Here is a 72,089-nt window from a genome sequence, read left to right as displayed (position 1 = left end):
TATCAAGTCTCCCTCCAGGATGAGAAATTCCCAGATGGTCCAACAGCGAGAAGAAGCAGAGGTAGGTACAGAAATTACATGTCACACACACGATTCCCTTTATGATAATTAAACACACAACCATTTATATTAGAGACAATCACACGGAATCTTTGATGTTATATAGTGTATACACCCAAACGTAAAAAGTGCCCCTAAATGAAGAACTCTATATAACATATTCAAATGTAACGAAAGCTCAATTTGGTACCCCTCAAGGATAACTTCGATGATAACCAGAATATATAACAGAGCTTTTACATCTGGCTGAGTTTATTTTACTTGTAAATATTAACTCTTTAATATTTATAATATATTTTAAGTTTACCATTTTGATTACCTTGGTAAACTTATTGTAATTTTTATTTTTATTATATATATGTGTGTGTGTGTGTGTGTGTGTGTGTGTGTGTGTGTGTGTGTGTGTGTGTGTGTGTGTGCGTGCGTGTGTGTGTGTTAACTTTTGAAAGCATTACTATATATTGGGTACAATATAATAAGCAATAGAATATTGGTTTATAATAATAAATACTAAATCTGCATAAATTAAAATATCGTATTTAAGCATATTTTACGGTCGGGCAAAGCCGGGCGACACTACTATATATTGAGTGCAATATCACAATTAATAGAGAATTAGCTTTATAATAACAAATGTAAATAAAAAAGAAATACTGCAAGATAAAAAAAAAAAACTAGCGAATAATAAGTGTTACATTGATATATTCCGATCCCAAAAAAGCGGAAATTATTTCTCCTTTGTCAGAAACATCGCTTATGGAATGTGAGGACTAAAGGACAAAATAAGAAAAGCGAGAATTACGAATTTGTCTTTCCACTCTCCTGTTTATATTCATTCGTAAATCTGTTTCTCTCTTTTGGCTTTTGCATAACTGAAGAAGTTTTCTAATATATTGAAACGTCATCAACATTAAATAAAGGCTTTTTATCTTTATTTTTTTTATTTATTTATTTTTTTATTTTTTTTTTTTTTTACATAAAAATATGTTCTCGTCATATTTTTCCGTCACACATATGGTGACATGTCAAGGGCAGCATAAATATATACAAGCAATCTTTTCTTGTTCTGGAATGAACGCCTCCACATCAGACGGTTGAGTCATAAGTTACGGTCGAAACACTGCAGATATTCTTGTAACGAGACACTGTACAGAAGTTAGACATTCACATATTCAGATCTGTCTCGGCGGATCTGTCTCTCACAAAACAAAAAGAACGAGTTTTTACGCTTCCTTTCGGTCCGTGCGCGCAAGTGCAATCAGGGGAAGGGGGTATATGACGTTTTATATATAGACAAACTTGTTGGTGTACGACTTATTTATTTATATATCCTTCTTTCTTTCTTTCTTTCTTTCTTTCTTTCTTTCGTTTCTTATTTCTATTTTCCCAATGTCTTTCTCGTTTCCTTTTGTTTTCCTTTTTTCTCGTTATTTTTTCTTTCGTTATCGCGTATCTTGTAATATTTTTCTTTACATTTTTTTTTCTGTTTTTCTTCCTCATCGTCGTTTTTTTTTTCTTTTTTGCCCCCTCTCTCTCTCTCTCTCTCTCTCTCTCTCTCTCCCTCTTTCTCTTTCTCTCTTTCTCCTTTGCCCTAACTTCTCTTCAGTGCTGGTGGTGTATTTGAGTAGTCCCAAATTTCCGACCTCGGAAAAAATTACTTAACGTGATACTTTTGTAGACGGTGTAATCTTAAAAAAACGTAACCTCGTTTGAAATTACCAGACACTATTTTTATTGATAGACTTTAAAAAGAATAGAAAACAAGGCAATTCGGAATCTTAACTCGTTGTTCTAAGGGATGTAAGTCTATTTTACTAAGAGTAGCAAAAAAAAATTATTTTTGGTGCGTGTTGAAATAGAGTCGACAATTACGAATTTATATAGTTCCAGGTAAGAATTGTCTGAAAATAGCGGTTTCAATCCTACCCAAAGCTGGCCAGAGGCTTACTTGGCCCAAAACATGGTGAGATAACAATAACTATGGATGGCAGTAATTGCTGAGAATGCAGCTAGGAGATTCAGAGTTCCTATCCCGTCGCGGTTACCACCTGACGAAGGCCAGAGGAATGGTTGGCCGAAACGTCGTGAAACAACAAATAAAGATGAGGATAATAGTCTGCAATAAATAAATTAAGTAATACTCATCTCAATAATGAATTTCAATTAAATATATATATATATATATATATATATATATATATACTTTAGTATAATATGTGATTAAATGATTTAGTTTGGAATAGGTGCACCAGTAATCGTATGAGCCAGTGCGTTGACCATTGAGAGGATCATATTTGGTCTTGGGGCAGCAGGAGAGAAAAAAAAAATAAATAAATAAAAATAAAATGAAATAAAATAAAGTAAAATAAAATAAATAAATTAATTAATAATAATAATAATAATAATAATAATAATAATAATAATAATAATAATGATGATGATGATAATAATAATAATAATAATAATAATAATAATAATAATAATAATAATGATGATGATGATGATGATGATGATGATGATGATGATGATGATGATGATGATGATGATGGTCACTGTTCTCTTTATATGGCTACGAGTTTGTCAAGTTTGTCATGTGATATGCAAATGAGAGTCTCTTGTAAGGAATAAAAAATGCTGAGTTTAATAGCAGGTGCACCAGCCCAGATGTGGCAACAATATTCCGCACATGGGCGAATGATGGCCTTGTAGATATGCAGGATACTCTCAGACGTGAGTAACTTTCTAGCAAGGTTGAGAGAGCCCACCTTCATTGCAGCAGCCTTGGTAATTCCCTCTATATATCTGTTCCAATTCATGTTCCCTGTGAACAATAAGCCAAAGAGTTTGAACAAAGAACTTTCAGCCATAGCTATCAGTGGTTGAGATTTCTTGTAATTAATAAAGGAAAGAAGCTTAGTCTTAGCAGCATTGAATGTTACCATCCATTTATTCCCTATTCTACTACAAATTGAAGGTCTTAAATAACGACAGTCATTGATACTCAAAAAATGATGAAGTGTGGTTTGGCTCACCTTCCCAGGCATTACCCCCTTACTCGTTGAGAGATGGTTGGTTTATTGTCGATCGCCTGAGGCATCTCTATCAACGAATGCCAACAGGCCTGTTCATGGTTATGTTTTATAAGCCAGACTACCTCTCCGGGATAATTGGTCCCCTTCTCTCTAACACGCATATGCACATGCATACACATTCCAGCCTTGTGTCACATCTTCTGTGATAGGAAGGAAATAAATAAACTGATTCCTCATCATAGTCCCCTTATGATGTAGCTTTTTGAATAGAAACAAAGTGTAGTATCTGTTCTGATACCACACTTCATCTTTCTTTTTTCAGTCACTTAGCGGAAAAATCCTTCTACACTGAGTCAATTTTTTTGTTCCAATTCAGAATCCCTCATTTTGTGGAGCTGGATTTTACCTACATTAAAAAAAAAAACGGCCTTGTGTCTATCTATTGCCTTTTTTGTGAAGCCAAGTAAATAAGAACACGTCCTTTTTAGTGTTTGATGCTATAACTTCTACTACCCATGTGACCATATAATGTTATGTTCAGGTTCAATATATCAGATAACTCTAGCTTCAGCACAAATAGACGGATATCCATCGAAATGATGCCATCTTTTAAACCTCTGTCCATCGCAAAACGTTCGAGTGGGCAAATTTAAAGTAACCTGATATATTAGATAAGTTGTTTCCCCGGCTTCTGATCTAAGGGAGACTACCACAGAAATATAAATAAGAGTTACTTGCCCTTGTTAACAGCTGATCATAATTTTGCCAACTTGTACAGTACCGGATTTTTATACAGTTCTTCTGCAAAAATTACGAAAAATGATTTGACAGAAAAATAATTGCAATTAAAAATGAAATTTAAAAATATCGAGTTTTATCATATATTTATTGTGCGACCAATTCCGTATCTCTTACTTCCCATGAAAATCCGCTATTTCAAAATAGAAAATGTTTAACCGCTAGTATGTTTTGTAAAAATTAGGTTCAGCACATCATTTACTGAATTAGTTTCCATAATTTTTGGAATTTATGCAAATTTCAACATGACATGTACACACCTAATAATTTTTCTTATTTATTTATTTTTTTTTATCTGAAATGAATTTGTTTAAAATCACACTATTCTGCAGATCACCCAAATAACTTAATAAAATAGTTTCATTATTTTAATTACCAAGCCACTAAAAATCTAATTACAAATTACTTGAAACTTCATGGCTGAGGGAACGATAACAAACTACCCATGCGTATTAAATACAAGATCCTGTCAGGAATTCTGTACAGATTCCCGAGTTCAACAGAATGATTCCCGAGTTTTACAAGATGCACCTGAAGAAGACCGGATGTTACATCGGTCAAAACGTTATGAGAATAACATCCAAGATATATAATCCAAATAATCCAAATTGTTATGAATCGTGTTGTCTTCGCAATATCGAATCAAAGAAAGATAGAGATATATACGGATAAATAAGAAAAGAAAGAAAGAAAAAAAATAGCAATAACAGCAAAGAAATACACAGAAAAAGAAAAAAAGAAAGAAAAAAGAAAAAGTAATAAAGACAAAGAAATACATAAAAGAAAGAAAGAAAGAAAGAAAGAAAGAAAGAAAGAAAGGAAGGGAGGAATTTTTGATCTTGGAAAATTTAGGTCACGTGATATTTTTGTAGACGATGTAATCTAAAAAAAAACATGACCTCGCCTGGAATATCAGGCACTATTTTATCGATAGATTTTTAAAAGAACGCAATCGTATAGAGAGCAACACGTTTGATAATACAGTAATACCTTGAGATACTAATGCACTAAGATACGATTTTTTTTAAATATGACGATACATTATATATATATATATATATATATATATATATATATATATATATATATATATATATATATATATATATATATATATATATGTATGTATATATATATATATATGCCCTAAGATACAATGATTTTTTTTTAGATACGATTTCAAAAATCGTGTAACGTCATCAGTAGGTGGCAGAATGTTCGATTCGAATACTCACTCAGCATCCGAAGTTACCCAAACTTCTTTCTCCCAGGGTGTTTATTGCCATCCTATAGAAAACGTTGTGTTGTGCGTTAACGATTCTCATGTGTTTTCCTTTATTTTATTAGCATTTATTATTTGAATCATGGGTCCTAAGTCTAAAGGTAAGGATGCAGCTGAGAAGGGAGGCGAGTCATCGCAAGTTTAAATGTTTAAAGCCAGCCTACAAGTACATCCTAGGGTGGAATACTGGTGTCACATCCAGAGCTTCCTATCCTGCCTTGACAGAGTTCAAAACCGGTTTCAAAACTTGGTGGGTGATGTCTTTTTTCTTCTCTTTCCTACAGAGACTTTGCTAGTCTGTCTGGGTTCTATCGTTAGTTTCATGGCAAGTGCTCATCTGAGCTCCAATCTATGGCACCCTCTGCCAAACTTTTACAAAATAATCTCATCTAGCTACAACCACTATCAACAATTTCCCCCCACTCTCTATCTGTGCCTAAATCTAAATGCAAATTCCATAAATAAAGCTTCTTTCCTAGAACTGCCAACCTGTGGAACTCTTTTCCGCTGGCCTGTTTCCAGCTAAGTACAATATGGTCAACTTCAAGTCCAATGTAAGCAAGTTCTTGCTGAGCTGTTCTCTTAATCAAATCATACCAAATTCCAACTACTAACGATTATTACACTGTTGTCTCACTGACTACTGTACACTCATTAACACTTTTCCTCGAATGGTTTTCGGTTCCGGCCTTGATAAGTGGTGACACCCTTTTTTTTCTTTTTTTTTTTACAAAGGAATCACCACTTATCAATGTCCTAAAGCCACTTGAGAATAAGGGTTAAAGAGCGTACAGTGGTTAAAAGGACAATATCATAGTAATCGTTAGAAGTGTAAATTTGGTAAATTGGATTACTTAAGAGGAACGGCTCATCAAGAACCTGTTTACATTGGACTTGAAGACGGCCATATTGTAGTCAGCTGAAAATTTTTTTTAAGTAGCCCTTTACATTCAGGTGTCACTGTGCCTTGATGGGAGTGAGAAAGCATTAAAAAGAAATGGTTGAAGCAGCAAAACATTTTGATTCAAGATTGTTGGTATCAGAGAGGATATTGACAAATATCTTATAAACTTACCTCCATGTCATCCCAGCTTCTACAAATAAGCACCCAACACTCTTCCTTTCACACAACTGCATTTTTAACCCAACATTTTTATTCGTTCTTCATTGTTCATCATGTTACCAGTTTTCTGTCGACCGGCGCACAAGTTGGATGGCATAATTTGGAACACACCAATGGCCATCTGCAATATCTTCCACATTAAAACATACGATAAATCTAGATAATTCAATAAATTATATTTTTAACTGTAATTATTTGTCTATCGAATCATTTTTCGTAATTTTTGCAAACATAAGCATTCCTCAAACATAAAAGATGTATTTTTTTTAAAAAATGAGTCCTGTACAAGTTGGTAAAATTATGAGCTGTAGTTAACAAGGGCGAGTAACTCGTATTTATATTTTCTGTGGTAGTCTCCCTTAGAAGCTGCAAACCAATTGTCTAAGATACCAGGTCGTTTTAAATTTCTTTACTCGAACGCCAAGGACAGGAATTATTTTTATTTTTATTTTATTTTTTTTTTTTTTTAAACTCATCGCTTCGATGGGTATCCCACTATCCCACTATTTGTGATAAAGCTGGAGTTATCTGATATTAAGCTGGATGACATCATTTGGGACACTACAATGGTCATTTGCAATATTGATTTTGACATCGTAAACAGGAAGCACATCTCTTTCAGTAGACGCAGATATGACACTCGATGCTTGATTGCCGACTTACACCTCCTCCTTCTTATTTCAGAAGCATTCTGGCTTCAGTGAAAAGCATTCAATTGCTCGAGAATAGGAATAAGGCAATCAAAAGCTACTATGACAGGATGGAGCTACAAAAAAATGAGCACACTATTTGTGAATGGAAAGAGGGAGACTGTACAATACAACACTACCTTATTTACCTTCTGCCCTCGAATCGATGCCTCTTGAAAGATCTTGCTTGAGTACAATAATCAATAATAATGCAACGGATTGCGTAAAAAAGTGGGGAACTGTCGTACGACCACATACTTTGTAGACACACAAAGAAAAGACATATATTTATGACATATATTTATGACATCCACAGACCAAAAATTACTCGAGGATAAGGGAATGGTTGTCAGCTGAACAATGAAACATATCATAAAAAGATTGAAAATGATGAATTGAATGAACCAAGTTTGATTACTTATATACTTACGTCCTAATTAAAAAGCACTCGGGCTCCAGTGGAAAGAGCTCAGTCGCACTTTAACAGGAATGGGACGATCAAAAGCTACTATGACAAGATGGGGCTACAAAACTTAGTCAACCATCTGTGAATGTGGAGAGGAAGACTGTACATTTTCTGCCATCTACTGCTCGACCAATGCAGCTTGAAAGATCTTGCATAATACAACAATAATGCAAAGGACTGTATAAAAAAGCGAGGAACTATTTTATCATAAGATGCTTCGAAGACACGCAAAGAAGAAGACGTATATTTATGACAGTTAATGGCAAGTATTTGTTGGTATTGGATTTGAAGACGGGCATGTTGTAATCTTCAAAAATAAAACAGTTGAGAACATTCCGCATGAAGCATCTAAATCTATTCTCAAACAACTGATCCGTGATTTGTCTCACAACTGGAGGAGAAGTGGGAGGGGATATTCATTATCACAAAGAAGAGGGGAGAGGATAGAAAAACCGGGACACAAAACCAAACTCAGATCTCTAAAATCATATTATTACCAACACCATCTGGCTTTTCTTCAAGTTGAAAATTCACCATATTCTTGTTATTCTTGACGTCATTAACTCTCAAGACTCTAATCATTGAAATTTGTAAAGTCACTCCAACTGATACAATGACTTTGCAAAAATGGCAACGCAAAAACAAACACTCCTCCATGTAGAAAAGTGTCCAGTTGAGGGTGAAGGAATTAATGTTTTTAGCCAATTTTTCACTATTTGTAACCCGAAGGGTCGATCTTCAAAATGATACCAGTCTCGTGAAAATCTGACGCCTCTGTCGAAAGTTTTAGGCATACATACATACATACATACATACATACATACATACATACATACATACATTTAAACAGACAGGTGAGATTTATATAATAAACTAGCAGAGCTACCCGGCGTTGCTCGGGACCGTATAAACAATGAAAAAACAAAAGCAGATATTGAATATATGTTTTATTCTTAGGGGAGAGGAATCTTTCATCTCTATGTATTATTTGTTTTATCTACCCTAGGACTGGTATTGTTCATGTTTTATCCCTAGCGTAGGTAATTTACAGCATGTATATGAAATTGTTTTTCCTTAGGGAGAAGAGAACAGGTAATATACAACATAATGTGTCTATATTACATCCCTGGCAACGCCTAGAAACCAGCTAGAACATGTATTTCAGTCAATCTTTATTACATCCTGGGCTATGCCGGGAAACCAGCTAATCTCTATTTAGTGACTTGACCACCAAAATACCTCCCTAAGTGTGTCCTTTCTTTTGAACTTATTAGATATAGGTATCTAGAAATTTGTGTGAAATTTTGTTGAATGCATTGTTCACTATGATTTTCTTATTGTTCTACACAATATCAACTGTAGCGAAATAACACAGTAAACTTAGTGTAGTGTTAGAATAAAGAGCAAAGGAAAAAATTAGAATCATATTCTGTAATTGCAAATCTAAATTTGCTAGCGTGTACCAGTATTTGCCAGGTTGTGGAAATTTGGAATTTATAACATATGTAGTGGCCTTTTCCTAGATACCTATTTTTATAATTGTTTCAGTACATTGCTACAAAATGTGACATTTGTTGGCGTTTGTAAAAAAAATCATGAATGTGCTTATATTCCAAAAAAGAAAATATCAGTGCACAGTATTGAAAGTGTTTGAGATTCAAAAGTCTGTAACATTTCTACTAACTTCATAAGATGTCATGTGAGAAACTTAATTGAATATCAAGAAATTATCTGAAGCGTTTTTATTTTGGTGTAACGTATGTGTTTACAGTGAACCTTAACTTTTAATAAACAGATTGGTATGCAATGACATAGGCTAGGAATCTTAGACAAAATATATATAAATTGGAAAAATGTGTGAACAAATGAAAAAAAAATGATCCGCTCTACTTGATGACATCAAGCACAGTAATATTTTAGTGAAGAAAATATGAAATTGATGTTCAGTGATTAGTTTGGATGAATGAGAAAATGTAATTGTTTGATGCATAAAAAATAACTCATTTGCTGTATTTGATATTAAGCAGCAAAAAAATAGTGATTTGAATATTTAGGAAAACATCAAATCAGATTATGTAAAAAAAAAAGATGAAATTAGAAAATATATATTTTCTGTTTATGAGTTTTGCCAATTAAAATTTTGTGGCAGAAATTGGGTGATTACCATGCAATTTTATTTTGGTAAAATTCTTAAATTATTTCAATGTTTATTATAATTTCTTATTAGTGACTTGTTATCATCAAAATCCGCCCCAAAGAGTGTCCTTTCTTTTATTAGGTATCAGAATAGGTATCCAGATTTCTACTTCTATACAAATGTGATATTTCGGATCTGTAGATAAACAATTTGTTGCATATATAAGCTGAGAATTGTTCTCTCTCATTCTCTCTCTCACACACCCACACATTCTCACTTTTATAGATATAATAGATAAATTATGCTAGATATATTTCCATATGTCTGAATAATCTATATACGAATTTTCAAATCTGTAGATAAAAAATTTGTTGAGTATATAGGTTGAGAATTGTTCTCTCTCTCTCTCTCTCCTCTCACACATGCTCACTTTTATAGATATAATAGATAGATTATGCTAGATATATTTCCATATGTCTGAATACACTATATAAAAATTTTCTAATCTGTAGATAAAAATTTGTTGAATATAAAGGGTGAGAATTGTTCTTACTCTCTCTCTCTCTCTCACACACAGACATATTCTCACTTTTATAGACATAATAGATAAATTATGCTAGATATATTTCCATATGTCTGAATAATCTATATACGAATTTTCAAATCTGTAGATAAAAAATTTGTTGAGTATATAGGTTGAGAATTGTTCTCTCTCTCTCTCTCTCCTCTCACACATGCTCACTTTTATAGATATAATAGATAGATTATGCTAGATATATTTCCATATGTCTGAATACACTATATAAAAATTTTCTAATCTGTAGATAAAAATTTGTTGAATATAAAGGGTGAGAATTGTTCTTACTCTCTCTCTCTCTCTCACACACAGACATATTCTCACTTTTATAGACATAATAGATAGATTATGCTAGATATATTTCCATATGTCTGAATACCTTATATACCAATTTTCAAATCTGTAGATAAAAAATTTGTTGAATATATAGGTTGAGAATTGTTCTCTCGCTCTGTCTCTCTCTCTCTTGCTACCTCACACACACACACACGCAAACATTCTCACTTTTATAGATATAATAGATAGATTATGCTAGATATATTTCCATATGTCTGAATACCCTATATACAAATTATCTAATCTGTAGATAAAAAATTTGTTGAGTATATAGGTTGAGAATTGCTCTCTCTCTCACAGACACACACATTTTCACTTTTGTAGATATAATAGATAGATTATGCTAGATATATTTACATATGTATGAATACCCTTTATAACAAATTTAAAATCTGTAGATAAAAAATTTGTTGAATATATAGGTTAAGAATTGTTCTCTCTCTCTCTCTCTCTACCTCACACACACCCACACACACAAACATTCTGACTTTTATAGATATAATAGATAGATTATGCTAGATATATTCCATATGTCTGGATACCCTATATACAAATTTTCTAATCTGTAGATAAAAAATTTGTTGAATATTTTCAACCCTTATCCTCGAGTGGCGTCTGGGCCTTGATAAGTAGTAATGCGTATTTAGCAAAATATAAATATATATATATATAACAAATTTACTGAATTTCCATTACTAACGATTACTGTATTGTCCAATTGACTACTGCGCTTTTCAACCCTTATCCTCGAGTGGCCTCTGGGCCTTGAGAAGTAGTAATTACTAACGATTACTATATTGACCAATTGACTACTGCACTTTTTAACCCTTATCCTCGGGTGGCCTCTGGGCCTTATTGTCCAATTGACTACTGTGGACTTTTTAACTCTTATGCTCGAGTGGCCTCTGGGCCTTGATAAGTGGAAATGACTAAGTAACAAAAAATAGGTATATAACAAATTTACTGAATTTCCATTACTAACGATTACTATATTGTCCAATTGACTACTGTGCACTTTTCAATCCTTATCCTCGAGTGGCCTCTGGGCCTTGATAAATGGTAATGCGTATGTAACAAAATATACATATATATAACAAATTTACTGAATTTCCATTACTAACGATTACTATATTGTCCAATTGACTACTGCACTTTTAAACGCTTATCCTCGAGTGGCCTCTGGGCCTTGATAAGTGGTAATACCATCGAGTGGCCTCTGGGCCTTAATAAGTGGTTGTGCCTAAGTAACAAAAAATAGGTATATTACAAATATCCCGCATTTCCATTACAACCGACTACTACGGTGCACTTTTCAATCCTTATCCTCGAGTGGCCTGTGGGCTTTGATAAGTGGTAATGCGTATTTAACAAAATATTAATATATATATAACAAATTTACTGAATTTCCATTACTAACAATTACTATATTTTGTCCAATTGACTACTGCACTTTTCAACACTTATCCTCTAGTGGCCTCTGGGCCTTGATAAGTGGTAATGCCTATATAAACAAAATATAAATATATATATAACAAATTTCCCGACTTTCCATTACTAAGTATTACTATGTTGTCCAATTAACTACTGCCATTTTCAACCCTTATCCTCGGGTGGCCTCTGGGCCTTATTGTCCAATTGACTACTGTGCACATTTAACTCTTATCCTCGAGATGTATCTGGGCCTTGATAAGTGGAAATGCCTAAGTAACAAAAAAATAGATATATAACAAATTTCCCGAATTTGACTACTGTGCACTTTTCAACTCTTATCCTCGAGTGGCCTCTGGGCCTTGATAAGTGGTCATATATATTTTTTACAAAATAACAAAATAGGTTGGAGTCGCTGAATAACTCATCCTCCCGTTAAAGCGGTTCCATCCTCTTTCCCCAATTTGACTACTGTGCACTTTTCAACTCTCGTCCTCGAGTGGACTATGGGCCTTGATAAGTGGTAATACATATTTTATGAAAAATATATCTATATATATATATATATATATATATATATATATATATATATATATATAACAAAATAGGTTGGAGTTGCTGAATAACTCATCCTCCTGTTAAAGCGGTTCCATCCTCTTTCCCAAATTTGACTACTGTGGACTTTTTAACTCTCATCCTCGAGTGGCCTATGGGCCTTGATAAGTGGTAATACATATTTTTTTATAAATATATATATATATATACCAAAACAGGTGTGAGTCGCTGAATAATTCATCCTCCTATTAAAGCGATTAAATCCTCTTTCCCAAATTTGACTACTGTGCACTTTTAAACTCTCATCCTCGTGTGGCCTCTGGGCCTTGATAAGTGGTAATATATAGTTTGTACAAAAAAAAATATATATATATATATATATATATATATATATAACAAAATAGGTTGGAGTGGCTGAATAACTCATCCTCCCGTTAAAGAGGTTCCATCCTCTTTCCCGAATTTGACTACTGTCCACTTTTCAACTCTCATCCTCGAGTAGCCTATGGGCCTTGATAAGTGGTAATATATATTTTTTAGTAAATATAGATATAAATATATATATAACAAAATAGGTTGGAGTCGCTGAATAACTCATCCTCCCGTTAAAACTGTTCCATCCTCTTTCCCGAATTTGATTACTGTGCACTTTTCAACTCTTATCCTCGAGTAGCCTATGGGCCTTGATAAGTGGTAATATATTTTTGTTATAAATATAGATATATATATATATATATAAAAAATAGGTTGGAGTCGCTGAATAACTCATCCTCCCGTTAAAGCGGTTCCATCCTCTTTCCCGAATTTTACTACTATGCACTTTTCAACTCTCATCCTCGAGTGGCCTATTGTCCTTGATAAGTTGTAATATATATTTTTTAATAAAAGTATATATATATATATATATAACAAAATAGGTTGGAGTCGCTGAATAACTCATCCTCTCGTTAAAGCGGTTCCATCCTCTTTACCGTATTTTTTATACAGTGCACTATTCAACTCTCATCCTCGAGTGGCCTATTGTCCTTGATAAGTGGTAATATATATTTTTTAATAAATATAGATATAAATATATATATAAAAAAATAGGTTGGAGTCGCTGAATAACTCATCCTCCCGTGAAAGCGGTTCCATCCTCTTTCCCGAATTTGACTACTGTGCACTTTTCAACTCTAATCCTCGAGTGTCCTATGGGCCTTGATAAGTAGTAATATATATTTTTTACAAAATATATACATACATATATATAACAAAATAGGTTGGAGTCACTGAATAATTCATCCTCATCTTAAAGCGGTTCCATCATCTTTGCCGAATTTGACTACTGTGCACTTTTAAACTCTCATCCTCGTGTGGCCTATGGGCCTTGATAAGTGGTAATATATATTTAAAAATAAATATAGATATAAATATATATATACCAAAATAGGTTGGAGTCGCTGAATATCTCATCCTCCCGTTAAAGCGGTTCCATCCTCTTTCCCAGATTTGACTACTGTGCACTTTTCAACTCTAATCCTCGAGTGTCCTATGGGCCTTGATAAGTAGTAATATATATTTTTTACAAAATATATACATACATATATGTAACAAAATAGGTTGGAGTCACTGAATAATTCATCCTCCTCTTAAAGCGGTTCCATCATCTTTCCCAGTTTGACTGCTGTGCACTTTTCAACTCTAATCCTCGAGTGTCCTATGGGCCTTGATAAGTAGTAATATATATTTTTTACAAAATATATACATACATATATGTAACAAAATAGGTTGGAGTCACTGAATAATTCATCCTCCTCTTAAAGCGGTTCCATCATCTTTGCCGAATTTGACTACTGTGCACTTTTAAACTCTCATCCTCGAGTGGCCTATAGGCCTTGATAAGTGGTAATATATAGTTTGTACAATATATATATATATATATATATATATATATATTACAAAATAGGTTGGTGTCGCTGAATAACTCATGCTCCCGTTAAAGTTGTTCCATCCTCTTTCCCAAATTTGACTACTGTGACCTTTTGAACTGTCATCCTCGAGTTGCCTATTGGCCTTGATAAGTGCTAATATAGAGAGAAGAGAAACGGGGTGAGAGAGAGAGAAGATAAAGAGGGCGAGAGAGAGACAGAAGAGAATGAGGGGAGAGAGAGAGAGAAGAGAAAGACGGTGTGAGAGAGAGAAGAGAAAGGGGGTGAGAGAGAGAGAAGAGAAAGAGGTAGACAGGGAGAGAGAAGAGGGTAAGAGTGAGTTGAGAATGAGGGTGAAAGAGAGAGAGAGAAGAGAAAGAGGGTGAGAGAGAGAGAAAAGAAAGACGGCGAGAGAGAGAGAAAAGAGAAGAGAAGAGAAAGAGGGTAAGAGAGAGAGAAGAGGGTGAGAGAGAGAAGAGAAAGAGGTAGAGAGAGAAGAGGGTGAGAGAGAGCAGAGAAGAGGGTGAGAGAGAGCAGAGAAAGAGGGTGAGAGAGAAAGAGGGTGAGAGAAGTGAAAGAGGTAGAGAGAGAAGAGGGTAAGAGAGAAAGAGGGTGAGAGAGAGAAGAGGGTGAGAGAGAGAGAGGTAGTGAGAGAGAGAGATAAGAGAAAGAGGTAGAGAGAGAGAGAAGAGGGTAAGACAGAGAGAGAGAGAAGGGTAGTGAGAGAGAGAGATAAGAGAAAGAGGTAGAGAGAGAGAGAGAAGAGGGTGAGGGAGAAAGAAGAGGGTGAGAGAGAGCAGAGGGAGAGAGAGAGAGAAGAGAAATAGGTAGAGAGAGAGAGATGAAGGTGAGAGAGAGCAGGGAAAGAGGATGATAGAGAAGAGAAAGAGGTAGAGAGAGAGAGAGAGAAGGGTGAGAGAGAGCAGAAAAAGAGGGTGAGAGAGAGAGAAAGAGGGTCAGAGAGAGAGAGAAGAGAAAAAGGTGTACACAGAGAGTGAGAGAGAGAAGAGGGTAAGAGAGAGAGAGAGAAGAGGTTGAGAGAGAGAGAGAGAGATAAGAGAAAGAGGTAGAGAGAGAGAAGCGGGTGAGAGAGAGAGAAGAGGGTGCGAGAGAGAAGAGAAAAAGGTAGAGAGAGAGAAGAGGGTGAGAGAGAGAGAAAGAGGATGAGAGAGAGAAGAGAAAGAGAGAGAGAGAAGAGGGTGATAGAGAAAGAGAGTGAGAGAGAGAAGAGAAAGAGAGAGAGAGAGAAAGAGGGTGAGAGAAGAGGGTAAATGTGCATCTTTTTTTATAGTAGGTAATGCTTGGGAGACTGTGCACATTGCCTCCTCCCCCCTCCCCCCTACAAAAGCGGTTCCATTCATAAGAAAACAAACTCGTATAAAAGTAATTTTCGTGTATTTAAGCGGCCTCATACTGATAGCCACCCCCCCTTCCAGAGAGAGAGAAATATGGTGATAGAGAGAGTTAGGAAAGGTGTAGAGATAGAAGAGAGTGAGAGAGAGAGAGAAAGACGGCGAGAGAGAGAGAGAAAGACGGCGAGAGAGAGAGAGAAAGACGGCGAGAGAGAGAGAGAGAGAGAGAGAGAGAGAGAAGGGAAAGAGGGTGAGAGAGAGAGTAGATAAAGAGGGTGAGAGAGAGAAAGAGAAGAGAAAAAGGTCTAGAGAGAGAGAGAGAAGAGAGTGAGAGAGAGAGAGAAATATGGTGAGTAGAGTTGATCCTCTCTCTCTCTCACTCTCTTCTCTCTCTCTCTCTCTCTCTAGACCTTTTTCTCTTCTCTTTCTCTCTCTCACCCTCTTTATCTACTCTCTCTCTCACCCTCTTTCCCTTCTCTCTCTCTCTCTCTCTCGCCGTCTTTAGAGAGAAGAGAAACAGGGCGAGAGAGAGAGAGAAGATAAGAGAAGGGAAAGAGGGTGAGAGAGAGAGTAGATAAAGAGGGTGAGAGTGAGAAAGAGAAGAGAAAGAGGTCTAGAGAGAAGAGAGTGAGAGAGAGAGAAATATGGTGATAGAGAGTTAGGAAAGGTGTAGAGATAGAAGAGAGTGAGAGAGAGAGAGAAAGACGGCGAGAGAGAGAGAGAAAGACGGCGAGAGAGAGAGAGAGAGAGAGAGAGAGAAAGACGGCGAAAGAGAGAGAGAGAGAGAGAAAGACGGCGAGAGAGAGAGAGAGAAAGTGGAAAATGTGCAAGCGACCTAATTTTCGTTTACATAAGCGGCCTGATACTGATACCCCCCCTCCCCCTTCAAGTTAACAGAGTTAGAATGTATAAACAAAATGGCTAATCTTTGTTTACATGTAAATTACAAAGAGAAAAGTCATCTTCGCCGGCAAAAAACTTCGAGCAAAAATAAAAACATTTTCCCTACGTCAATTTTCGTGTAATTTTGGTTTATTTTTTATTTTTGGAGTGCGATAATTACGTTGGTAATAACGGTTCGAGTCGAAAACTAATATTTAACTGTGTTATAGTATCAATTTCTCCTCCGAAGGCAGTTTTAACGTACCTCAGCTGCAGCCGACATTTTACTGAGCTGACGTCACGTCACGTGACACTTAATGAATAACGTTATAATGACAGGATTTTTGGGGCCCCCCCTGGGAGAAAAATGATAAGTTCACCCCCTTGTAATTGTCCGTTTGACGTGAAATTTTGATATTTGTCATGCGGGTGATCAAGGTGCAATATGATACATAATTTGTCAACTTTGGTTGTGTCTGTCAAAAGTTTGAGCTGACGTCACGTCATGTGACACGTATTGAATAACATTGGATCATTCAAGAATTACGTAATAAAAAGCATTGTAATGACAGTTTTTTTTGGGCCCCCCTTGGAGATAACTGATACGTTTACCCCTTTCTCCTCGTCCGTTTGACGTGAAATTTCGATATTTGTCATCCGGGATAGGGGGCTTCGATATGATACCAAATTTATCAAGTCTAGTTGTGTCTTTCAAAAGTTTTAGCGTTACAAACAAACATACAAACTCACAGACGTTTGCCTTTTATATATATAGAAGACTAGCAGGGCTACCCGGCGTTGCTCGGGACCGTATAAACAATGAAAAAACAAAAGCAGATATTGAACATATGTTTGATTCTTAGGGGAGAGGAATCTTTCATCTCTATGTATTATTTGTTTTATCTACCCTAGGACTGATATTGTTCATGTTTTATCCCTAGCATAGGTAATTTACAGCATGTATATGAAATTGTTTTACCTTAGGGAGAAGAGAACAGGTAATATACAACATAATGTGTCTATATTACATCCCTGGCAACGCCTAGAAACCAGCTAGAACATGTATTTCAGTCAATCTTTATTATATCCTGGGCTATGCCGGGAAACCAGCTAATCTCTTTTTAGTGACTTGACCACCAAAATACCTCCCTAAGTGTGTCCTTTCTTTTGAACTTATTAGATATAGGTATCTAGAAATGTGTGTGAAATTTTGTTGAATGCATTGTTCACTATGATTTTCTTATTGTTCTACACAATATCAACTGTAGCGAAATAACACAGTAAACTTAGTGTAGTGTTAGAATAAAGAGCAAAGGAAAAAATTAGAATCATATTTTGTAATTGCAAATCTAAATTTGCTAGCATGTACCAGTATTTGCCAGGTTGTGGAAATTTGGAACTTATAACATATGTAGTGGCCTTTTCCTAGATACCTATTGCTAAAAATTATACTTTCATTTTGTTAGAAAAATCTCTCTTCAGATGCCCTGCATCATTCAAAATAAAAACAAATATTTTTATAATTGTTTCAGTATATTGCTACACAATGTGAAAGTTTTTAACGTTTGTAAAAAAAATCATGAATGTGCTTATATTGCAAAAAAGAAAATATCAGTGCACAGTATTGAAAGTGTTTGAGATTCAAAAGTCTGTAACATTTCTACTAACTTCATAAGATGTCATGTGAGAAACTGAATTGAATATCAAGACATTATCTGAAGCGTTTTTATTTTGGTGTAACATATGTGTTTACAGTGAACCTTAACTTTTAATAAACAGATTGGTATGCAATGACATAGGCTAAGAATCTTTAAAATATATATAAATTGGAAAAATGTGTGAACAAATGAAAAAAAAATGATCCGCTCCACTTGAAGACATCAAGCACAGTAATATTTTAGTGAAGAAAATATGAAATTGATGTTCAGTGATTAGTTTGGATGAATGAGAAAATGTAATTGTTTGATGCATAAAAATAACTCAGTTGCTGTATTTGATATTAAGCAGCAAAATATAGTGATTTGAATATTTGGGAAAACATCAAACCAGATTATGTAAAAAGAAAAAAAAAAGATGAAATTAGAAAATATATATTTTATGTTTATGAGTTCTGCCAATCAAAATTTTGTGGCAGAAATTGGGTGATTACCATGCAATTTTATTTTGGTAAAATTCTTAAATTATTAGAATGTTTATTATAATTTCTAATTAGTGACTTGTTATAATCAAAATCCGCCCTAAAGAGTGTCCTTTCTTTTATTAGGTATCAGAGTAGGTATCAAGATTTCTACTTCTATACAAATGTGATATTTCAGATCTGTACATAAAAAATTTGTTGAATATATAGGTTGAGAATTGTTCTGTGTCGCTCTCTCTCACACACACACGCATTCTCACTTTTATAGATATAATAGATAGATTACTCTAGATATATTTCCATATGTCTGAATACCCTATATACAAATTTTCAAATCTGTAGATAAAAAAATTTGTTGAGTATATAGGTTGAAAATTGTTCTCTCTCTCTCTCTCACACACACATTCTCAATTTTAGAGATATAATAGATAGATTATGCTAGATATATTTCCATATGTCTGAATACCCTATATACAAATTTTCTAATCTGTAGATCCAATATTTGTTGAATATATAGGTTGAAAATTGTTCTTACTCTCTCTCTCTCTCTGGCTACCTCACACACACATTCTAACTTTTATAGATATAATAGATAGATTATGCTAGATATATTTCCATATGTGTGAATACCCTATATACAAATTTTCTAATTTGTAGATAAAAAATTTGTAGAGTGCATAGGTTGAGAATTGTTCTCTCTATCTCTCACACACACACATTCTAACTTTTAATGATATAATAGATTATGCTAGATATATTTCGATATTTCTGAATACCCTATATATAAAAATTTGTTGAATGTATAGGTTGAGAACTGTTCTCTCTCTCTCTCTCTCTCTCTCTCTCTCTCGCTCACACACACACACATTCTCACTTTTATAGATATAATAGAAAGATTATCCTAGATATATTTCTATTTGTATGAATACTCTATATACAAATTTTAAAATCTGTAGATAAAGAATTTGTTGAGTATATGGGTTGAGAATTGTTCTCTCTCTCTCTCTCTCTCTCTCACACACACACACACATTCTCACTTTTATAGATATAATAGATTATGCTAGATATATTTCCATATGTCTGAATACCCTATATACAAATTTTCAAATCTGTAGATAAAAAATTTGTTGAGTATATAGGTTGAGAATTGTTCTCTCTCTCTCTATCACACACATTCTCACTTTTATAGATATAATAGACAGATTATGCCAGATATATTGAAATATGTCTGAATGCCCAATATACAAATTTTGAAATCTGTAGATAAAAAATTTGTTGTATACATAGGTTGACAATTGTCCTCTCTCTCACACACACACACATTCTCACTTTTATACATATAATAGATAGATTATGCTAGATATATTTCTATATGTCTGAACACCCTATATACAAATGTTCAAATCTGTGGATAAAAAATTTGTTGAATGTATAGGTTGAGAATTTTTATCTCTCTCTTTTTCTCTCTCTCTCTCTCGCTATCTCACACACACGCATTCTCACTTTTATAGATAAAATAGATAGATTATGCTAGATATATTTCCATATGTCTGAATACCCTATATACAAAGTTTCAAATCTGTAGATAAAAAATTTGTTGAATATATAGGTTTAGAATTGTTCTCTCTCTCTCTCTCTCTCACACACACATTCTAACTTTTGTAGTTATAATAGATAGATTATGCTAGATATATTTCCATATGTCTGAATACCCTATATACAAATTTTCTAAACTGTAGGTAAAAAATTTGTTGAGTATGTAGGTTAAGAATTGTTCTCTCTCTCACACACACACACACACACACAAGTTCTCACTTTTATAGATATAATAGATTATGCTAGATATATTTCTATATGTCTGCCTACCCTATATACAAATTTCCAAATCTGTGCCCAAAAATGTGTGGAATATATAGGTTGAGAATTGTTCTCTCTCTCTCTCTCTCTCACACATATTCTCACTTTTATAGGTTATATAGGTTGAGAATTTTTTGCTCTTTCCATCACTCACATTCACACTTTTATAGATATAATACATAGATTATGCCAGATATATTTACATATGTCTGAATACCCAATATACACATTTTCAAATCTGTAGATAAAAAATTAGTTGAATATATAGGTTGAGAATTGTTCTCTCTCTCTCTCTTTCTCTCTCTCTCACACACACATTCTCACTTTTATAGATATAATAGATAGATTATGCTAGATATATTTCCATACGTCTGAATACCCTATATCCAAATTTTCTAATATGTAGATAAAAAATTTGTTGAATATATAGGGTGAGAATTTTCCTTCCTCTCTTTCTCTCTCTCTCTTTCTCACACACACACAAGCTGAAAATTGTTCTCTCTCTCTCTCTGACTCTCTCTCTCTCTCACACACACACACACATGGTCATTTTATAGATATAATAGATAGGTTATGCTAGATATATTTCTATATGTCTGAATACCCTATATACAAATTTTTAAATCTGTAGATAAAAAATTTGTTGAGTATATAGGTTGAGAATTGTTCTTTCTCTCTCTCTCACACACACATTCTCACTTTTATAGATATAATAGATTATGCTAGATATATTTCCAAATGTCTGAATACCCTATATACAAATTTTCAAATCTGTAAAGATAGAATTTGTTGAATATATAGGTTGAGAATTGTTCTCTCTCTCTCTCTTTCACACACATTCTCACTTTTATAGATATAATAGATAGATTATGCTAGATATATTTCCTTATGTCTGAATACCCTATATACAAATTATCAAATCTGTAGATACAAAATTTGTTGAGTATATAGGTTGAGAATTGTTCTCTCTCTCTCTCTCTCTCACTCACTCACTCACTCAAACACACACACACATTCTACCTTTTATAGATATAATAGATTATGCTAGATATATTTCCATATGTCTGAATACCCTGTATACAAATTTTCAGATCTGTACATAAAAATTAGTTGAATATATAGGTTGAGAATTGTTCTCTCTCTCTCTCTCTTCTCTCTCTCTCTTTCACACACATTCTCACTTTTCTAGATATAATAGATAGATTATGCTAGATATATTTCCATATGTCTGAATACCCTATATACAAATTTTATAATCGGTAGATAAAGAATTTGTTGAATATATAGGGTGAGAATTGTACTTACTCTCTCTCTCTCTCTCTCTCTCTCTCTCACGCACACATTCTCACTTTTATGGATATAATAGATAGATTATGCTGGATATATTTCCATATGTCTGAATACCCTATATACAAATGGTCAAATCTGTAGATAACAAATTTATTGAATAGATAGGTTGAGAATTGTTCTCTCTCTCTCTCTCGCAACCTTACACACACAACCACACGCAAACATTCTGACTTTTATAGATATAATAGATCGATTATGCTAGATATATTTCCATATGTCTGAATACCCAATATACAAATTTTCAAATCTGTAGGTAAAAAATTTGTTGAATATATAGGTTGAGAATTGTTCTCTCTCTCTCACACACTCACATTCTCACTTTTATAGATATAATGTATAGATTATGCTAGATATATTTCTATATGTCTGAATACCCTATATACAAAGTTTAAAATCCGTAGATAAAAATACGTTGAGTATATAGGTTGAGAATTGTTCTCTCTCTCTCTTACGCACACACACACACACACACACATTTTCACTTTTATAGATATAATAGATAGATTATGCTAGATTTATTTCCATATGTCTGAATACCCTATATACAAATTTTCAAATCTGTAGATAAAAAATGTATTGAATATATAGGTTGAGAATTGTTGTCTCTCTCTCTCTCTCTCTCTCTCTCTCTCTCTCTCTCTCTCTCTCTCTCTCTCTGGCTACCTCACACACACACACATTTTCACTTTTATAGATATAATAGATAGATTATGCTAGATATATTTCCATATGTCTGAATACCCTATATACAAACTTTCAAATCTGTAGATAAAAAATTTGTTGAGTATATAGGTTGAGAATTGTTCTCTCTCTCTCACACGAAACTGTGCGCTCGGCTTCTTCCCCCCCTTCCCACCCCAAATGCTTGGGAAACTGTGCACTGTTTTTGTTGGTTTTCAAGCTGCCTCTTCCCCCCCCCCACACACACACAGTTTAACAGTAGTAGGAGGTCAAGAGAAAGAGGGTGAGAGAGAGAGAAGAGTAAGTTGGTGAGAGAGAGAGAAAAGAGAAAGAGGGTGTTGGTTTTATATTTTTATTATCGTCTAATATTTTGAAAGCTGAATTTCTAATAAAATGTGCATCTATAGGAGATAATGCCTGGGAATGTGTTCCCCCCCCCCCACAGTTTAACAGTGGTGTGACGTCAAGAGAAAGAGGGTGAGAGAGAGGGAAGAGTAAGTGGGTGAGAGAGAGAAAGAGAGAGAAAAAAAAGAAAGACGGTGTTGGTTTTGTGAAAAAAGTTGTTATTTACAATTGTTCGCATTCTTGGCCTTTTGGTCAAGATCAAAGTGTAGTATCTGTTCTTCAGATGCTGCACTTCTATTTCTTGTTCTCTTTCGGTGGAGGAGAAATCCTCCACGACTGAGACAATTTTTATTTTTGTACCTTTTCTCCACGTTAAAAAACGACCCTGGTGTCTAACTCTGTCCCGTGGGGAGGCATAGTAAATAGGTACAATTGTTCGCCATTAGTGGATGTTGACGTCACGTCACGTGACATGACTAAGCGTTTTTTTTTTTTAGTATGAATAACATTTTTTGTTTTAATTATAAAGTCTACACTTAATTTTATAGAAAATGATGTATATATAATAGAAAAAAAAAAATACTGGTTTTGTTGGATTCAAGTGGATCCCCCCCCTCCAGTTTAAGAGATAGCAGGTCACGTGGTAATATACAAAATGGCTAGCGTAAATATAAAGATCGGTTTTTTTATCGACGAATATTTTGAAAGCTGAATTTTTTTTTATTCCTGTACATTTTTTCCTGATATTTTTCGTTAAAACTCTTGTATAAATACTATTTTTAACCAGTTAAATACGTTGGAGACATTGTCATGGAGTTTAATAATCTCTAGAACAAAGCAGAAGAGAAATTACAAAAGTATCGGTAAAACAAAGTGTTTGTTTACATTTGTTCGCCATTACTGGATGTTGACGTCACGTCACGTGACATGACTAAGCGTTTTTGGATTATGTAATATTAACATTAAAATGACAGGTTTTTTTGGGGGCCCCCCCTAGGAGAGAAATGATCAGTTCACCCCCTTTTAATGGTCCGTTTGGTGTGGAATTTCGATATTTGTCATGCGGGTGATCAAGGTTCAATATGATACATAATTTGTCAACTTTGGTTGTGTCTGTCAAAAGTTTGAGCTGACGTCACGTCACGTGACACGTATTGAATAACGTTAAAATGACAGGTTTTTTGGGGGACCCCCTAGGAGAAAAACGATCAGTTGACCCCTTTCTACTGGTCCGTTTGACGTGAAATTTCGATATTTGTCATCCGGGTGATCAAGGTGCAATATGATACCAAATTTGTCAACTCTGGTTCCGTCTTTCAAAAGTTTTAGCGTTACAAACAAACATACATACATACATACATACATACATACATACACACCGATTTTTGCCTTTTATATATATAGAAGACTAGCAGGGCTACCCGGCGTTGCTCGGGACCGTATAAACAATGAAAAAACAAAAGCAGATATTGAACATATGTTTGATTCTTAGGGGAGAGGAATCTTTCATCTCTATGTATTATTTGTTTTATCTACCCTAGGACTGATATTGTTCATGTTTTATCCCTAGCATAGGTAATTTACAGCATGTATATGAAATTGTTTTACCTTAGGGAGAAGAGAACAGGTAATATACAACATAATGTGTCTATATTACATCCCTGGCAACGCCTAGAAACCAGCTAGAACATGTATTTCAGTCAATCTTTATTATATCCTGGGCTATGCCGGGAAACCAGCTAATCTCTTTTTAGTGACTTGACCACCAAAATACCTCCCTAAGTGTGTCCTTTCTTTTGAACTTATTAGATATAGGTATCTAGAAATGTGTGTGAAATTTTGTTGAATGCATTGTTCACTATGATTTTCTTATTGTTCTACACAATATCAACTGTAGCGAAATAACACAGTAAACTTAGTGTAGTGTTAGAATAAAGAGCAAAGGAAAAAATTAGAATCATATTTTGTAATTGCAAATCTAAATTTGCTAGCATGTACCAGTATTTGCCAGGTTGTGGAAATTTGGAACTTATAACATATGTAGTGGCCTTTTCCTAGATACCTATTGCTAAAAATTATACTTTCATTTTGTTAGAAAAATCTCTCTTCAGATGCCCTGCATCATTCAAAATAAAAACAAATATTTTTATAATTGTTTCAGTATATTGCTACACAATGTGAAAGTTTTTAACGTTTGTAAAAAAAATCATGAATGTGCTTATATTGCAAAAAAGAAAATATCAGTGCACAGTATTGAAAGTGTTTGAGATTCAAAAGTCTGTAACATTTCTACTAACTTCATAAGATGTCATGTGAGAAACTGAATTGAATATCAAGACATTATCTGAAGCGTTTTTATTTTGGTGTAACATATGTGTTTACAGTGAACCTTAACTTTTAATAAACAGATTGGTATGCAATGACATAGGCTAAGAATCTTTAAAATATATATAAATTGGAAAAATGTGTGAACAAATGAAAAAAAAATGATCCGCTCCACTTGATGACATCAAGCACAGTAATATTTTAGTGAAGAAAATATGAAATTGATGTTCAGTGATTAGTTTGGATGAATGAGAAAATGTAATTGTTTGATGCATAAAAATAACTCAGTTGCTGTATTTGATATTAAGCAGCAAAATATAGTGATTTGAATATTTGGGAAAACATCAAACCAGATTATGTAAAAAGAAAAAAAAAAGATGAAATTAGAAAATATATATTTTATGTTTATGAGTTCTGCCAATCAAAATTTTGTGGCAGAAATTGGGTGATTACCATGCAATTTTATTTTGGTAAAATTCTTAAATTATTAGAATGTTTATTATAATTTCTAATTAGTGACTTGTTATAATCAAAATCCGCCCTAAAGAGTGTCCTTTCTTTTATTAGGTATCAGAGTAGGTATCAAGATTTCTACTTCTATACAAATGTGATATTTCAGATCTGTACATAAAAAATTTGTTGAATATATAGGTTGAGAATTGTTCTGTGTCGCTCTCTCTCACACACACACGCATTCTCACTTTTATAGATATAATAGATAGATTACTCTAGATATATTTCCATATGTCTGAATACCCTATATACAAATTTTCAAATCTGTAGATAAAAAAATTTGTTGAGTATATAGGTTGAAAATTGTTCTCTCTCTCTCACACACACATTCTCAATTTTAGAGATATAATAGATAGATTATGCTAGATATATTTCCATATGTCTGAATACCCTATATACAAATTTTCAAATCTGTAGATAAAAAATTTGTTGAGTATATAGGTTGAGAATTGTTCTCTCTCTCTCTATCACACACATTCTCACTTTTATAGATATAATAGACAGATTATGCCAGATATATTAAAATATGTCTGAATGCCCAATATACAAATTTTGAAATCTGTAGATAAAAAATTTGTTGTATACATAGGTTGACAATTGTCCTCTCTCTCACACACACACACATTCTCACTTTTATACATATAATAGATAGATTATGCTAGATATATTTCTATATGTCTGAACACCCTGTATACAAATGTTCAAATCTGTGGATAAAAAATTTGTTGAATGTATAGGTTGAGAATTTTTATCTCTCTCTTTTTCTCTCTCTCTCTCTCTCGCTATCTCACACACACGCATTCTCACTTTTATAGATAAAATAGATAGATTATGCTAGATATATTTCCATATGTCTGAATACCCTATATACAAAGTTTCAAATCTGTAGATAAAAAATTTGTTGAATATATAGGTTTAGAATTGTTCTCTCTCTCTCTCACACACACATTCTAACTTTTGTAGTTATAATAGATAGATTATGCTAGATATATTTCCATATGTCTGAATACCCTATATACAAAGTTTAAAATCCGTAGATAAAAATACGTTGAGTATATAGGTTGAGAATTGTTCTCTCTCTCTCACACACACACACACACACAAGTTCTCACTTTTATAGATATAATAGATAGATTATGCTAGATATATTTCTATATGTCTGCCTACCCTATATACAAATTTCCAAATCTGTGCCCAAAAATGTGTGGAATATATAGGTTGAGAATTGTTCTCTCTCTCTCTCTCTCACACATATTCTCACTTTTATAGGTTATATAGGTTGAGAATTTTTTGCTCTTTCCATCACTCACATTCACACTTTTATAGATATAATACATAGATTATGCCAGATATATTTACATATGTCTGAATACCCAATATACACATTTTCAAATCTGTAGATAAAAAATTAGTTGAATATATAGGTTGAGAATTGTTCTCTCTCTCTCTCTTTCTCTCTCTCTCACACACACATTCTCACTTTTATAGATATAATAGATAGATTATGCTAGATATATTTCCATACGTCTGAATAGCCTATATCCAAATTTTCTAATATGTAGATAAAAAATTTGTTGAATATATAGGGTGAGAATTTTCCTTCCTCTCTTTCTCTCTCTCTCTTTCTCACACACACACAAGCTGAAAATTGTTCTCTCTCTCTCTCTGACTCTCTCTCTCTCTCACACACACACACATGGTCATTTTATAGATATAATAGATAGGTTATGCTAGATATATTTCTATATGTCTGAATACCCTATATACAAATTTTTAAATCTGTAGATAAAAAATTTGTTGAGTATATAGGTTGAGAATTGTTCTTTCTCTCTCTCTCACACACACATTCTCACTTTTATAGATATAATAGATTATGCTAGATATATTTCCAAATGTCTGAATACCCTATATACAAATTTTCAAATCTGTAAAGATAGAATTTGTTGAATATATAGGTTGAGAATTGTTCTCTCTCTCTCTCTTTCACACACATTCTCACTTTTATAGATATAATAGATAGATTATGCTAGATATATTTCCTTATGTCTGAATACCCTATATACAAATTATCAAATCTGTAGATACAAAATTTGTTGAGTATATAGGTTGAGAATTGTTCTCTCTCTCTCTCTCACTCACTCACTCACTCACTCACTCACACACACACACACACATTCTACCTTTTATAGATATAATAGATTATGCTAGATATATTTCCATATGTCTGAATACCCTGTATACAAATTTTCAGATCTGTACATAAAAATTAGTTGAATATATAGGTTGAGAATTGTTCTCTCTCTCTCTCTTCTCTCTCTCTCTTTCACACACATTCTCACTTTTCTAGATATAATAGATAGATTATGCTAGATATATTTCCATATGTCTGAATACCCTATATACAAATTTTCTAATCGGTAGATAAAAAATTTGTTGAATATATAGGGTGGGAATTGTACTTACTCTCTCTCTCTCTCTCTCTCTCTCTCTCTCTCTCTCTCTCTCTCTCTCTCTCACGCACACATTCTCACTTTTATGGATATAATAGATAGATTATGCTGGATATATTTCCATATGTCTGAATACCCTATATACAAATGGTCAAATCTGTAGATAACAAATTTATTGAATAGATAGGTTGAGAATTGTTCTCTCTCTCTCTCTCGCAACCTTACACACACAACCACACGCAAACATTCTGACTTTTATAGATATAATAGATCGATTATGCTAGATATATTTCCATATGTCTGAATACCCAATATACAAATTTTCAAATCTGTAGGTAAAAAATTTGTTGAATATATAGGTTGAGAATTGTTCTCTCTCTCTCACACACTCACATTCTCACTTTTATAGATATAATGTATAGATTATGCTAGATATATTTCTATATGTCTGAATACCCTATATACAAAGTTTAAAATCCGTAGATAAAAATACGTTGAGTATATAGGTTGAGAATTGTTCTCTCTCTCTCTTACGCACACACACACACACACACACACACATTTTCACTTTTATAGATATAATAGATAGATTATGCTAGATATATTTCCATATGTCTGAATACCCTATATACAAACTTTCAAATCTGTAGATAAAAAATTTGTTGAGTATATAGGTTGAGAATTGTTCTCTCTCTCTCACACGAAACTGTGCGCTCGGCTTCTTCCCCCCCTTCCCACCCCAAATGCTTGGGAAACTGTGCACTGTTTTTGTTGGTTTTCAAGCTGCCTCTTCCCCCCCCACACACACACAGTTTAACAGTAGTAGGAGGTCAAGAGAAAGAGGGTGAGAGAGAGAGAAGAGTAAGTTGGTGAGAGAGAGAGAAAAGAGAAAGAGGGTGTTGGTTTTATATTTTTATTATAGTCTAATATTTTGAAAGCTGAATTTCTAATAAAATGTGCATCTATAGGAGATAATGCCTGGGAATGTGTTCCCCCCCCCCACAGTTTAACAGTGGTGTGACGTCAAGAGAAAGAGGGTGAGAGATAGGGAAGAGTAAGTGGGTGAGAGAGAGAAAGAGAGAGAAAAAAAAGAAAGACGGTGTTGGTTTTGTGAAAAAAGTTGTTATTTACAATTGTTCGCATTCTTGGCCTTTTGGTCAAGATCAAAGTGTAGTATCTGTTCTTCAGATGCTGCACTTCTATTTCTTGTTCTCTTTCGGTGGAGGAGAAATCCTCCACGACTGAGACAATTTTTATTTTTGTACCTTTTCTCCACGTTAAAAAACGACCCTGGTGTCTAACTCTGTCCCGTGGGGAGGCATAGTAAATAGGTACAATTGTTCGCCATTAGTGGATGTTGACGTCACGTCACGTGACATGACTAAGCGTTTTTTTTTTTAGTATGAATAACATTTTTTGTTTTAATTATAAAGTCTACACTTAATTTTATAGAAAATGATGTATATATAATAGAAAAAAAAAATTACTGGTTTTGTTGGATTCAAGTGGATCCCCCCCCCTCCAGTTTAAGAGATAGCAGGTCACGTGGTAATATACAAAATGGCTAGCGTAAATATAAAGATCGGTTTTTTTATCGACGAATATTTTGAAAGCTGAATTTTTTTTTATTCCTGTACATTTTTTCCTGATATTTTTCGTTAAAACTCTTGTATAAATACTATTTTTAACCAGTTAAATACGTTGGAGACATTGTCATGGAGTGTAATAATCTCTAGAACAAAGCAGAAGAGAAATTACAAAAGTATCGGTAAAACAAAGTGTTTGTTTACATTTGTTCGCCATTACTGGATGTTGACGTCACGTCACGTGACATGACTAAGCGTTTTTGGATTATGTAATATTAACATTAAAATGACAGGTTTTTTGGGGGGCCCCCCTAGGAGAGAAATGATCAGTTCACCCCCTTTTAATGGTCCGTTTGGTGTGGAATTTCGATATTTGTCATGCGGGTGATCAAGGTTCAATATGATACATAATTTGTCAACTTTGGTTGTGTCTGTCAAAAGTTTGAGCTGACGTCACGTCACGTGACACGTATTGAATAACGTTAAAATGACAGGTTTTTTGGGGGGCCCCCCTAGGAGAAAAACGATCAGTTGACCCCTTTCTACTGGTCCGTTTGACGTGAAATTTCGATATTTGTCATCCGGGTGATCAAGGTGCAATATGATACCAAATTTGTCAACTCTGGTTCCGTCTTTCAAAAGTTTTAGCGTTACAAACAAACATACATACATACATACATACATACATACATACATACACACCGATTTTTGCCTTTTATATATATAGATTATGCATATTTATATTTATATTTAGTATTTAAAGTACGTATAATTTATAAGTAGAGCTTGTTTTTATTTTTTGTTTTGTTTTTTTACTTGAGTGTCATCACTTATCAAGGCAAGGCAGCCACTCTAGGATAAGGGTTAATAAGTGTGAGACAACTCCGTGATGATAGTGGAACTTGGGTAGGGCTTAGTTATTTAAGAGGATGGATAAACAAAACTTATTTACATTGGACTTGAAAACAACAAAAAAAGAGCAATCAAAAATTAAGTTTAAAAATAAAAGAAGCGTTTTGGGGAATTAGAAAATAGGTACAATTTTTTTCCGATTCCGATACCTCAAAAAGTTCTGATTTTTCCAATTCCTGATTTTCATTACTTATTCTAACGCTAATATATAAATATATATAGCATAAATTAAAATAAAAATATAAAAAAAAGCAATCACACGAATTCCAATCTGAGTTTTGATTGACACCTGTCTGTCTGTTTGCCTGTCTGTCTCCGTCTCTGTCTGTCTGTCTGTCTGTCTGTCTGTCTCTCTCTCTCTCTCTCTCTCTCTCTCTCTCTCTCTCTCTCTCTCTGCGTGATAGAGTTTAAAACAAAAAGGCATGTGAAACAGCATATCGTAAAAAATGGTGAAATTGACACATACGAACGTAGTAAGATATGGATCAATTGGTGAGTTCATTATAAGTTACGGCTAATTAGAGGAATATTTTAACATGCATTTTGTATAATTAAAATATATTAGAAAAGTGGTGATCACTGTGTAAAAAAAAAAAAAGGCTTAGGGAAAGAAACGTAACTCAGGTTTAGTATATGCAATAATTATTTCATACAGAATTATCTCCCTTTGACCGATCATGGGCTTTTACTTAGCCTGTAATAAAAGCATGAAATCTCTATCATTTAGACATAACTGATCGAAAATACGAAAATAAGGCTACGTACATATAAAGCTAAGGAATCCGAAGAAGACAAAAGTTTGTACTTAAATAACTATTAAGAATAACGCACTGATTAAATGTATTTATTATAAAATATCTTGTTTGATTCTCTCCCACTGCAAGAACTGTAACACAAAGGTCGGAAAATGGAATCGAGAAGTAAGCGCCCCTAAGGAGGAGCACTCTGAACCATAAAAAGTGCCTGGGCAGCCCCGTCGGCTTTTTTTTTTTTTTTTTAATTACATTTTCACCCCAAACAAGGCACATTGCCACTTTGGTGTAGGGGGCTACTATCAGGGGCAGCAACTACTGGGGCACTATGTAGGGATTTGGGCAGCAAGATGTCGATTCACGTTGCACTTGAACTTCTGCATGTCAGTACAGTTAGGGAAGCAAGAACCTGGAATGGAATTCCAGAGTCTAGCGGTTCTGAGGAAGAAACTACTGGAGTAGAAAGATCTTTTACATCTAGGGATCTCTACTGTGTGGGGGTGGGATTTAGCTGCCTGTCGGGTTTGTCGAGGGTGTCTACGTCGTGGGGGCACAAGTGTCTGCAGTTCGTCAGAGCATTCACCATTAAAATACTTGTAGAACAGGCAGAGGGATGCAACGTTTCGTCGATGGCACAGGGGCTGAAGCTTAGATGCCAGTTCAGGGCCCATCAGATTGGCGACTCTCTTTTGAACCTTGTCTAGGAGCGAGAGACTAGTAGCAGATGCACCAGCCCAAATGTGACAACAATACTCCATACATGGGCGAATGGTGGCCTTATACAGGTACAGGATACTTTCAGGTGTCAGTAGTTTTCTAGCACGGTAGAGAGAGCCTACCTTTTTCGCAGCGGCCCTGGCAATGTTTTCAATATAATTGTTCCAGCTCATGTTTCCTGTGAACGTTAGGCCAAGCAGTTTGAAAGGTGTACTCTCAGACAGGGAGTCACTGGCCATTGCTATTGGTGGCAGAGAAGGTTTCTTGTAATTATTGAAGGAAACCAGTTTAGTCTTGGCAGCATTGAATGTGACCATCCCTTTATGTCCCCATTCCACTACAGATTGGAGGTCATCCTCTAGTGTTTTTGCCTAGTAAGGGCGCTTCAGGCAATTTGCAATGAACCAATCTCTTCTCAAAGAGAGAAGGCAAAGCCTGGAAGCGTGGACTTCGTAGAACATGCACAGAATTACCCCCCCCCCTCGTAAAATCAACAGGAAACAGGTTATTACAGGAATAGCCTAACTCTAATCTCTGTTGATTTTGGGGACCCAAGATAACTTAATTGCCATGTCACAATTAGTAACATATTACTATATTATTACAAAAAAACGGTAAATTTTTACGTCGTGCCCAAGCGTATTATAAACACCCCAACCTCCTCACGTTAAGAACGACTTTCGGAATAATAAAAAAAACCCAACCTCGAAAACCGTTCTTAACAGGAGGAGGTTGGGAATGTTTATTCCGAAAGCCGTTCTTAACATGGGATGGTTGGGGGGTGTTTATACTACGCTGGGACACGTCGTAAAAAATATCCCCAAAAAAAAAACAAGTACTTTCATGATTTCACGATCGATTGATCGCCATTATTTGGGGGAGGGGGCCATTGTATCAAGACAGACTTCAGTTACCTTCCCTGTTTTTTTTTTTGTTTTTTTTTTCAAATAAATATGTTTATTCAAATATTTTAAAAATATATATTAACGGACGGATTTGTATTACTATACACATAGATTTGAAAAAGTTGTCACAAAACAAATATATAACAAATGTTTTCAAAGGCAGGATAAGTTACTCTTCTACCTAACTGGATATTTTTTTAGTGTTTATATTCAATGTAACATGTTTATTCAGCTCGAAAAACATACAGTGTTTACCGATGTATTGGAAAATTTAAAATGGCAGCCGACTCTCTCTTTGAGGCGGTAAGTTTGGGAAAATGAGTTATAAATAAAAAAACAGACAAAATTCTGTTAGAAACTCGCTCAGTGACATAGGCTGACATATATTCGTCGGGTTTTTAACAGTATTTTGACCCTCCAATGCGACACCACCCGTTCCCCCTGTCCCTCCACCGCCCTACCCTCCAATGTAAATAGAATTTTTTGTGAAAAATTAAACAGTTCTTCTGCTCGGTGTATGCCGGCGCGTTACTTACTTCTAACAAAAAAATGCGGTTCATGATGTACATTAAATAACCCCCCCCCCTCAAAAATAAATAAAAAATAAAAACGCTTTTGTAAATCGCTCGTAAAAACTTAATTCTTTAGATCAATTAAAAAAGCATCAAAAACTACGCAACACAGAAAAATGAACCGCATTTTTTTTTTGTTTCTGAAAACTTGTTATTTCAAATGTCTGCTAAAAAATTCTTCCGCGATGTAACAAGTCACCTTAGTACGCGCGTCCATGCGCGAACGCATCATGTAAGAATTGCATAAACGATGGCGGTGAGTTGGCACAAAATAGTGCGAGGGTTCAGGGGTTAATACCATGCAAACGGTAAATTTGCGACGGTTTTGAATATCAGATTCGTTGTCAGCGACCCTGAAAACCTTTGAAAAACAAATTTTATTGGTTGGTGTTCTGTTGTAGTTAAAGTAAACATTTACCGAAACATGTTTTACAAAAACAAACCAGTTTACAAATATTTTTATTTATGTTTATTGTTTACAGTTAATACGGAAAACAAACAACTCAGAATTTTTTTCATTGGGGGTGCGATATTGGTTTGTCACCGTCTACTTCCGGTACATGGATGATTACAATGAGTAAATATACCGTATTGCCAAATATTACCAAGGCGTGAGATAGGGAAAAAAAGTTATTGGTTTTGATCTTTTTTTTTTTTTTTTTTTTTAGTTTATACGCATCGAAAAAACGCGAAAAAAAAAATCTATGTTGAAGCAGACGTGACTAATCGAGCTAACAACAACAACACACGCCGGTCACATTCGTCGAATGAATGGTGTCATTCATGAATGACAACATTTAAAATAAATAATTTAAAAAGTAATAATTTTTAAAAAAAAGGAGTAAAAGGTAAGAATTAAAATTTTGCTTTCGGAAAACTTTATATATATATATCAATTTGTTTCAATCGGATTTTTCACGGCGAGAATGTTACAATGTTTACAGTTTCTCTCATCATCCGTATTTTAAAAATACATTTATATCTTTTCAATTGGTTGTTATGATCGATATTTACTGTGATGATGAACAGAATGATCGCTGGTCGGAAAGTTTTGTACGCATCCTTATCACAGTACAGAAACAATGTTTCAACCGATGTAATCTCCGACCTTCTTCAGGTGCGTTAGGTCGAGCATAGGAATCTCTACGGGATTTCGAACTGAATTTTTATTTAATACACAGGAGAGTAATTCTTCTCGTTCCGTCAACCATAATCGGATAGAAGTTGTAGATGTTGAGGTTATGAGGAACGTTTTGAATTGTCGTTTTGGTGCAGCATTCAAATTGGCACTTATGGCGGCAATTAAAAGTAAAAAAAATACAGAAAAGGGCGCTATTTTAGGTGTATCAGAATTTTTGTAGGAATTTTTGACATCCCTAACACGAAACTGCAAATAAAATATTTAAAAAAAACTCGTAATTTCTCTTTTAAAGGTGGGTTGTTTATTTTCTTTATGGATTATACTTCCAAAATAAACTATTAAAGTTGTATAAAAAGTAATAGAAATATTTTTTTAAAAATAGTAATGAAATTAATTGAATGTTACGAGTTCAGTATTTTTCAATTTTTAAACTTTAAAAATCTATCAAAATTTTTCTATTGATTCTATTTTTCGATATTTCCAGGGTCAATGTGAAATTTTATGCTGTTTCCAATAAATCGAATATAATATTTTAGACAAACATTTTTTTTTTTAATTCACGCCCCCCCCCCCCCCCCCATTTTCAAATGTCTATTAAAAAGTAAATAATTAATTTATGTACCAAAGTTTTATATATCACAAATTGAAGATAAAAGATCAATAAATAATATATTCAAATTTAAAACAAAAAGGTGTTTTTTAGAAATTTACCTGTAAAGTCCGAAGTTTAAAACCTTTTTTTTAAACCACGTTGTTTGTTTGTTTTTGTTTTTTGTTTGTTTTTTTTTTAATGAAACCTTGGTCCTTGCTCCTTTAATTGAAAAAAAAATTAGGGCTTGAATTACATTTTTCGAGGAGTTATAAGCTTCGAAAGATAGCGGGTGGAATTATTCAATAGTTTTCACGAAATTTCTGACACTGCTAGCGTTGTTTTACAATTTGTCATTGTTCAGAGGGAGACAACTCCAGTTTACTAAGCGATTCGTTCATTTTTTTTTTTTTTTTTTTCATCTCAATTTAGGACGCTCGATGCATACATCTTTTTTTTTTAAATGTTTTCAATCTATTGAAAATATCGTTGGTTTTAGCGATGTAAATGATGAAACGATTCTCTTACTAGTCGCGTAAAGACTACATTTTGTATTATTAATGTTATCAACTTTGTTATATTTAAAAAAATTAATCGCAGCTTTTTTTATATTTGGATTTAATAAAAAAAAATAAATATCACTGAACCGAGCGTCCTAAATTATAAGATGAAAAAATAAATGAATCTCTTAGTAAACGAAAGTTATCTCCCTCTGCATAATGACAAATTGTAAAATAGCGCCCAGAAAAGTCTGTATGGCACACATACGCGCTACAGAAGGAAGATGTCATATTCTAAAAATTTTGTAAATCGATCAAGTTTTTTTTTGTTTTTGTTTTTTAACTAAGAAAATAAAAATTTACAATTTAAGCGATTTTACTAATACACTGTATTTATTTTTGACGTCGACGCTTTGATTGGAATTATCCTCCCCCTTATTTATTTCATTTGATTTCATAATGCCAAACGAAGATACATATCCAAAGAAATGGCGGAAACCCTAGAGGAAGACCTCCAATCAGTAGTGGAATTGGAGACAATAATGGATGGTGACATTCAATGCTGCTAAGCTTGTTTCCTTTAATAATTACAAGAAACCCTCTCAACCACCAATAGCTATAATTAATGATACATTACCCTGAAAGTACTTCCTTCAAACTCCTTGGCTTAATGTTCACAATGAACATAAATTGCGACAGATACATCTATAAACATACATGCTGACATATATGAAATTAATTATTCATGTATTCTAAGGTGTTTGTCTTTCTTGATCTTTTTTACAGACTCTAATGTTCAAGAATGACGATCGCAGAACTTGTAGCATCCTTAGGAAGCAATCCCTATTTTGGTGCAGGCTTTGGTCTTGTCGGGGTTGGTACAGGAATGGCAGCATTGCGAAAATTTGCCCAGGTTGGTGCCATTGTGCTGCGGCGTAATTACCTAATCAGCATGGAGGTGCCGAGTTCAGATAAAAGTTACCACTGGCTCCTCCATTGGATCTCCCACCGAGCAATGCGGTCACAGCACCTTAGTGTCCGCACAATGTTTGAGCAGTCGGATGCTGGCCGTATCAGCACCAAGTTTGATTTCATGCCAAGTCCGGGCAACCATTTTTTCAAGCATCGAAACACATGGATCAAAGTAGAAAGAAACCGCGAAAAAACAATGGGTGATTTCACAACAGGAACACCGTTCGAGACAGTGTCACTCACAGCTATCGGACAGAATCGAAGTTTATTTTTTGATATTCTTGAGGAAGCTCGGACAATCGCTTTGCAAGAACAAGTTGGAAAAACTGTCATGTACACACCTATGGGTTCAGAATGGCGGCAATTCGGATACCCAAAGAAAAAACGGCCACTGAGTTCTGTGGTTTTAGATTCTGGTATTTCTGATCGAGTGATGGGAGATGTTAAAGAATTTATTAGTAACGCTAAATGGTACACAGATCGGGGAATTCCTTACCGCAGAGGCTATTTGCTCCATGGGCCACCTGGTTGTGGCAAGAGTAGTTATATTGTTGCACTTGCAGGTACGTACGTCTTTTTTATTCGTTGATTAGAAACTGTCAGCCATACCTGGCTCAACTATTGATGCAATATCAACTTATGCTCGATTAATTGTATACAATGATCCATTTAGAAATGTTTTATGTTTTGGCATTAAAATTCAAGCTCGTGTTGGGACAATTAGAAAAATCAAAACATTTTATGGCATCTGAAAAATGTGCACCTATTTTCTGATGCCAAAAACGATTCTTTTATTTTTTTGGTGCCAGTGCACTTACTGATCCGTGCTATTTTTTAAATCCTATTTCCAAGTTTAATTAAAGTTTTATGATGATATGTTTTTTTTATTCAATTGTAAGGTTAAAGTACAGAATAGGTACAAAACACCCTCCCTTCCCCATGTTAAGAATGGCTTTTTAAATAATAACGTTATTATTTCAGCACAGATCAATAAGTGCACTAGTTTCATTTTTTTTAAAACTTAATTTTAATTTTCTGGTACTAATGATAAATATTCATTGATTTTAAATTACCAACAAAACTAAAATGTTTAGATCACTCACGCAGAAGTATCTTTTTACATTTGCGAAAATATATGCATGTAGTACATGAGCTTTTCCGATAATCCAAAATTTAAAAATCAAAAGCAATTTTAATTTCAATTTTAATTTTTATAGTTAAATATTTCGAGATTAAAAAAAAATGGAATTGGGAACTAAAAACATAATCGGTAATTGTATCTGAATCAGGAAAAATTTTGGAATTGTTCGATCACTGATTTCAGCTATCTACTTTTGGAACAAATTACAAAAACGTCCCACGAAGCAGCAACTTTATAGCAACCTACCTGCCATATCTACTACGATGAGGGAGCGACATCTACAATTTGCTGGTCACTGCGAGAGGAGGAAGCAAGAGCTGGTGAGAAATGTATTGCTGTGGACTCCACCGCACAAGCATAGGACGACCTAGATCCACGTACATTCAGCAAATTGTACATGACGCCAACTGTGATCCTGAAGATTTGAGGCAGCTGATCAAAGACAGGAATTCTGGAGAGAAAGAGAGTCACATGGATCCGGACGAAGAGCTCGCCCAGATAAGACAAAAATAGTAAAGAAAATGTTAACTTGTGACTTAGACTATTTCAAAAATATTGATAAAAGAATAAATGTACAAACACATTGTTGGGTTCTTTCTAATGAAATATTTAAGAGTATTTGGCTCATATTGGCATATTATACAGGGTGGTCGCTAGAAAAACAGAAGATTTAATGACGTAAATTTTATTGCACCTGGCTTAATCCCTTCTTCGATTTCGATATTCACACTATGGACGGAGGCAGCAGAAAAACAACTTTTAAATTGTCAAAGATTATTCATTTTAAGAGTGAAAATTCGATTTGGAAACTAACAAAATGTCTAGCTGTGTTATCAATATTTTTTCAATGATTACAAAGCATCAGTTTGATAATGTTGTTGAAAATGTCCTGAAACAGCTGCTTCTTACCAACAAGACTTTATAAAAGTTATTCATTGTAAAAATAAACTACCGTTTGACAAACTTCCCACTTTTTTAGTGACCACCCTGTATATTTTATATTATTGTAATTGTATATGTATACACACACACATATATATATATATATAACTACTTCATTTACTCACACAAATTTAATATACGAAAGTATAGATTTATGCGTAAACTTAAAGTATTTACTTCAAAAGTGCTCAATACGTAGAGCTAGTTAGTAATTTATAAAATATATATGGCGATTAAGCTACACTGAATATTCTGCGTTTCATCCACTGTAGGATTTGTCAGGCTTATATTATACAAACATTATTGGTTACATATGTGCATACATGTTTTAGTGGAATCCTAATTCAACTCCTTGATATAGGATTCCACCGAAACATGTATGCACATATGTAACCAATAATGTTTGTATAATAAACAGACTATATACTAGCTCTGTCTTCCATTGAGCACTCTTTAATAATCACACGGGTTCCATTGGATTTACTTCTCGGAAACCAATCTATACAACCATTATTTATATATATGTAGCATATACTAGCGTTTTAACGTGATTATATATATATATATATATATATATATATGTTTTAACGTGATTATATATATATATATATATATATATATATATATATATAATCACGTTAAAACACTAGTTCTCATCAGATCACCAAAGTTAAGCAACGTTAATCCTCGCTAGTACCGGATTGGTGACCATTTGGGAATTTTAGGCTCTGTATGTGCTCTCCGCTTATCTCTGCATTGTTTCCAGTCGTCCTGAACCTCCACTTGCCATTGGTAATCAACTATGTTGACTCAGGAAAGGTCTTGTTGGAGATTGCGCAACTCTTGCCACAAAAATTCCACGTGCAGGTATCCTTACAATGGGTATCCATAGTCTGTCAAGACTGAAGGAAGCTATTATATATATATATATGTGTATATATGTATATATATATACGAGGGGTGTGCAATAAGTAATGCCCCTGACCCACTTCCAGTTGTCTGATCTAGCTGAAATTTTGCATGTGCAATGATTTATATCTCTACGGGTTATGTGGCAAATTACAGCTCTGAACTAATTGTGGTTTCTGTTTTACAGGTGTTTGAACTGAGTCAGGTGTGAAATGGAGCCTGTTGAATGTCGAGCAGTGATCCGGTTTTTGCATTTGAAAGGACGCACACCACAGAAGACTTTTGATGAAATGAAAGAAACTTATGGTGATAATGCCCCATCATATGACCTTGTAAAACGCTGACATCATGAATTCAAACATGGCCGGAAGTCTGTAGAAACAGCTCCCAGACCTGGTCGCCCCCCCTTCTACCATTGATGAGGCATCTATCCGTCAAGTTGAGGCTGCCATTTTGGAAGGTCGGCGCATTACTATTCGCCAAATAGCCCAAGATGTCAAGATTAGTACAGGGTCTGTGGAAGCTATCATTCATGACCATTTGCATATGCATAAGGTGTCTGCCAGATGGATTCCCAGGTTGCTCACACTATTCCAGAAGCAAGAACGCATCGAGTGCTCGAGGATGAATTTGGAGATGTGCCAAGAAGATGAGTCAAAGTTTTTCAAAAGACTAATTACACAGGATGAAACCTGGGTCCATCACTATGATCCAGAGACCAAAGCCCAGTCAATGCAGTGGAAGCACTTGGACTCACCACCTCTAAAGAAGGCAAGGGTGCAGCCCACCGCTGGCAAGGTCATGCTCACAATCTTCTGGGACCAGGATGGAGTAGTGATGACAGATTTCCTGGCAAAGGGTACCATGATTACAGGAGTCTATTATGCTTCACTTTTGAGGAAATTAAGAGAAGCTATCAAAATCAAGAGACAGGGCAAGATCAACAAAGGTACCCTCCTCCTGCAGTACAACACTCTCGTCCATAACTCGCACGGGTGTGTGGTTATGAAATCGTTCCCCATCCTCCCTACTCTCCTGACCTTGCACCCTCTGACTTTCACCTCTTTGCAGCCATGAAGTTGTTTTTGAAAGGAAAGCATTTCCCAGATGATGCAGCCTTGATTTCTGAAGTCACGTTGTGGTTGGAGGACCAACCTGGGGTGTTCTACAAAAACGGTCTCCAGAGCTGCATCAAACAATGGGAGAAATGCATAACTCTGGGTGTTTCTATGTAGAGAAAGACTAATAACTGTGCCAAGTTTCATTGCTCTACTACTATGGGAAGTAGGTCAGGAGCATTACTTATTGCACACTCCTCGTATGTATATATTAGTGACAAGACGACTCCAATATTTTTCTCGATTCCAATACTATTACTAATTCTGATTCTTTTAAAATCTCTAAGTATTCAGCTATGTTGTGTTTGTATTATTTGGGTTAATCGGACAATGGGTTTCATCTATCTGTACAACAATTGTCCGATGAGAACAATTGTCCGATTAATCCAAATAATACAAACATTCATACCTCATCAAAAAAATTCAGAATTTTATGAGTTATCTCTGTTTTAAATCTTCAGACTATCATGAAAAATCTCATGTAATATGTGCATATATTTTCGCAAACATAAAAATACACTTGTGTGTGTGGGTGAGGGATGGCGTATACGTTTTAGTTTTACTGGTTGTTTAAAAATAATAAATATTTAAAGTAGCTGAGCAGCGGCTTGGTTCCCACCAGTTCTGGCAAATAACAAATAGGATCCTGAACAGAAGCATGCGTTCTATCCCAACTATCATCAATGGACCTGAGGTCATCTCGTCAGCATCAGACAAGGCCAGACTATTTGCCAAGAACTTTGCAGCTAACTCTACTCTATGCGACAAAGGCCATCAACTCCCCGTATTTCCTCCTATAACAAACAACACGCTATGCAACATACAAATATCTGTGCATGAGATTGCCAAGCTAATCAAGAACCTTGATTCCAGTAAAGCAACTGGCCCTGACAGCATTCCAATTATAGTGCTGAAAAAGCTCCAACCAGAACTTGCCCCCATACTCACAAAACTGTTTAAGCATTGCCTTAAGGAGAAGTGCTTTCCAACACCCTGGAAAACCTCATCAGTATGCCCTGTATTTAAGAATTCAGTACAGACCAATAAGTTTCCTGTGTGTCATGAGTAAGTTGTTGGAATCCATATTAAATAAAGAAGTAGCCAACCACCTCAACAGAAACAACCTTCTTAGTGACATGCAATATGGTTTCCGCTCTGCAAGATCTACAGCAGATGTGCTAAAGGTTATATCTCATAGGATTAGTGAATCTCTTGACAAAGGCTTCCTTTCCAGGACAATTGCTCTTGACATAGCGAAGGCCTTTGATAAGGTATGGCATAAGGACCTACTTCACAAGATTTCCAGCTACAGTATTACTGGAAATGTTTTCTCAATCATTAAATCATTTCTCTCCGATCGGTTCATAAGAGTAGTGGTTGATGGGCAGAAATCAGAGGCCCACAGTATTAATGCTGGAGTCCCTCAGGGGTCCATCCTGGGCCCAACTCTCTTCCTGATCTACATCAATGATCTCCCAAAACACATACTTAAATCATTTGTTGACATCTATGTTGATGACACGACCATCTATGGCAACACATCAAAGGCCGTAAATGACAAAATTCTCTCTGATTCTCTCTCCTCTGATCTTGAGACCGTGGTACAGTGGGGGAAGAGGTGGCTGGTCACTTTTAATGCATCCAAAACCAAGCTTCTATCTTTATATCATCAACGCTCTGATCCCCATCTGGCATCAATTGAAATGGATTGCTCTCATCTTGGGGAGGCTCCATGGTTTGATCTTTACTTCTGATCTAAAATGGAACAAGTACATCAGGTCTGTTGCCAAGGACGCTGGGAAAATGGTGGGATCCTTCTACCGCTCCAGAAGATATCTCACTACTGATGCAATTCTCTATCTGTATAAAAGCCAAGTACGTCCAAGGATGAAGTACTGCTGCCACATCTGGGCAGGAGCTGCTAAAAACAGCCTATCCTGCCTTGACAGAGTACAAAATAGACTTTGTGGTTTAGTGGGGAATGCCCTTTTCTCTTCCCTGCAGCCTCTCTCCCACAGAAGAGACGTTGCGAGCCTGTCTTTGTTTTATCATTATTTCCATGGCAAGTGCTTGTCTGAGCTCCAATCTCTTGTCCCCCTTCGCCAATCTTTCACGAGAAACACCCGTCTGGCTGAAACTACTGTCAATAATTTTCCCCACTCTTTATCTGTGCCTAAATCCAAATATAGATTCCATGAGCAGAGCTTCTTTCTCAGAAGTGCACGACTGTGGAACTCTCTTCCGTTTGCCTGTTTCCCACCTGACTACAACTTGGATGTCTTCAAGTCCAACATAAACAAATTCCTGACAAACCACCCCTTAAGTAAGACACTCTATCAAATCTCCAATACTAATGATTACTACAATACTATCTCATTGATTACTGTACATGCAATAACTCTTATCCCTGAGTGGCCTCCGGGCCTTGATAAGTGGTGACCCCCATGTAAAAAAAAAAAAAAAAAAAAAAAAAGATCATTAATGGAAAATTAAGTTTACAAAACAAAAATTAAATTAAAAGAATCATTTTTGGGATTAGAAAATACGTACAATTTTTTTTCCAATCCCGTTACCTCAAAAGGTTCTGATTTTTCCGATTCCTGATTTCGATTAATTATTCTAACATTAATATATTCATATATAGTATAAATTTAAAAAAAAAAAATCAACCAAATTTGATCCAAGCTTTGGTTGACAGCAGGCCACAAGACATGCACCCAGTGTGTATTGTGCTGAGATTACTGAAATTTTTTCGAATTGTTCCTTTCTTTCCTTTAATTAAATGTTCGAATGTTCTTTTTCAAAAAGCTCTCATTCATTATCAACATTGTTTTATAGATCTTGCCTAAATTGCATGACATCATTTTTCAGTTAACAGGCCTTCTCTTTTGGTAGTCTTGATTGTGCTATCCTGAGACACCTTGCTTAGAATTTGTTGTTTTATTTTCTCTTCCAGGTGAACTGGACTATCATATTTGTGTGATGAATCTCAGTGAACGTAGCTTGACTGATGATCGTCTCAACCATCTTTTAACTGTCGCTCCTGAGCAGAGCATTATCCTATTGGAGGATGTTGATGCTGCCTTTGTGAGTCGAGATTTGGCTGTGGAAAGTAAGTTGCGATTTTAGCCTCTCTATGTAAGTGTGTCATCAAAACTGATTTTGGATTGATGAGGTGCTTTCTTTTTATTGGTTGATAAGGTGCTTTCTTTTTATTGGTTGATAAGGTGCTTTCTTTTCATTGGTTGATAAGGTGCTTTCTTTTCATTGGTTGATAAGGTGCTTTCTTTTCATTGGTTGATTGTGACCACATGGGAAAAGAGTTTGTATCGTCATATGTGAATGTATTTTAATTAAAAACTTATTTCTTGTCCAGAATTCCCCCCATATTAAAAACAAAAATAAAGAAAAACTTGTATGAGGTATGTACCAGTGATAAAACGAAAATATCATATTCCAAAAATTATGTAAATTGATCAGGTAGTTTTATTTTTATAAAGAAAATCATTGTTAAGCAATTAATGGGTTTAAGGTGCTTGAGCAGTTTATAAACCATACTCTTTTTTAGATAGTATTTTCAAGTTAAATTAAGTTTTTACGGTGTCTTTTGTTTATTAAATTGTATGGTACAAAATATTTTAAAAGCTCCCTCCCCATGTTAAGAATGGCAGTACTCATGCATCTTTGACCCAGATTTCCACAACATTGGTGCAAGCTTCACTGACAACTGACAAGAACCACCAGAAAAAGCCAAGTGCTGATCTGTAGCTTGACCTGCAGCTGACGAGAACCACCAGCAGAAAAAAAAGAAAAAAAAACTAGTTGATTTATTTTGTTTAATTATAAACTTTTTTTTTAAGTATTTAAATAATTTTGAAGATTGATGAAGGGCGAAAAGGTATTTTTACTTTTTTATTTTTCAAATCATTTGGCTGAGCATTTGATCCATTTTGAAATGGAAGCAGATAGCTTTCTAAATAAATTGGAGAAATTGATCCAGACACCTGAAGAAACATTGTTATTGGGCACTTCTGCACTATCAGAACGAAATATTATAGTCAATAAATGGAGTTTTCAGATAAAAAACAATGGTTTCTACTGATTTTTTTTTGTCAACTCTAATAAATTACAATGTTAGATTCCAAATTATACAGTCGAAATTACCTGAATAATACTGAATTATTAAAAAAAAAAAAAACTTTAATCATGTTAACAGGTGAAAAATTGCAGCCATCTCATTTAAATCAAAATGGAAAATTACCTCCTTTTTGAACTCTCCTGTGTCTTACATAAGCAAATATGTATGGTTTTTTTTAAATTCTATTTTCTATTTTCTTTAATAAATAATTTTCTACCCTATTGATTTTCATAATTTTTGGATATAATCATCTTAAAAATACGAAGAATACATAGATACCATTGTTTTCATGTGGAATTCAGTTTTACGATTTCCGTGATTTCGTTCTGATAATATAGAAACCCAGTTATTGCTAAGAAAGGAATCTAATAGTAATATCCTGTTCTCTAATAAGTTCCCTCTTCCTAAAGAAAAGATAAAAAATGTAAATATATTTCTTACCTTGGGTAAAAGAAAATCTGTCAAATATATTTAGAAAACAAAACATTTTTAATATTTGCATATTTTTGCCAGCACTTCTTCAAAGTTAAAAAAATAAATTAATAAAATTATTTATTGAAATTAAGGTAAGATTTTTGTTAATTTTTGTTTTTTCTTTTAATAAATCTCGTTAATTATGTTTCCCAGTGTTTTTTATTTCGCTTGGCTTTTTCCAGTGGTGCTCATCAGCTGTCGGTAGAGCCCATGCCAACGTCACAGAAATCCATGTCAAAAAATGCATGAGAACCAGAATGGCTTTTTGAATAGTAAACCTTATGGTCTTGTCCAGAATTCCCTCTATATCAAAAAACAAAAAGGGTTTGTATTACTGTACACATAGATTCGAAAAAGTTGTCAAAAAACAAATATATAACAAATAAATGTTATCAAAGGCAAGATAAGTTACTTTTGTACCGAACTGGATATAATTTTCGTGTTTTTATCCAATGTAACATGTTTATTCAGCTCGAAAAGCAGACAGTGTTTACCGATCAATTGGAAAATTCAAAATGGCGCCCAACTCTCTGTTTAACACGGTAAGTTTGGGAAAAGGTGTTATAAATAATAAACTAAACAAAATACTGTTAGAAATTTGCTCAATATATGTCACCCTGACATAGGTTGACATATATTCGGTGTTTTTTTAATAGTATTTTGTCTAGTTTATTATTTATAATACCTTTTCCCAAACTTCCCGTGTTAAAGAGAGAGTCGGGCGCCATTTTGAATTGTCCAATACATCGGTAAAGACTGCGTGTTTTTCGAGCTGAATAAACATGTTACATTGGATAAAAACACGAAAATTATATCCAGTTTGGTAGAAAAGTAACTTATCTTGCCTTTGATAATATTTATTTGTTATATATTTGTTTTTTTGACAACTTTTTCGAATCTATGTGTATAGTAATACAAACCCAACAAAAATAAAGAAAATTCTGTATGATGTATGTAGCTGTGACAAAACAAAAATATCATATTCCAAAAATCATGTAAATTTATCAAGTAGTTTTATCTTTAAATAAGAAAATCAAATTTTATGAATATCTGAAGAGCAGTCATCTTGTCCGTCATTTTAAAAACGATCTAAAAAAACAAGGGCAGATAACTCAACAGTAATTCCAATTTGCAAGATTTATGTTGTAATGCCTATGAATTCTCAACTCCTTGTAAGGCAATCTACCACACCAACTCCTCATAAAACAATTCACCACATGTGCTATGAGCAATCGATGATGCCACTGCTGAATGATTTTTTAACTTTCTGTTACGAGAGATAAGCTATTAACCCCACCCCCTTCATGGATGCTATGCATAATCCCTTATGTTGTCAAGATAGTTGTTCACTACAGCCTTCAAAATCTGTTTCTCTGTGACATGACATAGTTATATCCCTTGGCTATAATTTACACCTGAGCAAGTGCATTCTTGTACTCCAAGGGATATCCAGTAAAGCATGTTCGCCCCATTCTTGGGTGTTTCTGCACATGCTCGTCACAGAGAATTACATGCTTTGCTACCTTCTCTGTGAAAGTACATATTTGTGAGAAGCATTTTATTCAGAATAAATGTAATAATTAGCAAACAGGGGTGAAATATATGCATAGTTTTGTAAAACACACTTTAGGAAATTTTTTAAGTGCTGAGGAAGTGTTTGAAACTGTACATGTATGGCAAAAATCGACTTTATTTTATTATATATATATATATATATATATATATATATATATATATATATATAGTATATAAATAAATATAAATCCATTTCTTCATGCAAAAGTTAGCAAGTAAAAAAATGTGTCTTTTTGAAACAACTGAATGTAAACATTTTATGAGTGGTAAGGCATAGCAAGCAAGCATACCTGTTCAATCTCCATCTCTCTGTGGCGGAGTGAGACTAAGAATAAAGTTGCTACTGAAACAGTAGCAGAAAATCTCCATGAAGCAAACGAACAACAGAGGATATTGTGTTTTGAAAGAAACAGCTTACCTTGTAGGCTTGTATATAATCATATTTTTTAGCTGTTTTCAATCGTGAAGTATTCCATTTCGGCTTCCAGGAGAGAATATGGGCCATTTCAGGGTCTTCCTCTTCTTAGTTAATTCACTTGTAGATTTGTATATAATCATATTTGTCCGGGGGGGGGGGGTTCACTTGTGGGGTATTTTCTTTCATCCGCCAGATAATGTCTGGTTATCAGGAGAGAATATGTACTGTTTCAGGGCCTCATTCAACTCTCATGAAATGGACAATTGTGATCATCTTGTGGCAGAAAAAGAAACTGAATGACAGATTTTATTGGATCTTTTATACAAGGTTTGCAATATTAAGATACTCTCTTCCTTGCTGCATCTGACTTGATGTTTATCAAATGGGGTTTGAAATACCAGCATCCTTAGAGGAAGAGCACTTTGGCCTGCAAAAAGTGCCTTCCCTGCTAGAGGCGTCTCTTAGGTAGTTAGTAAAAAACTAATCCCTTCTCAGAGGGTGAGAAGGGAAAACCTAGAAGGATAAACCTCCTAGAACTACACAGAATCATACACCTTAGACAACAGAGAACAAGCTGTCTTAAGAATTTGGGGGATCTTCAAAGTTTTCAAACGGAGGGGGAGGGAGGGCATATTGTTGACTTTTTAAAGCTACATGGGCCAAAATAAAACAAAATTGACCTGGACGTGTTTTCTATACCTAATTTTTTTTTTAATCATTTTTTTTGAACGAAAATAAAAATGCCACATTATTTTCACACATTTTAATTTTTTACATTTTTTCTGAATATTTTTATGTTTTATATAAGAGCTTTGTGGGCCGAATTAAAAACTTTGGTGCGACGGATTTGGCCCATGGACTGTAATTTAAAGACCCCTGACCTAGACTCTGGTGGCTTTGGGGACGAAGTACCTCCCCCCGGCTCTGCTGACAAAACAATAGTAGAATTGATGAATCGTATGATTGATTAACCATTCAGCACGGCCCATTCATTATATTTGTTGACTAATTTTTTTGTTTTTTTTAACTTCCTGTTACGAGAGATAAGCTATTAACCCCACCCGTTCATGGATGTCATGCATAATCCCTTATGTTGTCGAGATAGTTGTTCACCACAGCCTTCAAAATCTGTTTCTCTGCGACATGACATAGTTATGTCCTTTGGCTATAATTTTGATTACTTTTACGTGAGTATTTTAATAATCGGGGTCTTGGCAAAGCCATTAAATCACGGTGTGAGTTTATTGCAAGAAAAAAAATTCTGTGTAGACATTGAAAATATTTTTTTTTTTTTAAATATAATTTATGAAGAATTTTTTCAAGTTAAAATCTATTGAGAATATGTAAAGATTAGGTAAAGAATAACAAGTTATCTGAAGTGATCGTCCATTCGGACCACATTGGATAACTTTACCTAATGTTTGCATATTTAAAATGTGTATTTCTCAATACAAAATCTGTATTTCTCAATAGATTTTAACTCTAAAAGATTCTTGATATAATAATGTTTAATATAAAAAAAAATTTTCATGCCTATACAAATTTTCTTTTTCACAATAAACTCACACTACAATATAGTGACTTTGCCAATGTCTCTTCAATTAAATTTCTTGCAATTTTACGAAGACAAAAATAATTGTTTTTTTTTGTGCTCAAACTACTTTGTTCAAGTTGCATCTACAAAAGAGTTGATGAATTATATATCAGTTTAATTACAGGCGATAAAGCATAGCTTATACTAATTACTGTCAGTAATGTGTAGACATAGCGGCTTAGAAAAAAAATGGCTGCTGAGTTCAAGTTTTGTGTAAAAACTTAAAGAAATCTTTATTTCACATATAAATTATAAAAATAATTGTTTGTAAGGAATTTTTTTTTTTTTTGTTAAAAAAATGAGTTTTTTTTTTATCTTGAATGATGAAATTCATCTTTTGAACATTTTCGTCTCCAACCATCAATTGATTGCGAATAATGGTTTTGAACATTTCTATTTCCAATCATTAATTGATTGCAAACATGTCAGTGGGAAGCTGAAGACTTGGGTGATAAAAATTAAGAATAGCCTGGTGGTACTATTGGACCTACAAGTAGTTGGTAACTGGCGATGGAATCGTGAATGGTTATCCATACCTTGCGACCTGGCTCAAGATTGACAAAACTGAAATGTGATGGTTCGAGAAGCAGTTTGTGCTCAAGAAGAAGCCAGCTCAATTGTTTCTTGAAATCCAAAATAAAATAAGGGCATTCTTTTCTTTTTTTAAAATCCCATTTAAAAAGAAATGATAGACCTGACTTATATTTTGAATTATTTTTTTTTGAGCGATCCATCTGGCAATATGTTTCCACCCTGGCAACACTGGATAAGTAGAGCTAGTTTTTAACGAACATGTTTTTCTTATTTGCACAGACCCTGCAGCCTATCAAGGATTTGGTCGACTGACTTTTAGTGGATTGCTTAATGCCCTTGATGGTGTTGCATCTGCCGAGGGAAGAATTGTGTTCATGACCACAAATTATTTAGAAAGGTAAGACACAAAATTAATTTATATTTTTTCTTGATTTAAAATTTTATCATCCTGTTGTAGGAGTTATTAACCGATCATTATGGAGTTTGAAACACAGCTGATAGGTATAAGAGTAGATAATGTGGGTTATATTTAGTTTAATTTTGTTTTGGGCAAACGATTTTAATGAATTTTGACTATAAGTATTTAACATCAATTAAAACTTATTCCTCAAATTTCAGTTTCTTTGAAGCATTTTTAAGTGTTGTTAGGAGAATAATTTCCCATTTGAAAATTCAAATATTTCAGATTTGCATTAAATTTGATCCATATTTATCAGACAAGCAAAACTTCCTTAATTTCAATTTCTTCTTAAGACCTCTTAAGGTTAAGTTGCAAATTGTAGGCATTTTGCTAGAAACAAAAACTTGTAATAGATTTTGATCCAAATTAGAATAAGGATTTTAAACATAAGGTTTAGAATGAGCATCATATCAAAACTAATGTCTCCTATTGATTGATACTTTGTATTATCGCAAATTTTTTTTTTTTTTTGTACTATTGTTCTCATCTTGAATGTTATTTTCACAACATTTCTGCCGACATAACCTTTGACGTTCTTCAGGTGTATCTTGTTAAACTCGGGAATATTTTATCAAACTTGGGAATTTGCACAGAATTTTAATCCACAGGAGTAGAATGTTCTTGTTCTGTCAGCCATGACCGAGTAGAAGTCGTATGTAGTTCACAGTTGTATTCTTCATATCATTTGCACTGAGGATTGAAACTTCAACCTCCAGAAGAGTGTCACTTACAACTGAATTTACCAAGTACTACCCATTACACCACGGTCCTGAAGTACTTCAAATAATCCAAATAATATGAAGAGGTTAGTTTATTGCTAATCGCCTGAGACCCCTACCAGGGAATGTTCGTGAGATTACTTAGGCATTTTTTGTAGGCCAGAGTGCATTTATCCTAGTGTACTGACTTCTCAAAATCACCTGACCTTGTGTCCAAGCCGACTAGAAGGTAAATAATCTGAATGTTTATGTTTATAATACAAGGGAAGTAACTCTTATGATTCAAAAAGTTGCTTTTAATTTTTAATCTTTGTCTATATAAAATAACAGTGATAATATATTTAACTTTTGTTTGTCTATATAAAATGTAGCAGAAGCAGCAATAACTAAAATGAGGGAAAAAAGAGCTTACCTCGGGTATGTCTGTTGTGTCACCAGTTGGGGGGAAAAAGAGAATTCCAAGATGGCGTCCGGGGGTTTTTATTAGCATTTACCCCATGCAACTCTCGGAAAATCACGTTTCTGTCTCATGTGATTATGCAAATGGATAATTCCCGGCCACTATAAAAGCAGGAGGCTAGAGACGAGTCGGCAGTGTCCTGCAAACTGTGTGGGTGGGTGTTTCGGGCGATTGGAGTGTGTCTTCTTTTACCACGGTTATCACGGACAGGAATTCCCTCTCTTCTGGAGGTGGGCGATATTGACTATTTTGAAGTTGTACTGTTGCTGACAGAACATTTATTTATTTATTTTTTTTTGCCTACTACATTTTTGTTTCAAGCTATTTCGGCCCGAATATGGCGAAGGTGCGGATAAGCAGTGATATTATCAAGCCGTTCTCTGGCGAGGGAGACGTTGTAGCGTGGCTGAAAAAAGTGAGACTTGTCGCACAACTTCAGCAGGTGGATGACGTAGCGAGTCTGCTACCTTTATACCTGGAAGGCGATGCACTGGCCCTCTACATGGAAATGGAGGAGGACGATCAAAAGAAAATAGACCAGATTGAGGCTCGATTAAAGGAGGCATTTACTGATGACGCGTTTGCAGCATATAGAAAAATAACTATGGTTAGATGGGCTGGTGAACGTGTGGATGTGTACGCCAACAAAATCAGGCAGTTGGTTGGATTGGCCGGATTCACAGGAGAAAGCTCAGAGAGACTCACAAAATTAATTTTTGTCACTGGATTCCCTGACACCATCTCAATTGCTCTTCAACAGGTGCCGAACATCAAAGCCCTGACCATGGGGGAGCTAATGTCGAGAGCGAGAATTTTGACGACGACTGGCGAACAAAATCAGGATGTGGTTGCGGCCACACGCTCACCCAAGAACAGGGCCCAGAATAATCCTGTTAATTTGACCTGTTTCAAATGCAATGTTAAAGGCCACCTTGCAAGGGACTGTCGAAAACGTGGAACACGGTGTTACCGTTGCGGTGAGAGTGGACACTGGGCTCGGAACTGCTCGGGAAACGAGCAAGGGGAGGACGCATAAGCGCCAGTCTCCTTCCCAACCAAGATGTGAACACGACGCTCCCGGTGATAAGCATCCATGTTGACGGGACGCGATGTTTGGCGCTTATTGATACAGGATGCTCCAGGACAATTTTACATGCAGACCGGTGCCGGTCTTGGAGAAAAACAAACGTAAATGTCAACACAATTGGTGGAATGTCCCATGCGTGCTGCGGTGTTGGAACGGTCTCTGTATCCACTGATGAAGGTGTGTCTGCCAGAGTCGATGTGTTGGTGGTGCATGGCAAGCCACTGGGATTTGACTTGCTTCTAGGGATCGACGCCATAAAAGCTCTAGGAGGTGTCGTTGTCAAGCCTACAGGATCAGTGCGGCTGGGCGCCAGGAAAAGTATTAAATGCGCAGCCATTTCTATCGATGAACCAGATTTCACTGCTACCTTTGACCATCAAAACCGAACGTGGACCGCATCGTGGAAATGGTCTGTGGACCACCCCCCTGAAAGGCTGCATAATCGAGTGTCAGAGTACCCAGTGCCAGCAGAAATTCGTGAAAAATACACGCAGGAGCTCCACACCTGGATAGATAATGGTTGGCTCGTGCCATACCCAGAGGATAAATTGGGACCCCCCAAAGGTCTAATTCCCCTGATGGCTGTGATACAGCAGAACAAAGCCAAAGTGCGCCCGGTAATGGACTACCGGGAGCTAAATCATTACGTAGACGCATTTACGGCCAACGCAGATGTTTGTGCGGCTAAGCTGCGTGAGTGGAGACAAAAAGGTGCTAACGTGTCTCTACTGGACCTCAGAAGAGCATACCTACAAGTCCGGGTCCATGAGACACTGTGGCCATACCAGACTGTGGAAATCGATGGGAAAAAATACTGTCTGACCCGTCTGGGGTTTGGTTTGAATGTGGCTCCCTTGATAATGAGAGCAATTGTCAGCGAAGTACTATCTCAGGAAGAAGTTATAAGCCGCGCAGCATCTGCTTACATTGATGACATTTTTGTCAATGAAGACGTGGTGCCCGCGACCCGTGTGAGAGAACACCTCGCGCAGTTCGGGTTGGAGTGCAAGAACCCGGAGCAGTTGAAGGACGGTGCACGGGTGCTGGGATTGGCAGTCAGGATGGAACGCAATGAACTGCGGTAGAAGTGAGGAAATGCAATTCCGGAGGCTCCCAGTATTGTTACGCGACGAACAATCTTTTCCCTGTGTGGTCGACTTGTCGGGCACTTTCCGGTGTGCGGTTAGCTTCGTGTGGCTTGCGGAATACTCAGAAGGAGAGTAAGTTCGGTAACGAAGGGCTGGGATGATGAAGCAAGGGACGCCGTACTACATCGTATGATGTTCGAAACCTTAAAATCTGCACAGCAGAACGATCCGGCACAGGGAAATTGGTGTGTGGACGGCAAAGAGCTGAATGTATGGGTCGATGCTAGCTCCCTAGCAATTGGGGCAGCCTTGGAGATGTGTGAAACTGTGCTGGAAGATGCATGTTGGCTGCGACCTGAAGATGACTCTCAACATATCAACTTGGCTGAACTGGATGCCGTATTGAAAGGCATCAATTTGGCTCTCCAGTGGCAGAGCAAGGTGCTACACATAAAGACAGATTCTGTTTGCGTATACCATTGGGTCTCAGACACGCTAACTGGAAAGGCGCGAGTACGCACCAAAGCAGCAAGCGAGATGCTTATTAGGAGGCGATTAAGCACTCTTAAGGAGCTCGTGAAAGAGTACGGGCTGACAGTGGATGTGACGCTGGTTCCATCAGCACGAAACATTGCTGACCGACTGACACGAGTGCCACAGCGGTGGTTTGAGGCAATGAAAAAGAAAAACGGTCTTAACCCAGTGATAGGCGCGGTCCACACAGACGAGCTGGATGAGAGTCAAATCATGGCTATTCACAAAGATAGTGGACATCCGGGGGTGCGACGCACTACCTACTTTGTCAGGAGAAGATGTCCAACCACGACAAAAGCAACTGTCAGAACGGTCATACAGAAATGGGAGGTTTGTCAGTCCATTGACCCAGCGCCAGTCAGGTGGGAAAAGGGAAAGCTGGAAGTTAACGAGAATTGGCAGAGAATTGGAATGGATATCACGCATTATGGCACCTTCCATTTTTTAACTTTAACAGACTGTGATCCATCGCGTTTCTCCATTTGGAGGAAATTGGCAAGGCAGGACTCGGCAAGCGTGATTCATCAGTTGGAGGCAGTGTTCCTCGAGCGTGGCGCGCCGCATGAACTCCTTTTAGACAATGACACAGCTTTCTGCAGCAATATGTTCCAAGCATTTGCATGTAAATGGGGAGTTCACTTGCGATTCCGCTGTGCATACGCTCCAGCCGGGAATGGCATAGCGGAGCGATGTCATCGTACAGTGAAACGAATAGCGGCTAGAATGTGTTGTCCCATACAGGAGGCTGTCTACTGGTATAACATCACACCAAGAGACGACACATCTCCCTCCACTGCGCCTGCCAATAGGATTTATCAATATGAAGTTCGAGTAAAGGAGACCAATCTCGCAACTGCGTCCCCAGGTCCCAAGAACAGCTTTTACCAGGTTGGAGATCGCGTATGGGTCAGAAGACCGCAAAATCGATGTACCACGAGGTTCGGCAAGGGTGAGGTGACCAAGGTGATCAGCCCTCAGTCAATTTTGGTGGACGGTGTGCCTCGTCACGTGAAGGATTTGCGCCCTCGCCATTATGTTGTTACATCGGAGGAAGAGGGAGACTCAGACACTATGATGTCTTCTGAAAAGACAGAGAGTATGATGCAGGACGACGAAGAGGATTTTGAGCCATATAATGTACATACTGAAGAAGCGGAGGAAGGACCACCCGTCTTGCCTCTACGAAGGAGTACCCGACAGAAACGAATACTGCCCCCCTGCCCTGATTGTGAAACACCGCCTATGGAGCAGACTGGTGGCAATAATGGCGATGAGGAGGATGGCAGGGAGGAAGTGCTGCCTCCGGTTCTTCGGAGAAGTACCAGACAGAGACGACTTCCCCCCTGCCCCATTTGTGATCATGAGATCAGGGGGGAGTGTAGCAGAAGCAGCAATAACTAAAATGAGGGAAAAAAGAGCTTACCTCGGGTATGTCTGTTGTGTCACCAGTTGGGGGGGAAAAGAGAATTCCAAGATGGCGTCCGGGGGTTTTTATTAGCATTTACCCCATGCAACTCTCGGAAAATCACGTTTCTGTCTCATGTGATTATGCAAATGGATAATTCCCGGCCACTATAAAAGCAGGAGGCTAGAGACGAGTCGGCAGAGTCCTGCAAACTGTGTGTGTGGGTATTTCTGGCGATTGGAGTGTGTCTTCTTTTACCACGGTTATCACGGACAGGAATTCCCTCTCTTCTGGAGGTGGGCGATATTGACTATTTTGAAGTTGTACTGTTGCTGACAGAACATTTATTTATTTTTTTTTTTTTGCCTACTACATTTTTGTTTCATAAAATAACAGTGATAATATATTTAACTTTTCTTTGTCTATATAAAATAACAGTGATAATATATTTAACTTTTATTTGTCTATATAAAATAACAATGATAATATATTTAACTTTTCTTTGTCTATATAAAATAACTGATAATATATTTAACTTTTCTTTGTCTATATAAAATAACAGTGATAATATATTTAACTTTTCTTTGTCTATATAAAATAACAGTGATAATATATTTAACTTTTCTTTGTCTATATCAGTGGTTCTCAACCTTTTTCACTCCATTCCCCCCTTCATGAATTCTCAACATTCGTGTGGCTCCCCTTCATTTTTCTCCCAAATCCCACCCTGCCAAAAAAGGCGCAGAAAAAAAAGAATAAATAAAATGTTGATGAAGAGAACACCCTTGCTTTATTACAAAGTTTACAGTCATAATTATCTTATATTGATAGATTTCTGTGATATGCTTAACTTACATCACTAGACTACAAAAGACTAGCAGACAATAGCAAATTTGATTTGGATGGGAGAAAGTTCAATTAACCTCTGCATACTTTATCACACATCAGTGGGAAGGCTGATATTGTTTCTTTTCAGTCAGTTGACGAATCCGAGGTTGTGTCACTGACAATGCACATCTCATGTCGGGGTCCACATCCAATCGGTTGCGGCTCTTATTCTTGATTTGTAGAAGGGTGGAGAAACCAGACTCACATAAATAGGTAGTTGAAAAAGGCAAGAGTAGTCGAAGTGCAATCTCACTGACTTTTGGATATGACTGATGCATCGAACACCAGAATACATTCAGAGATTTTTCTTCATAGAGATCTTTGGCAGCAGAATCATGTTTGAGATCAAGGAACTCGTCCTGAACATCACTGGGAATGGTAGTAATATCAAGAGTGCCAGAGAATGGATTCCTTACCAACTTCCCTTCTTCCTCCTCGAATTCTGGGAAGTACATATTAAGTTCACTTTCCAAGGATCTCAGATGCTGGGTGATTTCAGTTTTAAGTAATGGGTCAAGCAGACTATCTTCTTCATTCTCGTCAAGGACAGCTGAAAGGTTTTCAAACATGGCAACATTCCCGGCACCGACTTTCCTTTGCCAATTCTGGAGCTTGGCAAGAAATCCACGAAGACAGTCCATCAGGTGAAACACATTTCTTTCCTTGCCCTGTAGTTTCAGATTCAACCTATTTAGCTGCTCAAATATATCTGCTAAATATGCAAGACGTGGCTCCCACAAAACCTCATTGAAGTGACTCAACAGATCATCTTTCCCTTGCATTTCCAGGAACAATTTTAGCTCCCCCCGAAGTTCAAACACTCGATTCACAACATTGCCCTTGGAAAGCCAGCGCACTTTGGAGTAAAAGAGGAGAGCTTCATGCTCCGAATCCATGTCTCTACAGAGGTTCTGGAAAAGGCGAGAGTTCAGAGCTCCAGCTTTTACAAAGTTGACGCATTTGACCACTGCCTCCAGGATCTTGCAAAGTTCATCAGGGAGGGTTTTCGACGCCAGTGCAAAACGATGGATCATACAATGAACCCCCTTGGCATTCGGAGCTACTTCCTTGACACGCTTCTGGAACCCTGATTTTGATCCCAGCATCGCTGGAGCCCCGTCTGTACAGACTCCACAACAATTTTCCCATGGGATCCTGTTAGCTTTGAAGAAAGAAGATAGCTTTTCCATCACATCTTCAGCTGTTGTGGTGGTCTCAAGCTGTGTACATAACAGATATTCTTCCTTGATATCACACAAGAAAATATACCTAACAAACACGAGTAGCTGTGCACACGAACTCACATCCGTTGACTCATTCAGTTGTATTGCAAACATACCAGCTGGAGACGATTTGATCTCCTGTATCACTTTTTCCTTTATGTCATCTGACATTTCATTAATTCTCCGCTTCACTGTGTCGTTTGACAAGGAAATTTGTTGAATTTTACGTTCATTTGCATCTCCAAGAACACGCTTGACCATCTTTAAAGTACATGGCTTAATTAAGGTTTCACCAATTGTGTGGGGCTTCTTTTGCTTCGCTATTTCAAGGGCAACCTCGTATGATGCCTCAACTACACTTGAGGTCTGTTGTTGGAAAGCACCAGTTGCATCCAGTTTCTGTTTTCCGAAACTACTTTCATGGCGCCTGAAGAAATCGGGGTCTTTTTCAGCATACTGTGGATGGATGGTCTGCAAATGATGCTTCAACTTACTAGGCCTCATAGAATCGTTCCCCAACACTTTGAAGCACAGTACACACTGAGGTTTCTCGATGCCATCAGCGAGAATTGATGTAAATCCGTAGCTAATGTACTCTTCACTGTACTTCCGCTTCTTAGTAACACTAGTAGCCATCGCAAATCTAGGGAAAATAAAGAAGACAGACCATCAGAACAAACATTAAGTGATAAGACAAAAGAATGATAATGAAGGACAGATAAATAGGACAAGTGATAAAATGACAAACACACAAATATCCACATACATAATACATCCATGGACTCACACATTAAGCACACACACAGTCATACACAAACATACACAGAGAGAGTAAAGATGATAAACATTCACACTCAACCTAGCAAGCTGAAATGTACTTTCTACAGCAAGAACACACCTCCTTTGACAAGCACTGCCCCAATTGAAATTATGAGAAGAATAGCGAGTCACATCAATATTAGCACTAAAAAAAAAAAAGCAGGAATACCTGAGTAGGGAATGAGCATGAATACAATGATACCAAAAAATAAGAAAATAATAAAGGAAGTGCACAAATATTTCACACACGAAAACAGCGACCGCATTTATAATTGTCGAACAAAATAAGTAAAACAGTATACAGTATGGTTCAGAATCAATTATACCCACATGTTTACGTGCTGATATCCAAGGCCACACTGAGATAATTCGATCACCTCTCTCCCACATACATACACACATACATACATACACACGTACACACACATTCGTAACAATATTATGTAGGTAACAAAATTTTATTGTCAACTTAATCAATTAAAAAAGAAAATTCCACCATGGCCCCCCTAAATTATTGCCATGGCCCCCTTGGGGGCCATGGCCCCCAGGTTGAGAGTCTATGGTCTATATAAAATAACAGTGATAATATATTTAACTTTTCTTTGTCTATATAAAATAACAGTGATAATATATTTAACTTTTCTTTGTCTATATAAAATAACAGTGATAATATATTTAACTTTTCTTTGTCTATATAAAATAACAGTGATAATATATTTAACTTTTCTTTGTCTATATAAAATAACAGTGATAATATATTTAACTTTTCTTTGTCTATATAAAATAACAGTGATAATATATTTAACTTTTCTTTGTCTATATAAAATAACAGTGATAATATATTTAACTTTTCTTTGTCTATATAAAATAACAGTGATAATATATTTAACTTTTCTTTGTCTATATAAAATAACAGTGATAATATATTTAACTTTTCTTTGTCTATATAAAATAACAGTGATAATATATTTAACTTTTCTTTGTCTATATAAAATAACAGTGATAATATATTTAACTTTTCTTTGTCTATATAAAATAACAGTGATAATATATTTAACTTTTCTTTGTCTATATAAAATAACAGTGATAATATATGTAAACTTTTCTTTGAAAAATTTATTTATTTCTGAAAAATACAAAAATAAATTCGGCACTAGGCAATTCAAAAGTGCTGGGGGAGGAGGGGACTATGGTCATCCTAATCACTGTGCCTTATATATGTCTATCATTTTCCTTGCTAGAATCTTCAATCACCATAATACTACATTCATTCTAGAAGTCGCCCTACTTAAGATTCCCAAATCGATTTTTTTTTTTTAATTAAATATGAACATACATAAATGTTTTTTTTTCTTGTTTTCTTGTTTTATTTCATTTTGCTGATATCAAATGTTTCAGCCTTAAAATTTCCTCCATATGAATTCTCTTTTTTGTTTCTTTTTCAATTTAAAATTTCCTCCATATGAATTCTCTTTTTTGTTTCTTTTTCAATTTAAAATTTCCTCCATATGAATTCTCTTTTTTGTTTCTTTTTCAATTTAAAATTTCCTCCATATGAATTCTCTTTTTTGTTTCTTTTTCAATTTAAAATTTCCTCCATATGAATTCTCTTTTTTGTTTCTTTTTCAATTTAAAATTTCCTCCATATGAATTCCCTTTTTTGTTTGTTTTTCAATTTAAAATTTCCTCCATATGAATTCTCTTTTTTGTTTCTTTTTCAATTTAAAATTTCCTCCATATGAATTCTCTTTTTTGTTTCTTTTTCAATTTAAAATTTCCTCCATATGAATTCTCTTTTTTGTTTCTTTTTCAATTTAAAATTTCCTCCATATGAATTCTCTTTTTTGTTTCTTTTTCAATTTAAAATTTCCTCCATATGAATTCTCTTTTTTGTTTCTTTTTCAATTTAAAATTTCCTCCATATGAATTCTCTTTTTTGTTTCTTTTTCAATTTAAAATTTCCTCCATATGAATTCTCTTTTTTGTTTCTTTTTCAATTTAAAATTTCCTCCATATGAATTCTCTTTTTTGTTTCTTTTTCAATTTAAAATTTCCTCCATATGAATTCTCTTTTTTGTTTCTTTTTCAATTTAAAATTTCCTCCATATGAATTCTCTTTTTTGTTTCTTTTTCAATTTAAAATTTCCTCCATATGAATTCTCTTTTTTGTTTCTTTTTCAATTTAAAATTTCCTCCATATGAATTCTCTTTTTTGTTTCTTTTTCAATTTAAAATTTCCTCCATATGAATTCTCTTTTTTGTTTCTTTTTCAATTTAAAATTTCTTCCATATGAATTCTCTTTTTTGTTTCTTTTTCAATTTAAAATTTCCTCCATATGAATTCTCTTTTTTGTTTCTTTTTCAATTTAAAATTTCCTCCATATGAATTCTCTTTTTTGTTTCTTTTTCAATTTAAAATTTCCTCCATATGAATTCTCTTTTTTGTTTCTTTTTCAATTTAAAATTTCTTCCATATGAATTCTCTTTTTTGTTTCTTTTTCAATTTAAAATTTCCTCCATATGAATTCTCTTTTTTGTTTCTTTTTCAATTTAAAATTTCCTCCATATGAATTCTCTTTTTTGTTTCTTTTTCAATTTAAAATTTCCTCCATATGAATTCTCTTTTTAGTTTCTTTTTCAATTTAAAATTTCCTCCATATGAATTCTCTTTTTTGTTTCTTTTTCAATTTAAAATTTCCTCCATATGAATTCTCTTTTTTGTTTCTTTTTCAATTTAAAATTTCCTCCATATGAATTCTCTTTTTTGTTTCTTTTTCAATTTAAAATTTCCTCCATATGAATTCTCTTTTTTGTTTCTTTTTCAATTTAAAATTTCCTCCATATGAATTCTCTTTTTTGTTTCTTTTTCAATTTAAAATTTCCTCCATATGAATTCTCTTTTTTGTTTCTTTTTCAATTTAAAATTTCCTCCATATGAATTCTCTTTTTTGTTTCTTTTTCAATTTAAAATTTCCTCCATATGAATTCTCTTTTTTGTTTCTTTTTCAATTTAAAATTTCCTCCATATGAATTCTCTTTTTTGTTTCTTTTTCAATTTAAAATTTCCTCCATATGAATTCTCTTTTTTGTTTCTTTTTCAATTTAAAATTTCCTCCATATGAATTCTCTTTTTTGTTTCTTTTTCAATTTAAAATTTCCTCCATATGAATTCTCTTTTTTGTTTCTTTTTCAATTTAAAATTTCCTCCATATGAATTCTCTTTTTTGTTTCTTTTTCAATTTAAAATTTCCTCCATATGAATTCTCTTTTTTGTTTCTTTTTCAATTTAAAATTTCCTCCATATGAATTCTCTTTTTTGTTTCTTTTTCAATTTAAAATTTCCTCCATATGAATTCTCTTTTTTGTTTCTTTTTCAATTTAAAATTTCCTCCATATGAATTCTCTTTTTTGTTTCTTTTTCAATTTAAAATTTCCTCCATATGAATTCTCTTTTTTGTTTCTTTTTCAATTTAAAATTTCCTCCATATGAATTCTCTTTTTTGTTTCTTTTTCAATTTAAAATTTCCTCCATATGAATTCTCTTTTTTGTTTCTTTTTCAATTTAAAATTTCCTCCATATGAATTCTCTTTTTTGTTTCTTTTTCAATTTAAAATTTCCTCCATATGAATTCTCTTTTTTGTTTCTTTTTCAATTTAAAATTTCCTCCATATGAATTCTCTTTTTTGTTTCTTTTTCAATTTAAAATTTCCTCCATATGAATTCTCTTTTTTGTTTCTTTTTCAATTTAAAATTTCCTCCATATGAATTCTCTTTTTTGTTTCTTTTTCAATTTAAAATTTCCTCCATATGAATTCTCTTTTTTGTTTCTTTTTCAATTTAAAATTTCCTCCATATGAATTCTCTTTTTTGTTTCTTTTTCAATTTAAAATTTCCTCCATATGAATTCTCTTTTTTGTTTCTTTTTCAATTTAAAATTTCCTCCATATGAATTCTCTTTTTTGTTTCTTTTTCAATTTAAAATTTCCTCCATATGAATTCTCTTTTTTGTTTCTTTTTCAATTTAAAATTTCCTCCATATGAATTCTCTTTTTTGTTTCTTTTTCAATTTAAAATTTCCTCCATATGAATTCTCTTTTTTGTTTCTTTTTCAATTTAAAATTTCCTCCATATGAATTCCCTTTTTTGTTTCTTTTTCAATTTAAAATTTCCTCCATATGAATTCCCTTTTTTGTTTCTTTTTCAATTTAAAATTTCCTCCATATGAATTCCCTTTTTTGTTTCTTTTTCAATTTAAAATTTCCTCCATATGAATTCCCTTTTTTGTTTCTTTTTCAATTTAAAATTTCCTCCATATGAATTCCCTTTTTTGTTTCTTTTTCAATTTAAAATTTCCTCCATATGAATTCCCTTTTTTGTTTCTTTTTCAATTTAAAATTTCCTCCATATGAATTCTCTTTTTTGTTTCTTTTTCAATTTAAAATTTCCTCCATATGAATTCTCTTTTTTGTTTCTTTTTCAATTTAAAATTTCCTCCATATGAATTCTCTTTTTTGTTTCTTTTTCAATTTAAAATTTCCTCCATATGAATTCTCTTTTTTGTTTCTTCTTCAATTTAAAATTTCCTCCATATGAATTCTCTTTTTTGTTTCTTTTTCAATTTAAAATTTCCTCCATATGAATTCTCTTTTTTGTTTCTTTTTCAATTTAAAATTTCCTCCATATGAATTCTCTTTTTTGTTTCTTTTTCAATTTAAAATTTCCTCCATATGAATTCCCTTTTTTGTTTCTTTTTCAATTTAAAATTTCCTCCATATGAATTCTCTTTTTTGTTTCTTTTTCAATTTAAAATTTCCTCCATATGAATTCTCTTTTTTGTTTCTTTTTCAATTTAAAATTTCCTCCATATGAATTCTCTTTTTTGTTTCTTTTTCAATTTAAAATTTCCTCCATATGAATTCTCTTTTTTGTTTCTTTTTCAATTTAAAATTTCCTCCATATGAATTCTCTTTTTTGTTTCTTTTTCAATTTAAAATTTCCTCCATATGAATTCTCTTTTTTGTTTCTTTTTCAATTTAAAATTTCCTCCATATGAATTCTCTTTTTTGTTTCTTTTTCAATTTAAAATTTCCTCCATATGAATTCTCTTTTTTGTTTCTTTTTCAATTTAAAATTTCCTCCATATGAATTCTCTTTTTTGTTTCTTTTTCAATTTAAAATTTCCTCCATATGAATTCTCTTTTTTGTTTCTTTTTCAATTTAAAATTTCCTCCATATGAATTCCCTTTTTTGTTTCTTTTTCAATTTAAAATTTCCTCCATATGAATTCTCTTTTTTGTTTCTTTTTCAATTTAAAATTTCCTCCATATGAATTACCTTTTTTGTTTCTTTTTCAATTTAAAATTTCCTCCATATGAAGTCTCTTTTTTGTTTCTTTTTCAATTTAAAATTTCCTCCATATGAATTCTCTTTTTTGTTTCTTTTTCAATTTAAAATTTCCTCCATATGAATTCCCTTTTTTGTTTCTTTTTCAATTTAAAATTTCCTCCATATGAATTCCCTTTTTTGTTTCTTTTTCAATTTAAAATTTCCTCCATATGAATTCTCTTTTTTGTTTCTTTTTCAATTTAAAATTTCCTCCATATGAATTCTCTTTTTTGTTTCTTTTTCAATTTAAAATTTCCTCCATATGAATTCTCTTTTTTGTTTCTTTTTCAATTTAAAATTTCCTCCATATGAATTCTCTTTTTTGTTTCTTTTTCAATTTAAAATTTCCTCCATATGAATTCTCTTTTTTGTTTCTTTTTCAATTTAAAATTTCCTCCATATGAATTCTCTTTTTTGTTTCTTTTTCAATTTAAAATTTCCTCCATATGAATTCTCTTTTTTGTTTCTTTTTCAATTTAAAATTTCCTCCATATGAATTCTCTTTTTTGTTTCTTTTTCAATTTAAAATTTCCTCCATATGAATTCTCTTTTTTGTTTCTTTTTCAATTTAAAATTTCCTCCATATGAATTCTCTTTTTTGTTTCTTTTTCAATTTAAAATTTCTTCCATATGAATTCTCTTTTTTGTTTCTTTTTCAATTTAAAATTTCCTCCATATGAATTCTCTTTTTTGTTTCTTTTTCAATTTAAAATTTCCTCCATATGAATTCTCTTTTTTGTTTCTTTTTCAATTTAAAATTTCCTCCATATGAATTCTCTTTTTTGTTTCTTTTTCAATTTAAAATTTCCTCCATATGAATTCTCTTTTTTGTTTCTTTTTCAATTTAAAATTTCCTCCATATGAATTCTCTTTTTTGTTTCTTTTTCAATTTAAAATTTCCTCCATATGAATTCTCTTTTTTGTTTCTTTTTGTAATTTAAAATTTCCTCCATATGAATTCCCTTTTTTGTTTCTTTTTCAATTTAAAATTTCCTCCATATGAATTCCCTTTTTTGTTTCTTTTTCAATTTAAAATTTCCTCCATATGAATTCTCTTTTTTGTTTCTTTTTCAATTTCCAGGCTTGATTCTGCACTTATTCGGCCAGGTCGAGTTGATATGAAAGAGAAAATTGATTTTGCCACACGCTATCAAATAAGGTCAATGTTCCTGCGCTTTTATCCCCATGAGACGGAAGGCCGAGCTGAACTCCTCTGCGAGAAAATTTTGTCCACTGGCAAAGACGTTAGTGCAGCACAGATCCAGGGTTATTTTATGGTTCACAAAACCGATTCAAATGGAGTTTTAAATAATATTGAACAAATATGGAATTTATAAATTATAAATATTGTTTTGTTTTTAAACATGGCTTGTTATTTGTTTTTATACTAGTACCCTTTTTTTTATTGTTGTATTTTCACCCAAAACAAGTCACAGTGCCACTTTGATGCAGGTTGCTACTATCTGGGACATAAATTGCAGGGATAATACTATGTAGGGAGTTGAGCAGCAAGATGTCAGTTTACATTACACTTGCACTTCTGCATGTCAGTACAATCAGGGAAGCAGGAACCTGGAAGGGAATTCCAAAGTCTAGCAGTTCTAGGGAAGAAACTATTAGAGCAGAAGGATTTCTGGCATGTTTTTTTTTTTTTTTTTTTTTTTTACATGGTGTGTCACCACTTATCAAGGCCCGAAGGCCACTCAGGGATAAGGGTTATTGCGTGTACAGTAATCAATGAGATAGTATTGTAGTAATCATTAGTATTGGGGGTTTTGATAGGGTGTCTTACTTAAGGGGGTGGTTTGTCAGGAGTGTGGGGATCTCTACTGTGTAGGGGTGGGATTTTGCTGCTTGTTGAGTTTGTTGGTGGGTATTTACATTTAGGGAGTACAAGAGTTTTTAGTTCAAAGCACCTACCATTAAAATATTTGTAAACAGGCAGAGGGATGCAACATTTCGTCGATAGAACAGAAGTTAAAGCCTAGCTGACAGTTCGGGACTTATTAGGTTGCCGACTCTCTTTTGAACCCTGTCCAGTAGTGAGAGACTAGTAGCAGATGCACCAATCCAAATGTGACAAAAATCTATATATATAAAAGCGAAAATGTATGTATGTATGTATGTATGTTCACTTTTTCTGTATGTCAACAAAAGGCTTTTTTCAGAGAAGCGGTCGCTCGCTTCACAACTTTTTAAAACTTTTTATATCACATATAAATCGTAATATCTCACAGTTAACAACGAAGCTCGCCTGTCTCTTTAATTTGCTCAATTTCGGGAAGATAAATATTCAACATTTGTCGTTCGCCGCATGTGGGTTAGTCTTTTTCCTATAACATCTTGGGGTGGGGAAAAAAAGCGTTCAGCAGTAAATGAATACTATCCCACAGTCAAACTTGACCTCATTAACTCATTAAAACAAGCACCTGCCAAATCCAAGTAATTAAATAAATTCAAACGTGTTTTCGTTAGCATCTCGCAGTGGGGCAATGGTTAACGTCGCACTTTTTTTTTTTTTTCACACCTTAATTTACAACTTTGCCTCAACGGTTCGGGTTCGATCCTCATACTTTTTTTTTTTTTTTTTTTTAACCCCCCCCCTCCCCCCCCCCTTGAGTTTTCACACACACACCTACAAACACCCGGGCAATGCCAGGTACCCCTCGCTAGTACTATATACATGGGCAAATGGTGGCCTTGTAGACGTACAGGATACTCTCAAGCGTAAATAACTTTCTAGCACGTTAGAGAGAACCCACCTTCCTTGCAGTAGCCCTGGCAATGCCTTCGATATATCTATTCCAACTCCTGTTCCCTGTGAACATTAAGCCGAAGAGTTTGAATGTAGTACTTTCAGATAATGTATCATTAGCCATAGCTAATGGTGGTTGAGAAGGTTTCTTGTAATTTATTAAAGGAAAGAAGCTTAGTCTTAGCAGCATTGAATGTTATGTGACCATCCATTTTTGTCCCCATTCCACTACAGACTTGAGGTCTTCCTCTAAGGTTTCTGCTATTGCCTTAGATGTGTGTTCATTTCGTTTCCCCTCGTGCCTGTTATAGAGCATGGTATCATCAGTAAATATACTCATCTCAGATAATTTTATCAGGGAGGTCATTTATGAATATCAAAAATAATAAAGGTCCAAGGATCGACCCCTGAGGTTCACCCACATTTATATCAAATCGTTTTGATGTACAACTATCGAGGACAACCTGGATTCTTCTCTCATTTAGAAAAGATTGATTGTGTAAAGTATTCATCCAGTAATACCATATGATTTGATTTTAATGAGACGCGCATCGTGCCATACCCTGTCAAAAGCCTTAGATATATCAAGGGCTACTGCTCTATCCTCCCCTGCCTTATCCAGATTTACTCTTCCTCTGAGTTCATCAGATCTGAGCCCGTCCTTGTGTTGCCCATCCATCGTATCATTCCAATATCATTTCTCTCCATGCATGTAGAATGTCGATGGTGTCACACTCACATACTCAGAGTGCAACTGATATTTGCAGAATGTGTTTCATATGTTTTGTTTTATTTTATTTTTATACTTGTGAATCCATGCATTTTCCCCTCGGCAGCTGCCCATGTGAGAGATGATGACACGGCCATTAGAGAATTAAAGCCAAAGGAGAAGACCATGTAAATAATGTTGGGGTGGGGTTGGGTCAGCAATGTTATCAAGCAAGAGATCATGTGGTAGTCCTTTCTCAACCTACCTGTATAGAATTACTAGATCATTTGTGACCCATTGGATCAGTCTTGTCATATATCTATGGACTAGTGTGCTAAAGCTGTATTCATCAACGTTGCTTTTACTGTATGTATTAATGAGGCAATGCACATGCCAGCAGATACCTTTGTTCTGGGATTAGCTTATATATAAACATAATCTGCTTTATTCAGGCAACAAATTTCAGATTTAAAAGAGTATATAAGACCTGATTCGGTGTAAGAAAAGAATCCTGATACTAAATCTGACTTTTATTTCTTTAGTCACCGTTTTCATAATATAAAAACGAAAATGTGTGTGTGTTTGTGTGTGCATTTTTTTTCAAACGTCTGCCAAAGGCTTGGGGGAGGGCACTCGAAGGGGTCACTAAATCTTACAATTTTTTATATACTGTCTAGATTAAAATATGTCCGATTTATGAAACGAGGTCGTCTGTACTTTTTATTATGTTACAAATTTTGTGCTGTGATTTCATTTTCTCTACTACTATGGCGTGATGTTTGACCTAGAAAACGACACGTTCATGTTCGTTTAACCACCTGCTTTTTTAGACATATTTTCAGCCGTTCTCAGTTCCCTGTCCTCGTAGCGTCGTGATAAGTCATCAGGCTATTCGCCTGAAGTCTTTGTGTTCGAGCCTATCTCCCTCCCAATACTTTTTTTCTTTTATACCCGAGCAACGCCGGCCATCCCTACTAGTCTATAATATAAATCTCACCTGTCTTTAAATATATTTATGCTTGTATATCTGTCTAAAACTTTTGACAGAGGCGACAGATTTTCACGAGATCGGTATCATTTTGAAGCTCGACCCTTCGGACAACAAATATCGAAAAATTGGCTGAAAACATTAATTCCTTCACCCTCAACTAGGCACTTTTCTACGGGGAGGGGTCGCTTTTTTTGCCAATATTTACAAAAGTTATCCCTTTTTTTCGATTAAACTTGGTGTCATTTGTTTTTGTTTTTGCAATACATTTTGAATGGATTCAATTATTTACGAAAGTGGATTTTTACCTAAATGCGAGTTGGGAATAATTTTACCTTTAACCAATTTGATGCCCCCATATGGGGAGCGGCATATGTATTGTTTTTAGAATATGATTATCCACTGACACGTGTTTCATCATCTATAACACTTAAGAGTGGCTGAATCTAGCGAGATTCGAAATCGGGATGCTATGGTAAGTAACCTAAACTCTTACCATCCATCCAACTCGCACGACTGTTCGGATATATCGCGATTTATGTTATTTGTCTTTGCGATACGTTTTGAATGAATTTAATTATTTACGACAGTGCATTTTTATCTAAATAGGAGTTGGGAATAGTTTTCCCTTTAACCAATTTGGTACCCCCATATGGGGAGTGGCATATGTATTGTTTTTAAAATATAATTATCCACTGACACATGTTTTGTCGTCGCTAGATTCAGCCACTCTGATAAACTTGATTATATACATGTCTACAAGGTAAGCTGTTTCTTCTCAACAACAACATCTTCTGTTTGGTCGCTCACTTCCTTGCGAGTTTCTGCGAATGTTTCGATAGCAAATATCATTCTTCAGTTTTTTTTTAAATATTTCTTAAATGCTATAATATCTATATGTCCTGTTTGAAAGAGCTCAAAGCTTGCCAAAACTATGCTCAGCATTGAACAACACCTGCTGCTTGATCAATGGCTGCCTAAATCTTACCAACATAAACAACAACAAATGATTGGATTTTTATTGACCGTTCTTTTATGAGTCTTAAGCTGGTTAAAATTGTTTTTAAGGGGTCAAAAATAGGTCAAAATTGAAAAAATCATTATGCATTTTGTACATTCATCTTAATTTATTTTTAATTTTAATCAGTTCATACATGTGTCACATTGGTACAGTGGTAACGTCAGCAACTTTGAATGTTACAGTTTTGCTTTTGGTTTCGATTCTAGCTGATGGCATCCAAATACTTTCTTTTTTTTTTTACTTTTGAAATCACGACTCAATAATAATATATACGGAATCTGGGCAAATTAAAGTATCATATCTAAGTGTATTTTATCACCAGTCACCCCGAGTGACTTATATGAGATATGAATTGCTGACAGGATAGGATTAGGGATGTCCTTTTTCATATTATACATCATAGAAAATTGTAGAAATTATATAATGTTATGAGGGTTCTCCCTAACTCTTTGTTTTAACTTTGCCAAGGTCGCTTGAAAAATGGCGGGATCGTTCTACCAGTCTAGGAGATATCTCACTGCTAATGCAATTCTTTACCTGCATAAAAGCCAAGTACGTCCAAGGATTGAGTACTGTTGCCACATCTGGGCAGGAGCTGCTAGAAGCAGCTTATCCTGCCTTGACAAAGTTCAAAATAGACTTTGTAACCTAGTAGGTGATGCTCTTTTCTCTTCCCTTCAACCTCTTTCCCAGAGAAGAGACGTTGCGAGCCTGCCTCTGCTTTATCATTATTTTCATGGCAAGTGCTCATCTGAGCTCCAATCTATTAAACTTTCACAAAAAAACACTCATCTAGCTGAAACCACTAATAATTTCCCCCACTCTTTATCTGCGCCTAAACCTAAACAGATTCCATGAACAGAGTTTCTTTCTTAGAACTGCACACCTGTGAAACTCTCTTATGTTTCCCTGCTTTCCAGCTGACTACAATATGGTCGTCTTCAAATCCAACATGAATAGGTTCTTAATGAACCATCCCCTTAAGTAATCCAATTTATCAAATTTCCACTACTAACGATAACTGCGGTATTTTCCTATTGACTACTGTACACTCAATAACCCTTATCCTTGAGTGACATCTGGTGACTCTTTTATAAAAAAAAAAAAAAAAAAACTAAGCTTCATATATTAGTAAGTAGGCCAATAGATTGAGGTATGGGAAGCTAGAAGGCCAAATTTTAATCATGAAACGTTTCCGCCATCCATTTCTGTAGTCCATGAGCTTATTAACTGTGATCAAGCAAATTTTCGTTATCTTTTCTGTCATTAAATGACTTATTTCTGACACTCAGTCCTCTATTGCAATTAACCTTGCTGATCTTCTAGGATTAACACCAATGGTGTGCTGTGCTTAGCATTTGAATCTTTTCCATTTTGATTATGCTGATATCTTTTTTTCTTCTTTGTTTTTTTAATTCATATTTACTCCAAACAAGGCAACTTGTCACTAAGACATAAGAGGTTACTGTGAATTAGGGACCATGCCTTTAGGGACACTAAGTAGGGAGTTGAGTAGTGAGATGTCTGTTCACATTACACTTGTATTTTTGAATTTTAAAAATTTTTTTATTACATTTTCACCCCAAACAAGGCATATTGCCACTTTGGTGTAGGTGGCTACTATCAGGGGAAACAACTACTGGGGCACTATGTAGGGATTTGGGCAGCAAGATGTTGGTTCACGTTGCACTTGAACTTCTGCATGTCAGTACAGTTGGGGAAGCAGTGACCTGGAATGGAATTCCAAAGTCTAGCGGTTCTGGGGAAGAAACTACTGGAGTAGAAAGATCTTTTACATCTGGGGATCTCTACAGAGGGGGGGGGGATTTTGCAGCTTGTCGGGTCTGTCGAGGGTGTTCACGTCGTGGGGGCACAAGTGCTTGCAGTTCATCAGAGCATTCACCATTAAAATACCTGTAGAACAGGCAGAGGGATGCAACGTTTTAGTACAGGGTACAGGTAGTAAGGAAATTCTAAAGTCTAGCATTTTAAAGGAAGAAACTTAGAACGCTCTCTGGCATTGGGGGGGGGGGCTCTACAGTAAAGGCGTGGGATTTTGCTACTTGTCAAATGTATTTATATTGAGGGATTACAAGTTCACATGAGCATATTTCATTAAAATACTTGTAAAACAGGCTCAGGGATGCAACATTGCAGCAATAGGGCAGGTTTATAATACAGGAGCTATTAGATTTTAGACTCTTTTTTGGAACCCTATCTAAGAGTGAGAGACAAGTGCTAGATGCACTAGCTCAGATGTGGCCACAATACTTCATGCCTGGGCGAATGGTGGCTTTGTAGAGATACAGAAAATTGTCAGATGTGAGTAGCTTTCTAGTATGGTAGAGAGAGTACACCTTTGCAGCATCTTTGACAATGTCTTCAACATCTTTGTTTGAGTTCATGTTGCCTGTAAATGTTAAGCCAAAGGGTTTGAATAAAGAGCTCTCAAGTAGCATATTAGTCATCATTGTAATCGATGGTTGAAAGCGTTCTCGTAATTGTAAAAGGAAAGAAGTTTGGTCTTAGCAGCATTAAGTGTTACCATTCATTTACGGCCCTTGTTCCATTACAGGCTGGAAGTCATTCTCTAAAGTTCCAGTCATTATCTTGGCTTTTCCATCATCTTAGTCACTGGTATTTATGTTGAGGAGGCACTAGTACTACAAGTTCATCGGAGCACATTCCTTTAACTTATCATAAACAAAAGATTAAATGATTTTTAAAAATTGTTTGGTTTCTACATTTCTCTTTTGTCGGCCATTTTTCTTACTG

At 34.7% G+C, this 72,089-nt stretch overlaps 1 protein-coding gene and 2 pseudogenes across 1 annotated transcript; all 3 read left to right on the top strand.

Moving 5' to 3' along the window:
* Nucleotides 1-23,226: 23,226 nt before the first annotated feature.
* Nucleotides 23,227-23,360, top strand: LOC145291784 (U2 spliceosomal RNA; annotated as a pseudogene).
* A 6,059-nt stretch (nucleotides 23,361-29,419) lies between these two features.
* On the top strand, nucleotides 29,420-29,553 carry LOC145291783 (U2 spliceosomal RNA; annotated as a pseudogene).
* A 4,733-nt stretch (nucleotides 29,554-34,286) lies between these two features.
* On the top strand, nucleotides 34,287-65,204 carry LOC145291437 (mitochondrial chaperone BCS1-like). Its single transcript, XM_080137280.1, has 5 exons — nucleotides 34,287-34,575; nucleotides 36,744-37,492; nucleotides 43,996-44,151; nucleotides 50,052-50,169; nucleotides 64,923-65,204. Exons 2-5 carry the CDS (start codon nucleotides 36,760-36,762, stop codon nucleotides 65,176-65,178), a joined length of 1,263 nt encoding a protein of 420 aa, XP_079993406.1. The 5' UTR covers nucleotides 34,287-34,575; nucleotides 36,744-36,759; the 3' UTR covers nucleotides 65,179-65,204.
* The last annotated feature ends 6,885 nt before the right edge of the window (nucleotides 65,205-72,089 follow it).

Source organism: Euprymna scolopes, chromosome 12 (genome assembly GCF_053919585.1).
Source record: "Euprymna scolopes isolate OS-2025 chromosome 12, ASM5391958v1, whole genome shotgun sequence".
Taxonomy (NCBI): domain Eukaryota; kingdom Metazoa; phylum Mollusca; class Cephalopoda; order Sepiida; family Sepiolidae; genus Euprymna; species Euprymna scolopes.
The sequence above is the reverse complement of the archived record's forward strand: the minus strand, read 5'-3'. Positions and strand labels throughout refer to the sequence as shown.

What these genes read in the sequence shown, in the direction of transcription:
- LOC145291437 (XM_080137280.1), top strand. Translation starts at nt 36,760, where the DNA reads ATGACGATCGCAGAACTTGTAGCATCCTTAGGAAGCAATCCCTATTTT. An exon ending in TCGAGATTTGGCTGTGGAAA is followed by an intron (nt 44,152 to 50,051) that starts GTAAGTTGCGAT and finishes TTATTTGCACAG; the next exon opens with ACCCTGCAGCCTATCAAGGA. An exon ending in ACCACAAATTATTTAGAAAG is followed by an intron (nt 50,170 to 64,922) that starts GTAAGACACAAA and finishes TTCAATTTCCAG; the next exon opens with GCTTGATTCTGCACTTATTC.